We start from the raw sequence: 72,089 nt of genomic DNA, 5'->3' as shown, positions 1-72,089 counted from the left end.
AAAAATTTTTAATTATCTCTCCTCAATCTATTTTTCAGGTCAATTGTTTTTCTGATGAGATGTTTCCCATTTTCTTCTATTTTTTCATTCTTTTGGCTTTGTTTTATTTTTTCTTCATGTTTCATGAAATCATTAATCTCCATTTGCCCAATTCTGATTTTTAAGCAATTTTCTTCAGTGAGCTTTTGTACCTCTTTTTCCATTTGGTCAATTCTACTTTTAAAAGAATTCTTGATCTCCCACTGTCATGTTGGTGTTGGCTCAGGGCCTGCCTTGTGGGTGGGCAGGGCTTAGGTGTGTGGTAAGATGGGGCCACAGTCTATGTGAACCCAGCTTTCCTGTCCCAGTTTCACAAGGCTAGTCTGCCCTTCAGATCCTAGAAGAGTAATAGTGGCCTCTGATGTAATTCACAGTTGGAACTTTGAACAAGATAACTTCCCTTAATGTCAGGTAGTGGAAGAAGAACTGAACTTGATCTGTGACTTATTACTTAGTCCTGGTGCCCTGGGCCAGTTACTTTTCTTAGGGCCACCTTTAAGTAGATCTCTTCCCACCTCTTAGATGTATAGCCTGAAGTTAAGACTAGTTATGCTCCCTTGGGAAGATGGGAGTCAGTCATTTTGACTCCTGAAAAGAACACTCAACAAGAGCTGAAACCTACTTCCAATTAGTCTCGTGGTAGAGGCAGAGACTGTTGATTGCTTCAATGTTTCCACACAATATGTCTTGCTCTCTAGAGTTCTCTGGTGGTTTTGATGTTTCAGGGTCTAAGCAGACTAAAATCTCTCCTACCTAAAAACCTCCAACTCTGTCCTACCTAAAACAGTGCTCCAGTCTCATCCTGGGGTAGAATTAGACAGGATGAAGATGGACTAGATGCCTCCATACTGGAATTATCTGAAGGAGAAGAGGATGTCACTTCAATTACATGGAAGAAGAGATTTAGGAGCTCTTGATTAAAGGAACAGTCTCTGGGAGACTTACAAAAAGATACAGGTGGGTAAACTGAGAAGTTGGGGAGCTATAGTTGTGTTTCACTTGACTCTCCCCTGGATATAAAAGTACTCCATAGCTTGGGACCCAGGGCTGGATCAGTTAGTATCTATAAACTACCTCAGATAAATACCCCAACTAGTCATGCACCACTCCAACCAAATAGCCTCATTTTTATATCAGAAAAAAAATCTCTTGAAAGTAACTGTTGCCCCACCATTTAATACAACAGTTTGCGATGATATGCTTGTTCAAAGAAGACTGAGTTTTTTTTTCCCCCAAGATGGATATAGTAATGCAGACTGAGAAATCCCTCCTTCCTGGAAAAAGACATGAGTAAAGAAGATCATGGCCAAAATTATATCGAAGTTTGCACTAAAGGAACCAGCTCCCCTTGCTCTGTCTGGGAAGGGTCCCACTCTCATAAAGCTGGTTCTCTGAAGGTGGATCCTAGAGCAGGTGTACCTAGTTGTAAGGAGTCTATCCATAGCTTCTCCAATCCTGGGATAGCCTTATAGACCAGAGGTGGTACTGTCATCAGGGAATGGTGGACACAAATTAAGTGACACATCTAGGTTTCCAACTTTCAGTCAACCAAACCAGTCAGACTAGACAAGGATTCTGAGAAGAAGGGTATGAGAGAAGATTAAGCAAAGTCATTTACTTCTACAAGCCAAAGGATTAAGATTAAGGCATTTTCACAAACTGAGCTGGAACAGAAGAAGCAACTTTATCTTAAGAATGTCATTGTTCACTTAAAAAACACTTTGGAATCTAATGGACCAAGTTGCTAATGTGGAATATCAAATGCAGAACCAATGGTAATAGTACCCATCAGACCTCACTATGAGAAACTACCACTGATTCAGAGAGAAGCCCCTACAGAGCTATGAACTGACTTAGTGGGTGGACAAGAACCTGTAAAGCCACCACTGGTTCCAAGGCCTTGCCAATCGGTTCTAGCACATGTCAGTTGTCTCATCCCCCACGTATGAAGGAGCTTCTCTAAAGCACCCACTTCATCAATACTCAGAGAAATTTTTGTTTCTTTCTGTTTGCTTTGTAGATTTCTGAATAATTTTATTTTAATGAGACTTTTTTTTAAAGACCTTGTCACATTTTGAAAGTGCCCATTCATAGAACCCATCAATTTTGTATGAGGTCCTTTTTTGTTTTCTTTAGCCATTAAAAATTCATTTTGGATCAAAGGCAGCTGTTTCTCAAGAGCCTGTATCTGGCTGAAACACTCAGCCTTGAGCAGAGTGACCTCCTATCCTATAAAGTAAAGATTCACTTCTGTTGTCTTGAAAAGACCTTGGGTCTTTTTAAAGGAGGCAATACCAGCCCACAAGGAAGTATATATTACCTTTAGTTACTCTGCAATGAACAGACTGGATTAGCTTTTTAGTTTTTAAACTCAGAATACCTATCAGTATTTTGTGAATAAGCCCAGGGCATTTGAATTGAATAAAGTAAGGCAGAAGTTCTATGGAAAGGATATGATAGAGCAAATGTACGAACTTCCTCTCCCCCCACCCCAGTTTTGTACCTTCAAGATGCCATTATCTTATGGATTTTCATTCCTCATTAAACAATTTCATTTTGCTTGCCCATGTTTTCAGACTTCCTGCAACTACATCCTGTGACTCTGGAATAATGCCTGATCAATATCTTTGGACCCTAGTTGCATCCCCCTTCTTAAAAACTTTTTATTTTATTCCCTTATATAGTAGCTACCATCTAAGGCTTCTGCCTGGAGCATTCCAACAACTTCCTTGCTGTTGTAGAAGGACTGCCTTGAAACCTTGACTGTATAAAAAAGACTAGAAATGCAGATCAAAGGAATTATCAGTAGGTTTTCACCCTTCTCAACTTTAAATACAAACTGTCATGTTTATCTTGATTCCTTATCAGGAGTCAGCAGTGGACACTAATGTCTTTGTTACTAATCCAGAAATACTTTCAGGGCCTGGTATGTCTGTGTGTCTGCCCTGGAAGAGAACAGCAGATATATAGCATTTCTCTGGTCTACATAGACTTACTTTGGTGTTTTAAAAAGAGTTTGAGCCTTCCCTTGTCTATGCACTTATTAAGCATCTACTTTGTGTAAGACATACAAAGACAAGTTCCTCCCTTGTAAAAATAAAAAATAATTCTTTTTTTTGGTGAATTTTTGTTCCTCATTTACTGTTTGGCAAATTCTGTTTTTTAAGATGTTATTTTCTTCATTTTTTTCTTTTGTGCCTCCTTTATTTAGCTGTTTATTCTCTTTTCATAATTTTCTTTCATACTCTTATTTCTTTTTTAATTTTATCTAATTAATTTATTTTTAGTTTTCAACATTCACTTCCATAAGATTCTGAGTTTTACATTTTCTCCCCCTCTGACTTCTTCCCTCCCCCCCCAAGATGGTATATAATCTGATATAGGCTCTACATATACATTCATGTTAATTATATTTTCCCATTGGTCATAATGTAAAGAACAATTAGAAATAATGGGAGAAACCATAAGAATGAAGCAATAAAACAAAACAACAAAGGAAAAGGAGAGCAAATAGTATGCTTCCATCTGCATTCAGAGTCCATATCTCTTTCTTTGAATTTGTGGATAGCAATTTCCATCATGAATCTTTTGGAGTTGTCTTAGATTCTTTCGTTGCTGTGAAGAGCCAAGTCTATCAAAGTCAGTCATCCCATGATGTGGCTGTTACTATGTACATTGCTCTCCTGGTTCTGCTCATTTCACTCCTCATCAGTTCAGGTAAGTCTTTCCAAGTTTTTTTGAAGTCTGCCTGCTCATTATTTCTTATAGCACAATAGTATTCCATTACATTCATATACTACAACTTGTTCAGCAATTGATGGGCATCCCCTCAATTTCCAATTCTTTGCCACCACAAAAAAGATCTGCTGTAAATATTTTTGTACATGTGGGTCCTTTTCCCATTTGTATGATCTCTTTGGGATACAGACCTTGAAGTGGTATAGCTGGGTCAAAGAGTATGCACAATTTTATAGCCCTTTGGGCATAGTTCCAAATTGCTCTCCAAAATGGTTGGATCATTTCACAACTCCACCAATAGTGTATTAGTGTTCCAATTTTCCCACACCTTCTCCAACATTTATCATTGTCCTGTTTTGTCATGTTAGCCAATCTGATAGGTGTGATGTGATACCTCAGAGTCATTTTGATTTGCATTTCTCTGATCAATAGCGATTTAGAAGATTTTTTCATATGATTATAGATAACTTAGTTTCTTCCTCTGAGAATTGTCTGCTCATATCCTTTGACCACTTATCAATTGGGAAATGACTTGTATTCTTATAAATTTGACTCAGTTCTCTATATATTTTAGAAATGAGGTCTTTATCAGAGACACTGATCATGAAAATTCTTTCCCAGTTTTCTGTTTCTTTCCTAATCTTGGATGCATTGGCTTTATTTGTGTAAAAACTTTTCAATTTAGTGTAATCATTTAATGTGATACTTTCATTTCTTTCCCCAATTTTTCCTCTACTTCTCTTTTCTCTTTTTTTTAGATTTTGTAGGAATTCTTGCTGAGGTAATGTCAAATTTGCATTTTTCTTTGAAGCTTTGCTTATAGCTGTTTTCATACTGTTGCTTTCTTCTGAGTTTGCGTCTTAATTTTCCTTTCCATAGCAGATTTTTATGGTCAGGTTTTCTTCTTCATCATCATCATCATCATCATCATCTTCTTCTTCTTCTTCTTCTTCTTCTTCTTCTTCCTTCTCTCATTTTTTCCAGTCAATTTCTTGAGTTTGAACTTTATGTTAATTTTGGGCTCATTTACTGGTGTGTGTGTGTGTGTGAATGGGGTTCACTGTCCCAAGTTTCATGCTTTTTTTGTGCTGCTATTTTCAGAGCTAGCTCTGGGGCTCTGTATGTTTTTGGTGCTTCCAAGGTGGTATAATCTGGGGATAGGTGTGGTCACTGTTCTCCTGGTCTATGCTCTGGTCTAGACTCAGGAAGAGCCTTTGTTCCACTGCAGATGAAAGTGCTAGTGCTCTTGGCACTAGAACTGTGACCAGGGACCCTGCTTCCCTGTGGCTGCAATTACTAGTGCTCCTTTCTGCCCTGGAACTGTAATTCATAACTGCATATGGCCAATGCAACATGATCCTGTGCCAGGTGCCAGTTTAGGATCTCCGGTAGTCTCTTTCTGACCAGTTGTCCGACTCCCGTACCGTCCCTGAACTGAGAGTTTCTGAAGCTGTTGCTGCTGTTTTTTCAGTTGCTTACAAGGTCTGCTGCTAATGCTACAGCATGTGTGCTCCTGGCCAGCGCCAATGGTGGTGTCACAGACCTCTCCTTCTGACCTCCTTAGTTGTCTTGGGCTGGAAAAATATCTCACCCCAGCCTTTTGTTGGCTTTGCTTCTCCAGAAATCAATTTGATTTGTTATTTTAAAGTTGTTTGAAGAGGAATGTTGAAAGAGTTCAGTTGAGTTGCTGCCTCTACTCTGTCATCTTCCCAATCATTTTTTAATGGCCAAATCTGATGGTTTTTTTCCTCTCAGTCCTCATCCTTCTTGACTTCTCTGTAGCCTTTGAAAATGATGATCACTTTCTTCTCCTCCATACTCTTTCTTCTTTAGATTTTCATGACACTGTTCTTTCCTGGTTTTCCTCTTAATAGTCAGAGTGCTCTTTTTTCATTCTCCTTTGCTGAATCTTGTTTTAGGACATGCCCTCTAACTTTGAGTATCCCCCAAAGCTCTGTGTTGGATCCTCTCCTCCCTCTATACCAGCTTGCTTGGTGATCTCATTGGGTCACATGTTTTTGACTATTATCTCTATTCAGAAGATTTTCAGAATCTTGGAATCATCTAAATGGAGATGATAATTCGGAAGCATATCCCAAAAATCACTTAATTGTGCAGACCCTTTGAACCAACAACCCCTTTCTGTACTATAGAGATACACAATTGTCTGGAATCTTTCTTATTGTGTGATACTAGAGACAAACTAACCAAATTTATTTCTAAGCTCATTTACTTCAATGTTCTAAAATGACCCTTTAGGTCTTCCGCCCCCCCCCCATTATGTCTATGCAGATGACATCCAGCCCTATTCTCTTGTGATTTCCAGTCTCACATTAGTTAGTTAATCAGAGTCAGCAAACATTTATTAAGCATTTACTATATGTATAATACACACATTCACACACACATATGCATTGCACTAATGCTAGAGAAACCAAAAAAGGCAAACACATGGTCTCTCTTCACAATGAACTCACAACATGCAAATAACAATGCACAATATAAATATATGCATCACATACACACATGACACATATGTAGTGTTTTGTGCAATTGTATATATAGTATGTACAACCTGCAAACAACTGTACACACTAAATATAGTACTATATATACATATATTTGTGTATATACATGTATGTAAATACAGAGAATCCAAGAGGTGAAAATGAGGAAAAAAGCTTTCCTGGTATGAGGGAAAATCAGTGTATAGGTATAGTCAGTAGTCACCAGAGAATTTATAATATCTAATGTTTCCAAAATTTTATTTGAATCTTAACTTCTTTCATGTTTATCTTTTTGTTATATTAGTTTAAGTTTCAAAGAGGCCCAATAAAGCTCCCCAAATTATTATTTTGCTTTCTATTTCTTTCTCTAGTGCAATGATTTCCTTTAGGTATTTAGATTCTGGGCCATTTTGTGAATATATATTTAGTATTGATATGATTCATTATCTATGCTGCCTTTAAATATAATATAATTTCTCTGCTTATCTTTTTTAACCATGTTTATTTTGTTATTTCCTTATTTGAGACTATGATTGTCATGTCTTCATTTTCTTTTTCTTTTTTGGATTCACATAAAGGATAATAGATTCTATTCCAGTCCTACCTCTTAATTCTATGTAAATCTTTATGTTTTAAGTGTCTAGTTTTATAGTGAATTCTGATACTCTCCTCCATTTTATGGTGAGTTCATCCTATTTATATTCACAGTTATAATAGTTCATTGTATTTTTCCTTTCATCATATCCTATTATAATGTTTTTCTTTTCCCAGCCCCCAACTTTCTCCTTTTACGAAAAAAAAAAGGAAATAGTGAAAGAAAGATACTGGTATAATTATCTATAATTGGTATGGTCTGATACTAACCTTTTGCCCTTTTTTTATGAAATTCAGATCTAACTTTCTGAATCTTACTTTTTTTCTTCTTTCCTTCCTTTTCTGTCTCACTTCTTCTTTCTTTTTCCTTTCTTTCCATTCTATCTTCCTCCTTTCTTTCTTTTTTCATTACTTCTTTCTTTTACTCTTTCTCCTCTTTTCCTTTCTTTCTCTCTTTTCTTCCCTCCTTCCTTTCTTTTTTCTTTCTTTCATTTTAGTCTCCCATTTATAATGTATATTTCTTAGTTGAAATTTGTTTTTCTTCTGACTATTCCCTCCCCAATTCTAATCTCTCTTAAACCTTCCTCTTCCCTATTTCTCTCCCCACCAATTTCCCTGTTGATTTTAATATAACTTTATACTACATGCAGTGTGTGTGTGTGCATTCAAACTTCTTTGTCTCAGTTAATAGTGAAATTCACATGATACATTTTCTTCCACCTCTACCCCCATCTTTCTATATTCTTGGGGTACACCTTAATTATGAAGAATAGAAAATTCCTCTCTCTTCTACATTTCTTTTCTTGTGTATTCTTTCACCATTCCATTTGCTTTACTCTCATAAATAAATGGCAAAAAACTCAACCCATGCCTCAAGTTTGTCTTTTTTTTTTTGTTCCCTCTTTGGCTTTTGAAGACAATGGAGTTTTAAAGGGATAATGATCTCTTTTGACCCTACTACAGCATCCTAGAATTTGAGAGTTGGAAGAGACCTTAGCAGCCTTCTAATATCAGCTATACATGAAAAGAAGCCTTACTGTAAACATACCAGAAGTGATCATCCAGCCTTTGTTTGAATACTTCTAGGTAGGGGGAACTCATGACCTCTTGAGGTAGCTTGTTCCATTTTTGGACTCTAATGATTAGGAATATTTTTGGAACAAACTTAAATTGGCCTTAACTCCCTCTTCCCCATTGCTCCTGACTCTACCTTCTATGGCCAAACAGAACAAATCTGTCTTCCATATGGCAGCCCTTCAATTACTTGAAGATAGTTATCATCTTTCCCCTGAATTTTCTCTTCTCCAAGTCAAACATATATGGTTTCTTTAAACACACCTCATATGTTATGGATTCCTGACCATTAGCTGTCCTGGTTGCCCTCCTCTAGGTACACTCCAGCTTATCAATGTAGCTTTTAAACTATGTACCCTGTACTGAACACAATACTTTAAATTAGGTTTAGTGATGTTAGACTACAGTGGGACCATCTTTCTATAGCTAGAAGTGATTTCCTCTTAATGTAGCCCAAGATCCTATTAGACCTTTGGGTTGCCATGACTCACTGCTGAATCATGTTGAGTCTGCTATCCACCAAAACCCTCACATATTTTTATGAACAATTGTATTCCCTACATGCCTTTCTTATTTTATGCTTATGAAGTTGAATTTTCTTTGTATTTAAGTATAAAACTTTACAATTATCTCAGTTGCATGTCATCATATCAAATTCATCCCAATACTCTACCCTATCAAAATCCTTTCAGATCCTGACTCTGCAGACCATTGGGTCAACTATGCCTCCCAGCTTTGTGTCATCTGCAAACTTGATGAGTATGTCATTTATGCCTTTATCCAAATCACTATAAAAATTTTAAATAGCATGAGGTTCAGTATGAATCTTGAAGGTATTCCACAGAACACGCATTACCACATTGACACTGGACAACAAGTCTTTGAATAGATACCCTACCAGTTCTGAATCTATATGCTTATAATTTCATTTAATCCATATCTTTCCACCATTTCCACAAGAAGAACATGAGCCACTTCATTAAAACCTCTGCTAAAACCTAATATATCCACAGAACCATCCTCATCTGCTAGTTAAGCAATCCTGATGTTGGGGGCAGCTAGGTGGCGCAGTAGATAGAGCTCTGGCCTTGGAGTCAGGAGGACTTGAGTTCAAATCTGGCCTCAGACACTTGACACTTACTAGTTTTGTGACCCTGGGCAAGTCATTTAACCTCCATTGCCTCACCAAAAAAACAAAAAAAAAGTAATCCTGAAATAAAAGGTGATGTTCACAAACCCTTTGTTTAATGATCCATCTTAGGATTTCTGTAGGAATTTGGGTCAAGCTTCTTGGCCTGTAGTTTGCAGACTGTTCTCTTCCCCTGACCCCAACAAATATTTTTAAAGCAGGATATATTCCCATCCTCAATCTTGTGGTACCCCTCTTTTCCATGATCTTTCAAATTTCACTGACAGTGGATTAGCATCACACCTCTCAGTCCTTTCAGAAGCTGAAATTATAATCCATCTGAGTCATGTGAAATGAATTCACTAAGGGCAGTTACATGTTTTCTTATCATCTTACTTATTTTGAGTATCAGCTTCTTGTTAGTTGTTTTTGTTCTGTTATTTCCACTGTGTTCAGTAGCTTTTGGAGAGAAAACAGAATCAAAGTAAAAATTGAAAAGCTCTGTCAGTTATCACATCCCATCCACCCCAAGCAAAGGTCCTATTTTTTGATCCTTATTTTTCCGAATATAGCAAAAAAAATTAGTTTATGATCAGTTGATCATCATTTAACCTTTTCAAATTTCCCAAACTTTTCTCCTTATACAATCATCTACTGGACTACCACACCTTCAGGCCTTGGTTTTTGGAGTGGTCCAACCCACATCATTCTGGTTTCAGCATTGTCTCCTAGGAGGGACTCTTCTTCATGGCTATTATGGGTTACTCAGGGGAAATAAATATTCCTAGAAACTTTCATGTCACCATCTTAACTTGGTCTGTGACTCAAATTTTCAAAGACTTGATCATCTCTAGACTACAAGGTTCTAAATGTATAATATTCCTACTCCATACTGCCTCTGCTGCTGCTACGACTGCTTCTCCTCCTTTTCCTACTTCTACTTCTACTAGGACTACCAACAATAATAGTCTTTTTTTATCACACCTTAAAATTTTCAAAGAACTTTACCTTTGTTATCACATAGAACAAAGAGACTAGTTCTCATAGTACAGAGGTAATAACAAATCTTGAAGCTTGATATAAGCCATTAATAAGACTATCTTTTTGACCTCTATGAGAAATTGCATTCATGGGACAGTGATTATTTCCATGGCTAGGTTCTTGTGCTGGTAGCATTTTGTAATCTTGCCTTCTTGCTTCCTGATACATCTTATAGAGAAAAAAAAATACCCCAATATATAAAGTACTAAACAAATGCCCTGAGTGAATATTAACTTTTAACCACAGTCATATAGATAATCTACTATAAAGTTTCAAGACTGGCAAAGGAGAGTTTAGAGTCAAAACAAGAAATTCAGGTTATAAACAAACTTTATGGTATCTTTATTTATTTTTATTTGATGAAATTTGTTGCCCTCATCTCTAGGAGTAGAAAATGAATGTTCACCTTACCAAGTCCATGAGGGAAGGCTTTCATATCTATGATGTGAATAATACATTTATAGGGTGATCCATGGGGTTATACAGATTCACTGTTCCCTCAGCTCTTCACTAACCTCCTCTACTTCCTCATTTAATTATTATTCTCAAAGATCCCAAAGCACAGATTTGGGAGTGAAAGGAACTCATAATACCTTGACTCCCCACAAAAGCAATGTCCTCAAGGTTCTGGAATGTCAGTAAGTGAGTCAATCAGTCAACAAGTGTTTATTAAGTGCTTATTACATTGCAGGTATGGTACTACAAGTTAGAGATACAAAGAAACAGTTACAGAATACAAATACTTCCTACCCTTAAGGAGCTCCTCACATTCTAAGGAGGGGGACAACCTGAAAATAGTTGTGTAATTCAATGTACAGTATAAATAGGAACTAAACTCATAGAAAATGCACTAGAATTTGGGGTCAGAGGTGAGAGGATGACAGGACCTACTGAAGAACTTATGATTTCAGATGAGTCTTGAAAGGAGCCAGAGAAGGTAGGAGGAAGAAATAATGAGAAAGAAAATTCCAAGAATGGGGGATAACCAGTAAAAATATACAGTCAGGAGTGTCCTATGTGAGAAACAAAAAGTAAGCCAATTTCTCTAGATCACAGACTATGTAGAGGGGAAACCTAGTTGGAGATGTCTAAAACAGAATTGATAATGAGAGACCAGTGGTCAAGAGAGAAGTTAGGGCTGTATAAAGAGATCTGAGAATCAACTGCATAAAAATTGAACCTGATGAGATCAGTAAGCAGTATAATATAGAGGAAGAAGCAAAAAGGGCCCAGAACAGACCATTGAAGGATACCCAGTTAATAGATGAGACCTAGAAGAAGGTCCAGCAAAGAAGAATGCTCAGAGAGATAGGAGGACAACCAGGAGAAGACAGTGTCATGAAATCCGAGAGGAGAGTATCCAAGAGAAGATGGTAAGCAATAATGTCACCAGCTATAGAGATGTAAAAAGGATAAGCATTGCGAAAAGGCCATTAAATTTGGCAATTATAACATCACTGGTAATTTTAGAGAGAGAAGTTTCAGTTGAATGATGAGACCAAAAACCAGACCATAGTGGGTTTGGAAGAGGGTGAAAGAAGTCAACATGAAGGCACAGATTGTAGACAGCTTTCTTAAGGAGGTTAGTCATGAAACAGAGGAAAGGTAAAGGATACCAGCCAGTGGCTATGGTGTGTTTGAGCCCCAGAGTTGCTTTAGATGGTCTCTAAATTTCCTTCCAGTGGTAAATCCTATTCAGCAGTCCTCAATTTATAGGACAAGAACACACCTGTAAATATTTCAGTTTTATCTGCATGTTAAGTATTGACTACTTGACTCATCCCTTCAACTATTAGCAATGAAAAAAGGGAAGAAGAGCTAGCAGTCATAAGGAAACTTTTAATGTTTTGGGAGTAGGAAGGAGCAGAGTTATAAGGGTCATTAGAGGCCACCTAATCCAAAACATTCCTGCCCAAGAATCCCCTCTACACAATACTCAACAAGTGATCATTCAGATTTTGCTTAACGACATCTCTTGAGGAGTGCACTTCCCACTTCCTGAAGCTGCCCAATCTAATTGTGGATAGTGCTAGTTGTTAGGACATCTTTCTCTACATTGAACCTAAGTCTGCTTCTCAGTAATTTCCACCTATTGATTTTTTATGCCCTGTGGAACAAAGCAAAATAGTCAGGTATTACAAAAAAAAAAGCAAGGTGGCCTCCCATTCTGTCCATATTCATTTATTCATTCAACAAATATTAATAAAGTTCCTACCATGTACAAGGCACTATGCTCCTGCAAAGTCCTGGAAAGCCATGTGTGTGTGTGTGTTTGTGCAAGGAAAAGCAAAAAGAAAGCAAAGAAAGTTGGAAAAACACTCATCTTCTCAAGTCTCTCTTTGATCATATAATGGATCTTTCAAAGATTCGAATGATGTCACATGCCTATTCACCATTTAAAAATCGCACTTAAATATTTACCAACTTGCAAGTATCCTTTTATATTTAATTGTAGTATTATTTATATGTTTTTTTTTCACCAGAAATTCTGCATAGGTCTTAAAGCAATGGCATGAAACATCAGAGGAAAGTTGTATGCTGATGATATATGGTCCTGGGTGCCAGAATTCCAGTCATGTATATTAGAGTCAGAATGGAAGGATGAAGTTGAAGGATGAGTCTGTGCACAGCACATTTTGTAAGAGACCTGATGAAAACTGTGATAGAATTATAATCTACACTCAGTGATATCTACACATAAACAGTATATCTGCAGGAGAGTACAGAGTAGACATAAATTACTCTAGCCAAACCTATGTTCATTTCCTAGAACTAAATACAAACAAGTTATAGCAAAAATTATATTAATCATGTTGACAGAGATGTGGCCCAATCCCACCCTCAAAAGCTCAATTTAATGTGTTAAGACGGGATCTGTGTGGTAGTGGACTCATATGTTAGAATGTGGTAGGCTAAATTCCAGTGGGGCAACAGGGAATCTTGGTGACAAGTAATTATGCTATGAGACTCTCCTGCATCATGATATTCATAATTAACTGGCATTTAACTTTCAATAATGATTTTATTAAATTTGAGGTGCCAGCCCTTCACTTGTGACATTCAATTTATTTTTCAATTTTCTTTCTCTACTTAAAGGCAGATAGCTAAGGGAACAATATCAGTACCAGAAAATGACAGTGGGAACTCCTTTTTCATCTTTCTTTTTCTCTTTCTTTCTTTCCTTTTTTCCTTCTTTCTTTTTTTCCTTCCTTCCTTCGTTCCTTTCTTCCTTCCTCCTTCCATTCCTGTTCCCCCCCAAAATATGTTTCCACATATACATATTAGCTAAGGGTCTATGATAGTGATCACTAGATACTTTGAAATTGCATGCTCTTTAAATGCAAAAACATCATGTATATCTATGAGGAGAATTATCTTTTAATTGACAAAGAAAGTACTTTGAATATGTCTGCTGGTGGTGGTCAGATATGTAAGAATTATCTAGAGTTTTTCCATTTTCTTAATGGTGAGGTCACAAAAGGTCATCTTTTCAAATGAAGGTGAGTGGATGTGGATGGATCTTTTTTTTAATCTTTCTTTCACTCCTTCCTTCACTCCTCCAACCTTCATTTTAATTCTTTTGCATTCACTGAAGAGTTCCAGAGAAAGCACAATTTTTCATCTGATTAAGAGAGATGTTAAACAAGAAATGATTCATGGAACTTTGGGAATTCCAAAATGGGAAGTTCTATTTGGAAATTCATTAAAAACTAGACATGTGAAACCAACTATATAAACAACTATGCATAATTCTATGTTTTTATCCTTTACAATGTGCCCATTGGTAAATATTAATTAATGATCAGTAGCCATTTTATGGAGCAACTAATAGCATTTTACAAAAATTATACCTCTCTCTCCTCCTCCTCTATGCCTCCCTTTAGGAAGGAGGGTTTATTGTTTGTTTGTTTAAAAGGTTTCATCTGTACAACTTGCACCACATTTCCAATTTACTCTATTACTCAATTCTTTTTTATTGGTAACACATTTACTTATGATGCAGAATTATTTTTCAAAGAGATGGAAGGAAAAAAAGGATAATTGGGTCAGAATATACATAGATTCTGATTTTCTATTGCTTAAGATCACGGTCCCCCCAGAGTCAGAAGAGCCCTTAAAAGTAATTTATTCCAGCCTTCTACCTAACATAAGAATCACATCCCTTGTTCTGACCATGTTCCTCCCCTCCTCAGGAAGCTGCAATGGTTCCCTATTACTCCTAGGATAGTACACAAATTCTTCTTTTGGCTTTTAGAACCCTTCACAGTTTGGCTTCAGTCTATCTTTCCTGTCATGTTACAGTTTCCTACCCCTCACATGCTCTACATTCTTGCCAACAGAATGTCCCATTTCATTTCCTGTCTCTGGGCTGAGAATGCTCTCCCCCCTCAACCTCCTTCTTTTGGACAGTCTGCATCAGCTCAAGGGCTACCTCTTTCAAGAGGACTTTGTTGTATTCCCCTGCTGTTACATGCTACTTTTCGTGTGTAAGTGTATCTTGTATTTACTTACTTGTGTACATGATGTTTTCCCCAAAAAGAAAGTAAGGTCCCTGAGCACAAAGACTGTTCCATTTTGTCTCTGTATTTCCAGCACGTTTCTCAGTGCTGGCATGTAGTAGAAATTTAATAAATGTTTGTCAAGTTGATACTGAATTGTCCTGGCTATTACACCTTATTAAGTAATGCAGTCTAAGATTGTGCTGGTTAGATGCCCTCCAAACTTAGCAAAAAGTCAATGAGTTTCTGTTGAAACACTTCTAGTGGCAGAGAGTTAACCACTTTGTGAAGTTGCCTTCTGCATTCCTGGACAAGTTTAATTGTCAGAACATTCTTCCTTATATTCAACCAAAACCTGACTTCAGAACTTGTGTGATGATGAATAGGCATCTAACATGAAGGGAGATTAAGATGATGAATCTGATGAGTGGGTTCATGATGAAAACCAATTGGAATATGTTGGTCTGGACAAACACAGTCAAAGATTAAAGTTATCAGCTGGTCTCACTCTCTTAGGACTAGGCCTTCTATATTTTACTTGCCTCAGGGTTCTCTGGTTCACTGAAGGGGTTGGAGGGAGGAAGCAATGCTTTCTCCTCTACCATCAGCTTGTGCTCTGGTAGCTGAGTTTCCCTAATTTTTGAGGGGTCTAGTGCCTAGTATCCCAATTCCATTTAACCACTTAACATATGCTTAGTTTTTACAAAGGGATATTCCCTTCAAAGATATACAAACTTCTTGCTTTACCTAAATTGGCGTTATGCAAATTTGGCATTATATAAAGAATTCTGAAAGAAATCCCCATTCTAAAAATCACTATGCTAACTTTACTGTACAAGTACTGTGCTCTTTCTCCACTCTTGCCCCTTGGCTCAAAGTTCCAAAGTTTCCTCCCTGCTCCAAAAAAATCCCAAACAAACCCTAAAAAAACCAAAACAAAACAAAACAAAAAACCACAAATCTTCCAAGTGAAATTAGAATGAAGGCATGGAGTGACTGCCACTGCCATGTGTGGTGTGTAGAGAGGAGATCTTTGCCAGTTCCGCACACTCAGCTACGTGTCCTGCCTTCTTCTCAGTTCCATCCAGGCCCCATGTGGCTGGCCCTGGTCCTGCATGTCTTTGAACCATGTGCCAGCCCCTTCCCTCCACTGGCACATGATCTCCTTCCTTCTTTCCTCCCTCTCTTCTCCACTTCAGTGAGCAAATTCACATTATGTAAAAATTGCTTTATATAGAGGTCTGCAGAACATTAGGTAAAGAGAGAAGTGTCTGTAACCAGAAGAAACATATAAAACCATTTTCTCCACCACCTGGGGCATACAGCCTCCCTATACCATCTTAGTCTCTGTTGGGGTATGTGTGGCTGGGGGATTAGGCTCTTTGTTTATTTCATTTCCCTCATAGCATAAGTCTCCGTAAGTTCAAGTCTAAAGCTCACAGTGCTGGAGCCCCCCCCCCCCCCCCGACTCAAGCCCTTCAGTGCTAAGTTGGCTGTAACATAGCCTCAATTCCTGGACTCACAGATCCCTATGGCTCTTGCTCTGAGGCCAGATTGGAAACTCCACTCCCTGCAACAAGAATAAAAAAAGAATGAATGAAATGGCTTGTTTCTTGGGGTTACCTGGTCTAAAGGGGGAGAGGGAGGAGGTAGCCTTACCACATATTATCAGTGGAGACACCTTCATGCTTATACCCCCTACCATTTTAAAGACACTGACAGTTCTGGTAATAAAACCAATGGAAAAAGGATGCTCCCAGCTATATAGTAGTCCATTTGAAATGTCCACACGTGCTATAGGTCTCTGGGTCTCCTGAAAGCAGTCATCTAGCATTTTCCTCTCTGATAATGACACCTTAAGTGGTCTAGGCATGTCCCAAAACCCCATTACTTCAGAAAAATGAAGTTAAACAGCATCTAAGGGAGGATATAAAAAAGCATGGGCTGAATACTACAGGAAGACCTTACAAAGAAAAAGTCAATCTATTGAGGAAGCTGTAGTGTCTCATCCTTTCCTGGACTTCTGTCCCTTAGTACCTCTTAGAGACCATTGCCATAAAAAAGAAATCAAATCCTTCTTCCATTTCACATTCCTTCAAGTATATGAAGGTAATTACCAAGATTTTCCCTAAGGTTCTTTCACTATTCTTCATCTGACATTGTTCCTAGTGACTTTGGTACCTCAGTACCCATCCTCTGGATGTGCTCTAGTTTCCTAAAATTTAAGGGTAATGCTCAGAACTGAGTAATTCACTTTTATATAGCAATTAAGGCTTCCAAAGTACCTTTCTTATAGAAGTGAAGTGACTTTCCCAGGAGCACACAGTTAATATTGTTACATCAGCAGCTGGATTTGAACTCAGCTCTTCTTACTCTTTGTGCTTCTCTTTCTATTATTCTTTCCTAGTATGGCCAGGATAAGGAGCAAGGGAACTACCAGCTCCTTTACTCTGGACATTTCTATTGCAAGCTAAGGTTGCTTCAGTTACCATATAGCTGAATGCCTGTCCATGCCTTCACTAATATTTCCTGTAATGAACATCATAGAGTTTTCCTAACAAAACACTATAACCAATATGCAGGAGAGCTAATTCATTTTGGCAGGTTTTCACAAAACTATCTCAGATTAAAAAACTTTTTTTTAAAGATATTTTTTAAATTTGGAGTCAGGACACTCCAAGAAGAATAAATAACATTTATCTGAACCAAATGCATATGGGGATGGAGAATGCAAATTTTGAGTGTGTTTTATTTTATGTGACATTTATCTTGATATTATGCTGCACTATTCATCCTTTCCTTAGGGAATCTGCAAGGAGATGATTGAGAAAATGTAAAACCAGCAAGAAAATGAAATAAAGTTGACCTATTTACTTATTTTATATTCGTGTTGAATAGCAGGTCAGGCAGGCTGAAGACCTAAGCCAGGAAAGGAGGCCTTTTGCTGAGGAAGATGGATCTGTTGAGTAATTGCCAGAGCTGGGATTGAGAGAGGGGGAAGAAGAAGCAGGATGAGAGGGAGAAGGGAGGAAGGAAGGAGGAGGCTGGTTCAGTAAGAGTTAACCTGTGAGCCCAGGTCAGGGTGAGGACAGAGCACTGCCAGGAAAAAATCAAGTATTTAATAAGGTAATCTTTGCTAATGATATGAATGGTTACTATTAACAATAATCATGTATTATATATAATTTTACAAATTTCAATGTACTTTTAAAATAATTTTTTTAATTTTATCCCCATGACAAATAATCCTGTGATATAAGCAGGTTGTTATCTCCATTTTACAGATTAAAAAATTTTAAAAAACTAAATTAAGACAGGATAAGTTATTTGCTCAGTCCTTCAATATGCTTACAAGTGACAGATGTAGATCTAAAATCCAGATGTGCTAACTCTGCTGCTTTTCCTACCACACCCCAGTCCTTTGGTGATGAGCCCAACCTAGTTCTGAGTTTCATGCTTGGTTGGTAGAGGATCATAGCAAAGACAGATATAGAGATCAAATGTAAAATACTTTTATAAGACAAAGTTGTATAAATGCTGATTATTATTATTATAATTATAATTAAAAATTAATTTAGGGAATAAAACAAACATTTCCATAACATAGTACAATAAAGCCAGAAATTATGTTAGAGGCCATCAAATCTATTCCCCCTTGTTTTACAAAGGAGAAACTTCTGGAAAGCTCTAATTGTTAGGAAGTTTTTCCTTACAACTAGTCTAAATTTTTTCTTTCATCTTCTACCTATTACTCCCCATTCTACCTCCTGTAGCCAAAGAGATCAAGTTGAATCTCTTTTCCTCATGACTTGTGTGATATTGGGCAAGTCAAATAATCTCTCTGGGCCTTGGTTTCCTTTTCTGTAAAACAAAGGGATTGGATTAGATGACCCTCAGCAGTTTTGCTTTATCCTTGAGTAAGCCATCCACAGCTTCTCAAGAAGAAGGGCCAGGGCCCCTTCCCTTTTTACTGCATGATCTGTTAGACATTATTGACTTTTGTGGTGACTCTAAGGGAGTTTTTCACCAACTCTCGTTGAGGTCCTTTAATGATCAGAGTGCTGTCAGAATGGGAGAAACATGGACACTCGGAGATGAGAGATGGTGCCTGTGGCAAACACTCTCACCTTGAAAGTCAGGGGGATGAGTATGAGGTCGCCCTGCTGTTTCTACCTGATCAATATATCATCAATATATCAGGGGAATGTCTGGGTCATGCTGAGGTATTGCCTCTCAGAGATTAGCTCACATGGAAGCTAGGCCAAGATTTGATTCAGTCTCTTGCAATATTAATGGCAACATGTTTCCTGTGATTTGTACCAACTTGATTCTGTTGACTAGAGGATACAATTCAAATGCCTTAGGCAGACTTTTGAGTACATCCATAATCCCACCTCAACCTACTTTTCTCACCTTCTCTTCTACTGTCCCTTCTATGAACCTTCTGACCACATCACTCTTCCCATTGTCTCAGTAACAGACTGTGGATGGTAAGGATTCCCATCACTGCATCTCTGATTTCTGTGTTTCTATGCTACCTTGCATAATTTTTTCATTGACTTATTTGTGCATGTGTTGTTTCTTTCTAGCAGAATGTAAGTTCCTTAAAGGTAGGGGCTTAGTTTTTGTTTTTGTATGTTCAGGGCTTAGCAGAATGCCTTGAACATAGTAAATGTTTAATAAATGAATGTTAAATTGAATTGAATGGATCTCTGTACCTAGAACACCAGCCCTCCTCTTCTATTCTTCCTCCTTTGTAAAGGTTTCTCTTCCTACCCAGGTTCAGTGATTTCTCTCTCCTCTAAACTTCATTCTGGGGATGCCAAGTGGTACAGTGGATAGGCCCTGGAGTCAGGGGGACCTGATTTCAAATCCGGCCTCAAATACTTGATGTTTATTAGCTGTGTAACCCTGAGCAAGTCACTTAACCTTGATTGCCTGGCCAAATTAAAAAAAAACAAACAACTTTGTGTCATCTGTATCACTTGTTTAGTACTTTCCACATTTCCACATTCTATCTTGTTTATATCCCTTGTATATATTTTATTGTTGTGGCAAGAATAACCTACTATTACCATTTAGAATACAAATCAGTAAAAGTATTTATTCGTTAGTACATGACATGGTAGGGAAAAGTATCAGATGATGCATGGAGAAATGTATCTCTATGGGACAGGGCAGGTTCTTACAGTTCACAGGAGACATATAGTCATGATGGTTCATATCTAGTCAGTCATTGGTGTGGGGGGGGATGTTTGTTATGCATTTAAGGTAGCGGAGATAGAGATTTTCTGATTTTCTTGATTATTAGGGAACTAGGGATCTGAGATAGGATAGGTACTTGTCTTTTGTTTGGCCCTGTACAAGGACTGGGGTAAAAAAAAGACAAAACAGAGGGATTAGATATTGCTGCCCATTTACCCTTAAAATGGAAGCTTATTTTGAAATAACTTCATTCAAGTTAAGAAGTTCCAATATAGTTCCCCCCCCCTTGCTCTTCTGTCTCAGCATTATGAGTACCTGTATTCAAATACAGATTCTATTATTACCTTAGGTAACTCTCTGGACTTCAGTTCCCTCATCTGCAAAATCAGTAGATTGGACTAGATGACTTCTCCCAGATATATGATTTTATGATCTTAACTCAATTTCCCTTGGTTTCAGTTCTCTCATCTGTAAAATGAATGAGTCGGATTAGATAATCTCTAAAGTATCTTCTAGCTCTAAATCTGTCACCCTATGATTGGGAAGGAAATTCAGTATGGTAGCCTGGGGCAGGAAAGACAAGTTTGGAGGGTTTTATAATGAAGAGGATGTCATTTTTTAATGAACAAGAGATAATCTAAAGATAGAATTGGGAGGCAACTGAAGGAATATGGGAAATAGGTGAAAGAGATAAGTCAAAGATGGTACCAATGTTTTAAATCCAGTTGGCTGGGAAGAGTATTGATGTCAATTATAAGCTATTAGGAGGAAGGCAATTATTTAGTAGGGAGAAGATTTCAATTTTGAACCTGCCTGATATGAGGTGCTAGTGGAACATTTAGGTGGGCATGTTCAGCAAGCACTGGGAAATGTTGGAATGGAGATTATGGAAGAGATTGGCAGTCCTGTATTCTTTCACCCACCACCCACATTCCCACAGTATAGTACAGGGCTTAGTGTGTGGTACTCTTAACTAGTTGATTGATTAGTTGCATGTCTATGCTAAGCTATAAAAGGATATGTATGACCCAAATGAATAATTTTCAAATGGAAATCCCATCTTTCTACAGGAAATGATTGATGGCACTTACTGAGGGTATGGAATATGTTACCAATGTTATTATAACATATATGTTAAACACATTTTTCTTTCATCTGAAGCTTCAATTCACATTCTTCATATTAAGCAAGTGAGCCTCTTCCACTCTCCATTCTCCTCTCCTTTACCTTTCTTTCTTCCTTCATTCTACCCACAATGACCAAAATAGCCAGGTTTACCTAGGCCACCACTTTTATAGGAGATATTGGAAATGTACATGCATGCATGTGTGCATGTGTATACACACATATAAATACATACACACACACACACATATATATAATACATATGTGTTTGTATATAAAGCAATCCATGAAACAAAGAAAAACATTTGTAAAGTGGTCCTCAGTCTTGTGTGATCCCCTTCTGCTTCTGCAGTGATGGTGATAGAATGGCAGGAAAAGAGACAGGAAGTGCTAAGAATCTTATACTTTTTAGATTGTCAACAACTTCATTTTGACTGTTGTTACTCTAAACATAAGGTTTTAGTCTACTGGCCAATGAGTGGCCATATTGATGGAGAAGCTGAATCACATCAATCCATTCTTAATATAAATGAAATGAGAAGAAAGAAGGAAGTCGCAGCTAAACGGAAGGATGGTTCTCAGATACTCCTTGGAGGACTTTTGAGTCACATGACCAACAAGATGGAGGATGAACATTTTCTCCAGCACCTAATAACTGTCAAATTCCCCAAAAGAGGAATTATGTGTCAGAGTTAGAGCAATTATAGCTTTTCCCACAGGGCACGTCCAACAAGGTAATAAATAGCCTTATAATTAAACAGTGGAGAATAGCCAATTTCCCACATCAGCCTCCATACTCCAGGAGGGAGCACAAATCAACTTATCACACTTGTGTTTGAAACTCACTGTGCAATTTCCCTTCAGCTGGCACACCCCACTCCTGCCCTTTCCCCATCATCCTTTTGAAACAGGTGACAAATCTCAATTATCAACCTTGGGGGGGGCAAGGTTAGAAGGGGGACTGTGCTTTTCTTCTGCCTGAAGTGACCCTCTAGGTTAGGGAACCTCAAGGATTTAAAGGACTTTACTGGGAACACCAACCTCACTCTCCCCTAATCCTATAGACTTTCATTGAGTCCAGCCAGAGAACTAAAAAAATGGAGGGAAGTAGGGCAGAGGGAGGGAGTATGTAGATGCACTTGCCCTGAAGGAAAGGGAACAGAAACTCAGGAGGAGCCAGACCTGAGGACACTTGAAAGAAGCAGCAAGGCTAGGAAAAAGTAAATTCTTCAATACAGGAGCAATCTGATTTAGTGTTGGAGTTCCAGACCCAAGGAAAAACCTACCATCAAAGTACAAGGAGGTGGTTGACAAAGAAAAGTGAGTGAAAAAAGGCTAAAACCACCAAAAATTTCAAGAGGGAGAAAATTCAACTGAAACCCATTGTACTAACAGATAAAACAACAAAGAAGATACTAAACTAGAAGGGAAATTTAATACCAAAAACATTTAAAAGATTACAAACCTCTTTAAACAAAAATTATAGTAGAAAATACATAGACCATTTGATGAAAAACAAAACTTTGTGGATTTCCAAAAGAGTATGAACTTTCAGCAAAATTTTCCAGAATGACTCAGATTGAAATCAGAATCTTTAAAGAAGAAAGTAGAAAGTAACAAATTACATAATTTATGACCTGCAAAGCAGAAATAATTAACAGAATAGAAAAACTTAAATCCATGATGGCAAGTCTCTCCAAAGAAGTGAAAGAGAATAATATATTGGGAGCACAATTATACTGAAGTGAAGAAAAATCTGGGAAGAGAGAAAAAAAGTAATAAAATGATAAAAGAAGACATGACTTCTATGCAAGCAAAATCCAAGAACTACTTGAAGAGGCAAAGAAATGAGTATTGCTATATGCCCAGAAGAAACAGTATTTTCTGTGCTGTTTGGCAATGATATATTACAGTATTAATGAGAGGTATTTGCAAAATGACCATCATTAAAATAATTATAGCTTATGCACAAACATTGGTTGCTGAGAATGAAGTGGTAGAGAAATTATATGAAGAACTAGAAAAAATTCTTCAAATCTAATCAACACATGCTCCATCATTTGATGATTTCAATGCAAAGGTGAGATGAGGAAAGATGAGAATGAGGAGAAATATATGGGAAAATGTGTCAGAAAAAAAAAGAAATGAGAGAGGCCAAAGACTTATACATTAAAAAAACAGTCATCATTGAATGTGGTGTGTACCAAATAGCATCATAAAAAAATGAAGTCTATTTTATTTTACTAGATAGGGAAAGATTTGTTGTTGATGTATGAGTCTGAGTCAGTCATTTGTCTAGTCATCTACTCATCAGAATTAAGACCAGAATTTGGAGGGAAAATGAAAAGAAAGAATAGTAAAGAGAAATATCTGGAGTGCCACACAAAGTGAGTGAATTCTGAATTATTTAAATAAGTAATTAAAAGTAAAAAATATGAAATAGATAACAGAGCTAGCATTAATATTTATTGCAATAATTTCATCCAGAAGTTTGACCAGTGTAAAATTAATTATCACAAAACAAACCAAAACAGTCCAGAAAAATACCTCACTCAGTGTTCGATTCACTTGCCAGACTGAAAGATATTCCTAACATAACTTTCTAGACTAACAGGCTACCAAACAAAATATGAAGTTACAGTAGGAATTCACCATAAAATCTCATGAAGAAAGATGATAGACAATTATGAAAAATATGAAAACATGGCAAGATATCTAAAGCAATAAAGTCATTCTAAAGATATTTAAGTACAAAAAATTGAAGAATTACAAATCAAAGAAAAATGTAAAATATTTGCAATAGATATTTTAACAAATCATTTTTTCATTAAGAATAATGGAACTACCACACTTGAACCTTAACATCTGAGATGCTTATAGAGAAAGTAGAAAATGGAACTAACAGAACAAATTTGGGGGGGAGCAAATTGGACCAAATATATATATAGGAGAACCATTCTGGAGGACATAAAATTGGTATTATAATACCAATGTACAGAGTATCTAAAAAGAGGGAAAATATCAAAGGCATAGAAAAAGTCTTAGATTCTGTTACTGTAATACAAAAAAAAAAAAACAACAAACAAACCCAGAGAACATTAATAACTACTGATCTAATGAGATCAGAGAACCATTTGAATATTTGAATATCATTCTTGTAGTCATTCAATTGTGTTGTAAAGTACGAGAAATAGGACCGATGACGAATAAGCCCATTCAACGCATCCAAACAGAACTCTACCCCTAACTCCCTCAAAAAAAAAAAAAAGACCTATCCCTCTTCTGAACTTTCCGATTTCTGTCAAGTGCAACACTATTCTTTCAATCTCTCAGGTTCACAACTTTGGTGTTATCTTTGATTCCTCAATCCTTCTCACTCTACATATCCAATCAATTACCAAATCATGTTCCTATACCACATATTTTACACCCAATCTGATCACTACTCACATAGCCACCTCTTTAGGTCAGGTCTTATTACCTCTTATTTATATGATAATACCCCTTCCAACCCATTCTCCATACAACTGTCTTTATTTTTCTTAAGAACAAGTCTGACCAGGTCTCTCTGTTGCTTAACAAATTTCAATGGCTCCCTATTACCTCTTGGATAAAATATAAAGTCCTCTGTTTGGTATTTCAAGCCCCTCATAATCTGTCTCTTTTTTTAGCCTTCCCAGATTTATTACATATTATTCCACTTCAAATACTTTATAATCCTGCCAAATTGGCCTTCCTGTTCTTTCTCACATGATGCTCTATCTCCTATTTCTGTGCTTTTTTATGTCCTATTCCTTATTCCTGGAAAGCACTCCCCACTTTCCTCTCCTTCTTTGAATCCTTGTTTCTTTCCAAATCCATTTTGTTTTATACTTTTACCCAATATAATTAATAGCACTTCTGTAACATCATAGAATAGGAGAAATAATTAAAATACTGTTTTTTGCCTCTTACTACCCTTGTGACATTGATAAAATAAATTTTTTTGGAATTTAATTTTAAAACTATAAACAGTTTGAAATGGCTTATCTTTACACTATTTTGCTGTTGTGTGTGTGTGTGTTTGTCAAGAGGACATTATTCAACTCCTAAATATTTTTTTATTCTTTGATCTTAATTTCATCAGGAAATACCAAACTACATTCTGAACCTACACCTCCATCTTGAGACTTGAATGTCAACAGATATTTTCTTTGGATTCAGAACAACTCTGAAGTTAGAGTTTTTACAAGATAATGGTATTCTGTTAAGAACATAGTTATATGGAGTCAACCTCCTCTCAAATGTGTAATGGATATATTAACTTCTAGAACAGGGGCGGGGACCTTGTTGGTCTTCAACTACAGCCCTTTGACTGAATCCAAAACAAATCCTTTTTAAAAGGATTTGTTCTGTAAAACTTGGACTTGGTCAAAGGCCACACCCAAAGACCTAGAAGGCCACATGTGGCCTTGAGGCTGCAAGTTCCCCACCCCTGTTGAGGAACGCCAATCTTGACTTTATTTTTATTAAAGAGAATGGATAAATAGAATAGAAAATATTTTTTAAAGTTCCTAGTCATGGTACTGGGACTTCTGACAAGTGAATATTTTCTCTGTGCCTTGATTTCCTCATTTTCATCTTGACCTCTAGGTCAAGGACTTTTAATTAAAGATCCTTGAATTAGGTTTTTTTAAAAATATTTTGATAGATGTTTCAATATTATTGGTTTCCTTTCTAATTCTATATGTTTTATTTTGTACATTTAAAGATATCATTCTGAAAAGAGATCAAGGGGCTTCACCAGACTGCCAGAGGAACTCATGGAAGAAAACAGGTGAAAACCTCCATTCTAGTTCATTTCTAAATGCCAATTTAGCTATGATACACATTTGTCTATGATTAGAAGTTTATAAGTCAATCACAAAGAAATGGACTTAATATCTAAACAGTCATTGAATTATTCCACTCATGAAGTGGAGCCAAGATGGTGGAGTACAGACTGTGACCCAGCTGAATTTTCCCACCTCTCTCTGCCAGACAACTTTAAAATAATGACTCAATCCAAATTTTGTATTGGCAGAGTCAACAAAAAGTCATGTTGAGACAATATTCCAGCCTAAGACAATTTAGGAGGTCTTCAGGAGAGGTTTGTGACACCAGGTTGGGAATTAGCTTGGAGTAAGGCAGTAGCACCACAGGTGGGCCTTAAAAGTGCCAATGACAATAGCAGCAGCAGCAGCAACATCAGGAGCTCTCAACTAAGGAGCAGTAAGGGAGTCAGACAGCTAGTAAGAAATAGACTACAGAAGATGTTTTGGTGGCACTGGGTATAGCTGCCACCAATTGGCAACTGTATTCCCCATATGCAGTTCTGGGTTGTAGTTCTAAGGCAGAGAGGAGTACTTATGATTGGTCACAAGGGAGCAGGAGACCTGGTCACAGTTCCAAGGCCAAGAGGAGCACTAGTGCTTATAGTTAAAGGAGAACAGGGGACCTGGTCATAGTTCTAGAGTCAAGAAGAGTGCTATCACTTGTGGCTGCAGGGAACTAGGGCCCTTCCTGAGTACAAACCAGAGCTCAGACCAGGAAAGCAGTGACCACACCTCTCCCCAAATCAGACCACCTTGGAAGCATCCAAAAGCTAGCAGACCTGAAGATCTAGCTCTGAACATAGCAGTGTGAAAAAGCCTGAAGCTCAAGATATGGTCCCCTTTCCCCATGCTGGGTAAAGAACTCAACTTTAACATGAAGTTTAAAATCAAGAAATGGTTGGGGAGAAAGAATAAACAATGAAAACAAAAACAAACAAAAAACAAAACTGGACCATGAAAAGCTACTATGGTGGCAAAGAAGACAAAGATATAAACTCAGAAGAAGACAACAATAGAAAAACAGATAAAAGCAAAGACTCAAAAAAAAAAATGCAAACTGGAAACCATCCCAATAAAAATTCCTGGAAGAGTTGAAGAAAGGGATGAGTGGTAGAGGAAAAACTGGGAAAATAAATGAAAATGATGCAAGAAAATTATGAAAAGGAAATTAATAACTTGGTAAAGGAGGCACACAAAAATACTAAAGAAAGTAATATCTTAAAACTCAGAATTGGTCTATGTATGAGGCAAAAAAAAAAAATCATTGAAAAAAAAACTCCTTACAAAACAGAATAGGCCAAATGGAGAAGGAGGCACAAATATTCACTGAAGAAAAGAACTCCTTAAAGAGTAGAATTGCCCAAATTGAAAAAAAGTACAATATCTCACTAAAAAAATAATCCGTTAAAAATCAGAACTGAGCAAGTGGAAGCTAATGACTCCAGGAGACATCAAGAAATAAAACAAAATCAAAAGAATTTTTAAAAAATGGAAGAAAGTGGGAAACATATCATTAGAAAAACAATTGACATGGAAAATAGATTAAGGAGAAATAGCTTAAGAATTACTGGACTACCTGAAAGTCACAATTTAAAAAAGACTCTAGACATCATATTTTAAGAAATTCTTAAGGAAAACTGCCTTAATATATGCATCCAGAGAGCAAAATAGAAATGGAAAGGAATTGAAAAGAAATCCTGAAAAATATCTCAAAATGAAAATTCCCAGGAATATTATAACCAATTTCTAGACTTCCCAGATCAAGGAGAAAATATTGGAAGCAGTTAGAAGGAAACCATTTAGATATGGAGCCATGGTCAGGATCACACAAGAGTTAGAAACTACCATGTTAAAGGAGTGGAGGGCTTGAAATATGATATTCCAGAAGCCAAAGAATTACAACCAAGAATAACCTACCCAGCAAAACTGAGTATGAATCCTTTAGGGGAAAAGTGGCTATTTAATGAAAAAGGGGATTTCCAAGCATTCCTGATGAAAAAAAGAAAAAGAAAAAACCCCTAAAAAACAAAAAGAAAACCAAAGCTTAATAGAAAATTCAACATTCAAATGCAAGACTCAAGAGAAGCATAAAAAGGTAAACATGAAAGAGTAATCATAAGGGACTTAGTAAAGTTAAACTGTTTACATTTCTATATGGAAAGATGATACATGTAACTCCTAGAAAATTTATCATTATTAGGGCAATTAGAAGAAATCTACATAGACAGAAGGTATGAGTGTGAGTTGATTATGTTGGAACGATCACTAAAACAAAACAAAAGCAAAAACCAACAATGAAAGGGTGAGAAAAGGGGATGCACTGGGATAAAGGGGAAGGAAGAAGTGATAAGTAGAATGGGGAAAATTTTCTCCCATAAAAGAGGTACATAAGGAATAGCTTTTATGATAGAGGAAAAACTGGGATGTGGAGTGGCAGCCAGTGCTTGAACTTTTCACTGGAATTGGATCAAAGAGGGAAGAATACAAACATACATGTGTGTATGTGTGTGTATGTAGAATGTGTGAGTACGTATATGTGTGTATACATACACTTTATATAGAGAGTATATACATATACTTTATGCAATAGGGAAATAGGAGAGAAAGGGGGATAAGAGATATGAGGCAGGGAATGGTCAGAAACAGAACAGACTTTTGAGGAGGGATAGGATAAAAGATAGAGAAAGGTAAACAGAAGAAAATAGGATGGATAGAAATACACAGTAATCATAATTGTGAATGTGAATGGGATGAGCTCACTCACAAATTGGAAGCTGATAGCAAAATGGACTAGAAATCAGGATCTAACAATATATTGTTTACTGGAGACATACTTGAAACAGAAAGATGCACAAAATGTTAAAATAAATTTAAAATAAAATAAAATAAAAATAAAAAAATAAAATAAATTAAAATGAAATAAAATAAAGTTAAAATAAATAATACATTGTGCTTTAGTCAAAGTAAAAAAGTCAGGGATAGCAATCATGATCTCAGACAAAGCAAAAGAAAAAAAATAGATTTAGTTAATAGGGAAACTACATTTTGCATAGACAATGAAGTAATATTAAAAAAAAATTCCAGCAAGTTTTTCTGATAAAGCTCTCATTTCTCATATATATAGAAGTCATGGTAGAAAATTTCAGAGCCTATATTCTGAACAAAATTAATTTATTAGCAATGGTAGCAATTATCAATAAATGGGTCAATGGCCTCTCAAGAACCAAAGTCCTCAAATGAAGGTTACAAACCATTTTTATAATCACACAAGAGGAATATTAAAGTTACAGAATCTCTAGTACCATGTTTTGATTGATTTCTGATTGGCTAGGATTTAGCTAAGATTGAAAAGAGGAGTTTGGTTGATTTGCAATATTGAGCTGCTAAGTGTATTAGGTCATTTTGGGAGCATAACAATCATTAAACTATTAACACTCCTTTCTGATTGGTTATAGCATTACAAAATTTGTGATAAATGGGACAAACTGACATCATGGAGTTATTTAGCTAGCTGAAGGGAGAGAAATTAGCAGAAATGTGGAACTTAGACTTGTAGAACAGGGAGCTTAAACTTGCACAAAATAGAGAACTGAGTATACCAGCTCAGCTTTGCAAAAATTAGGGAATTTAATCTCTCACTATAGAAATTATAAATCTCTTAATCAAAAAGCTATCTTAATCATACCTTATAAGCTAAGATATGTTAATAGGATAATCAGTATTTACTTAATTAAGAATTTTTTTCTTTTAATCTCCCCCTTTGAGCCTTGAAGAAACTAGTTTCTCATGGATCACTAATCAAACCCTCAAGTTTCTTCAAATGGTGTAAAGTCTTTATAACCACCTGTCTCCAAAGGTCTATTTGAGTCTGTAAACCTAGAGTCAGCTTTTCAATTTGTATTAATGGGTCTTTGGACACTTGTATTGATGCAGATATTTGTAGACTAGAGGACCAAACACCATCATCCAAAGTTTCAGCTCTTAAGTTTGGAGATTAGTTTTCATTTATGGAATTAAGCATTCTTCCCATTACAATTTTCTTACTTAGTTCCAACCCAGTTTGACAACATTTCTCCAGGGGACATGCTAAGCCACATTTTCTACTAATTGCACTGATCATGCAATCTTTATTATTTATACACAAAAGCTTTTTCTCCTAATTGTTCTTCTAAAAAAGACTTTACAGCTGTTACACACAATTGCCCCACAATGCTAACCAAAGGAAATGTCTTTACAAATTAGGCATCTCAGAGTGAATGGAAGTTTGGGTAGCTGGTAGTTTGAAGGTGGGACTTCATAAGGCAAATCCTCCGATAGACAGGATGAAAATGTTTCCCTGTTGGAGCCAGAGGCTGAAGAGCTCTTAGATGACTGAAAGTCTTGTAAGATGTCTTTGAATAGGGATGTACTCGTGTATTTCCTAGGGGAGTGGGGAAACTAAAATAGGTAAATAAAACCTTATCACAATTAAATGGTCATTATGGAATGATGAAATGTATAGTTTTAGAACTTATAAATATAAAATTAACTATAAACTTGGAGTATTAGACATAGGAGTTTGGGCATGGCAATTCTGAGAAAATCATCCCCATATGTATAGGTTCAGCATGATGAAGTAGCTTAATTCTTTGAGAAATCATTTAGCAGCAAATGCATTACAAAAGATAACACAATAGGGGCAGCTAGATGGTCCAGTGGATAGAGCACTGGCCCTGGATTCAGGAGGACCTGAGTTCAATTCTGGCCTCAGACACATAACACTTACTAGCTGTGTGACCCTGGACAAGTCACTTAACCCCATTACTTAGCCAAAAAAAAAGATAACACAATAATTCATACAAATCCAGGTTCTCAGACATATAAAGACATGATACCATCATCCCCACTTGGACAAGCTGCTGTCTTTCCCTCTCTATGTTAACAGAAGTTGGACTGAAACTAGATGAATAAATTTCAGGTGATGTAAATTGCCATCTTACTCCTCCTATTGCTGAGATTAACAAGGCAGTCATTTATCTGTGCCAAAGCTCACTTTTTTACTCCCAAGAATGAGACCCAACCTAGAAATTTTTCCTTTATAATCCTTACTTGTAATCATAGGACTGCTTTTTAGCAATAATGATACAAAAATTGAGGAGTTACCATGGTGTTTGGTGATTCCAGGCCTATTCTTTATCTGTCCTGGCTTAGCTTTTTCTTCCTTTGCCCTTGGGTGGAATGGAACATATGGAATTGCCTACCTAATCCCACCAATTTCAGTCTTTACTCATTCTGTGGGCTTAACAGATAAACATTCTACCAGTAGTTTTAGGAGCCTGGTGGCACAGATGTCAGAAAAGATGATCAGATATCCCAAACCCTTTAGCTAAATCTGCTCATGGACAGAGATTTCTCTAGTCTCTATTCCTGAATTTTGAGATGGAATATATCCTAAAATCTATTAGGAACATTTCTACAGGAATTGAACTACTTGCCCAGGCTACAACTAAAGCTATCTCTGAAACATCCAGTGCTCTCCTCTCATTTCAAATAGAAGTTAATTCATTAGCAAAAATGGTTTTCTAACATTGTTTGCGGCTAAACCTTCTTACTGCTGCACAAGGAAGGGCTTGTGCTCTTATAGTCAATTTAACTAATCCTGCTGTTCCTACATTAATAGGTTAGGTAAAATTATTTTTAACAGACATAATATCCATTAATATTGACTAATACTCAACACACTGCAATTGAAACTCATGTGACAGCAACTGGTCCTGACTTATGGTGAAGTAGGGACTTGATTTTCTTGAGAAGGCATTTTTAGCATTCTGATTAAATGGGCTCTTCTTATACTCCTAACCTCGATTTGTATGAATTGCTCTGTTAACCTTTGTAATGCATTTTCCACTAAAAAGATTCCTAAGAAAACCATGCTACTTCATGATGCTGAACATATATATGTATATGTATATATATAGTGTGTGTGTATTTGATTTTCCCAGAATTGCCATGCCAGAACTTCTATGTCTAATACTTTAAGTTTATAGTTAATTTTATAGTTATAAGTTTTAGTATTATAAGTCTTGTCATTTCTTAGTGAGCATTTAATTGTGATAAGGGGATTTAACTATTTACATTTCCCCACTTCCCTAGAAAATAAACTGTTTGAAGATATCTCAAGCGACTTTCAGTCATCCAAGAGCTCTTCAGCCTCTGACTCCAACAGGGAAACATCTTCATCCTGTCTACTGGAGGATTTACCTCCTGAAGCCCCACCTTCAAGCTACCAGCCACCCAAACTTTAATTCTCTCTGAGACGCCTAATTTGTAAAGACATTTCCTTTGGTTAGCATTATGGGGCAATTATGTATAACAGCTGCAAAGCCTTTTTTTGGAAGAGCAATTAGGAGAAAGTACTTACTTTTGTGTGTAAACAATAAAGATTGTATGATCAATGTAATTAGTAGGAAATGCTGTTTGGCATGTCATCTTGAGAAATGTTGTCAGGCTAGGATGGCCCTAAGTAGGAAAGTTAGGATGGCAAGAATGCTTAATTCTATAAATTGAGACCAATCTTCAAACTTAGGAGCTAAACATGACACCTCCATTGCAGCCTTCAGACAGGAAGTACAGGACTGACTGAAATAACTTCATGAGGCAGCAGCAGCCATACAGATTAAACCTTTGGACTTTTCACTGCATGATTTTCATCCTGGAGACAATAACTTCCAGTATACCAGTGGAACTCAACTACCCTGGGGTGGACCATTCCAGGTGGGGCTTACCACCCTGAGTGTGATAAAGAGGAGAGAAAAAAGACTCATGGATACGTTCTATACACTCTCTGACATTCAAAGACACGTAAATCCTTTACAAAAACAGGCTTTATGCTTGTGATACATGACACTTTCTTTAATTTCTCTGATTTAATTTCTCTGTACTACTGATATCTTGATTATCTACTTCCCTAAGAAGTTGTGTTAACTTCTGATGATGGAAGTAGAAATCATACACCCACAGGAGAATAGGCCATGTAAATCTTTAACATTATAATGTGTAGGAGTTAGTACATGATCAGGACCTGGACCTACCTTTCCTAATATCTTAATATTCTATAATGCCCTATTATTCCCACCCATCATCTTTTCCATTCTCCTGCCCCTACTGCAATTTAGCCGAGCGACAAGTTGGGGCACCCTAGGATGGCCACAAATTTCGATGACTAGCTCTTCATTTCGGACTGGTTACATGATCTCCATTCAAATTGAATGCCCAAACAAAAAAGATAGTGGTAGCTATACACCACAAGTGAGAAATGTAATCCTTATCTGCAAAACTGAGACTCTTCCCCAGGTAAAGCATAACAGTATCACAAGAAACAGCACTAGTGTGTGGGGAGGTATTGTCTGGTGACTAAACTCCACTCATGAGACAGGAACATTTAACTGGAATAACTATACAAGCCAGTGGTAGTTTAACAGAGAATGGGAAAACAAGACTAATCTTCCCTCCAGCATTGATATTGAAGCTACTGCCACCGCTATAATATCAAGTGCAGGGATCTTTCAGCTTTCTGGGATTGCCTGGTCAAAAATCAGAAGCTGGATGCCCTTCATGCCTTAATACTAGTAATACTATGCATTATGCTAAAATTTAAACCTCCCCCCTGTTGTTTAGTAGTAATCTTGGCAATGCCACCTATAGTTCTTTCCTTTCCTATACAATCTTTTCTCAATAATTTATTGTAACACTATCATTAATTCTCATGGTATGGTGGGACAAGATTTGTATGATGCTAAAGTCACAAAACCCCATGTGTGTTGGGTGTGACAGCATATCCATCAGAGCTACCCTGATCCATGATGGGTCATTTTTGTTCAGCCATCTGAAACTATATGAGAAATTGACCAAGGAGATAATGGTACAGATGTACCCACTTTTGCAGGACCTTTTGCACTCTTTGTTTTTGCTAACTGTAAGGTTAATGTTAGAAACTAGAGTACAACTAACTGGACAGCACCAATACCAATGACAGTCTAGCTTCCTGAGAACACTCAAATCCAAGATCTCAAAGTTTCTACTGTAACACAGGAAACTGAGTCAAATTTATAAAAATAAGAACCATTCCCCAATTGATAAATGCTTAAAGGATATAAACACGCAGATTTCAGAAGAAGAAATCAAAGCTAGCTATAGTGACATGAAAAAAATGCTCCAAATTACTATTGATTAGAGAAAGGCAAATTAAAACAAACCTGAGGTATCACCTCACCACTATCAGAAATTACAAATACTGGAGGGGATGAGGGAAAATAGGTACACTAATAAACTGTTGGTAGAATTGTGCACCAGTCCAATCATTCTGGGGAACAATTTGGAACTATACCCAAAGGGCTATAAAACTGTACATACCCTTTGACCCAGCAATGCCATGACTAGGTCTATACCCCAAAAAGATCAAAGAAAAAGGAAAAAAGATCTTTATGTACAAAAACATTTACAATAGCTCTTTTTGTGGAGGCAAAGAATTGGAAATTGGAGAGTGGTTAAATAAATTGTGGCATACAATTGTGATGTAATACTATTGCTCTATAAGAAATGAGGAGGGGGTTTCAGATAAATAAAAACATGGCAAGTCTATATGAACTGATGCAAAGTGATGTGAGAAGAATTGGGAGATCATTGTGTACTGTAATAGCAATGTTGCAATGATGATCAACTATGAAAGACTTGGCTACTGTAATCAATTCAATGATTCAGGACAATTCCAAAGGACTTATAATGAAAAAATGCCATACACCTCCAGAGAGAGAACTGAAGAACTCGGAGAGCAAATTGATGTATAATTTTTTCACTTTTTTCTTTTTTTGTGATATGGCAAATATGGAAAAATATTTTACATGATTTCACATATATAATTGACATAATTTTGCTTGTCTTCTCATTGGATAGGAGAGAATTGGGAGAATTTGTAACTCAAAATTTAAAAAGAAAAGAATGCTAAAATAAGTAATAAAATTTTAAAAAGAAAAAAAAACATTTATGTCACACATGCTGGCCCATTTCACAAACGGTTATTGCAGTCATATAAACAAATCAAGCCAATCATTTATTCAAACAGATTCCCTACTTGGTGTGCAATATTTTTCACTTCCATGAGGAACCACCACCCTCTCCAATAAATTAACATGAGAGACAACAGAGCATAGTGGTTAGAATATTGAATTTGAAGTCAGCAAAACTCCTGTTCAAATCCTGCCTCTGACACTTATTAACTATGTGACCATGGACATGTCATTTCATGTCTCTGAGGTTCAGTTTCTCCACCATTAAAATGGGGATACTAATAGATGCAATACCTACTTTGTAGTATTACGTTAAAGCTCAATTGAGATAGCATATGTTAAATGCTTTGCAAACTTTGAAATACTATGTGAATTTTAGTTATTAATTTGTTATGAGGTTAAGTCACTTAACCTCTCAGACCTTGGGCAACTCAGTGTTTTAGGCAGCTCAGTTAGGCAGGGGTTCTTATCCACTTTTCTGTTACTTATCCTTTTAACAATCTGAGAAAGCAGAATAATATTTTTAAATACATAAATAAATACATAAGATTACAAAGAAAACTGAATCTTTTGTATTTTAGCTATCAATATATATGCATATACACACATATGTATATACATATATACATATGCATGCATATATACATGTGTACACATACATTGCATACATAACCCACAGATATGTAGTTCATGAACTCCAAGTTAAAAAACCTTTGTTCTAAGACCCTAAGTTTAGCACCTTGTCTGCATGGGTAAAAGGATTTTCTTGGTAGTTTTTTTTCTTACTGAAACCACAGATTTAGCCCTTATGCATATCACTTTGGTAGTCCATATAGATGTAGGCAGCCTATGTAGGAGACAGCATGGTATAATGGGAAAGAGCACTAGCTTTGGAGTTAGGACCTGAGTTTGAATCTCATCTCTGCTACTTACTAGCCAAGCAACCTTGGACAAACCCCTCCCTACTCTCTAGGCCTTTTTTTTTTTGAGGAAATCAATTAAGTGACTTGTCCAGGGTCACACAGCTATTAAGTGTTGAGTGTCTGAAGTCACATTTGAACTCAGGTCCTCCTGACTCCAGGGCTGATGCACCACCTAGCTGCCACTAGATCTTTCTTTAATTATCTCTAAGTGAAGGGAAGCTGGCCTAGATGACTAGTCTGAGGTACCTGCCAGCTCTACATCTATGATCATGTGAAGTGGTCTCTCGGTTGGTCTGCCAGAGAGAAGGAGGCCTGGAGATATCATTCTGGTATGCGTTAAATCCAGACAGACACCCAACTGAAGAATGAACACCAAAGTGTTTGTTTCAATTGCTTAACATGAAAATATTATTGAGTCTAGACTATGATGACCAGCATGGAAAGGTTGATTAGTTCAATTTGCTTTATAATGCAAACAAGGTCAATTTGATACAATGGATAGAATGGGGACTTAAAAAAACAAGATCAAAGCTTATTTCCATTATTCATGATGCTGGACACATCTTGAAACCTTTGCTAATACACCAGTTCCATACCCTGAATGTGGTCAGCAGAGAATTTGGGCTTTCACTATTACTGATTGTAATCACTGCCCATGAGGGTGATAATAACTTTTTTCCATGTATACTTGTGGGATGTAAAGTGTTGAAATGGCAAGAACATATATAACTTAATTTCAAAGGTAATTAATGAGACTGCATTTTAATGAGCCTTTTTACAAAGTGTTGTGAACCCAACTGTTTCAGCAAACTGCTATTCTAGCTTAGCTTGCCAAGAAGAAAAGAAAAACAAAACAAAATAGCACATCACATAGCAGGAATCTGGAAAATTAATATCAAAGGGCAGAAGAAACAGTCCCAGTAAATCTCCATAAAATCTCTCTCACATAGCCCCAGATTTTCATTCATTTTGGGGCCTTGGGTAACTTTAAAGAAAAAAGAGACTATTCTTTGCCAGTTCTAAGAATGAGTGGACTCTGACATTTAGGGTTTCAGCTTGCATTGTGGGCTTCATAGCATTTCCAGGCCTCTGCTAGGTTTTTCTCTTTTGCAGTTACTGAAAAACAGGTCTTAGTAGAATCAATGCCATCTCAAGTAAATCACAGCCAAGCATTATTGGCCAGATTTATCTTCCTCATCAAATGATCTGAGAATCTTAATGGGTTTTAATATCCCACTTTCAATCCTAATGCATGGCATTACCTGTTTCAGTGGGAGGTATGGGAGAACATGCTGCTTCTCTTTGAAATATGATCAGCGTCTCTGGGAGCTCTACTTATTAATTGCTTTTGAGAAAGGATGTAGAATAATGAAGATGTGATTGACTACATTATTCTTTTTGTGGACAGCCCCTTGTGACTTTGGCTTCCTGTTTTTCTCCTTTTGTGATGCTTTAAAATTCGATGGGAATGATTTTTTTTCTTTTTAAAAGGCTGTAGTCATGTGAAACCAAAGCAACTGGCCCCTTCTGTCTAATAACTTGCCTTTTTAGTGAAGAAATCAGTGAAACCATGGAGTTAACATTGCCTGGGCAAAAAAAAAAAAAGAAAAAGAAAAAGAAAGAAAGAAGGAAAAGGACCTTGGTTAGTGAACTGAATCTTTTGTAAGATGGAACATATAGGAAAATATCTGCAGTGTATTATGCATTTGAAGATGAGTGGGTGATGGGATTTTTGAACATTCAATTATAGACAGCAAAGAACTATAAAACCATTGTACAAATTAACAAGACTTCAAATTTCCCTTAAGGCAGTTACTACAAGAAGGGTATACAGAGCTATTACAACAATAAATTTTATTCCATATAATGTGGTCAATTAGAAATGTTTAGATTTGCTTTTCTCATTCTGTGGTTTCACACTCGTGTTATAGTAGACAAGTTCTGGCTGATTCTACCGAGAAGGGAAACCTTCAGGTATGGACCTTGCAGCAGATTCCATGACTGCCATCCAAGGGGCAGCCCACCTAACTAAGCTTGGAGAAGTTTGGTATGAGGGTGGATACAGTACGATGACTTTTTTTAAGTCCCCACAAGTCATGAAGGCTACGGAGGGCCTGTAATCTGCATTTGTCGGGGAGTCCCCAAATTTATAATACTATAGCTTTTTGAAGTATTGAAATGTGATTATAGGGCAGCTAAGAAACATAGAATGTTGGTTTTGGAGTCAGGAAGACTTTGGAATCAGATTCAAATCCTGCTGACAACACTTAATAGCTGTGTGACCCTACGCAAGTTACTTAACTTTTCTCTGCCTTAGTTTCTTCAGTTAAAAAATGGGAAGAATAATAGAACCTACCTCATAGATTTGTCATGAGGATCAAATGAGGTAATACAAGGAGAGCACTTTGCAAACTTTAATGCATTATGTAAATATTGTTACCTAACTTTATAGTTGTCATATTATTATTAATTTAGATAAAAGCTCAGTGGCAGCAATAACATGGAGAATGTTGAGGATTGGTTAGAAGATATGCTTTTCCTTGTTTATACTTTTCAAGTGTAAGCTGCTTTTCTTTCAAGAAAACAAAATGGGTGCCTTCTAGTATAGAGAGGTAGGTATCTTTTTAGAGAAAGTAGGGAACCTTACTTGAATAGAGCCATTCCTTTGACACTTTCTTGAAATTTTTCAGCAAGTTCATTAGAAATTGTTAGTGGGTCAGAAGCATTTAACATATTACTTCAGAGGAAAATAAAGTAACCTGCCCTTTGGAAATGAGCACGGTACCCCTAATGGAAAACATACACCGGTATGGTTAGATGTCTTGGGTGAGAGTGAGTCATTATCATAGAGGGAAAAAAAAAAAATCACAAATGACATTTATATAACTCTTCATGGTTTACATGTATAATCTCATTTGACTCTCACATCAACCCTGTGTGCTTTATTTCTATTTTGGGCCTGCTTGCTCTCTTCTTGCTGCTTCCCACACCTTGTGCTGAATGCTGTCTCCTTCTTGGGCTGGGGCCCTAATTCAAGGATCTCCACTCTTTCAGGAACTCTACCCTGGGGTAAAACTGAACGGAACAGAATTTAAGGGACACAAAAATATACACAATAGATGAGGCTACATGACTTCTCAAAGGTCAATCAAATTGTAGGTACCAAAGTTAGGATTCAAATTCAGGTCCTTAGACTCCAGATCCAATGTTCTTTCACTATACACACTATCTTCTTTCATAAGGTGAATGATCATGAGATTCTGAACAAAGAATTCCCTGAGTTCCTCATCCTTGACTGGGTTTTACTTTAAAAAAAATCAAAAAACTTCCTTGATGAAATGACCTTAGAGAATATCTAGTGCAGGATTCTTCACCTGGAGTCTATGACTATGTGTGCATGTGTGTTTTAAAAATTGTATTTCATTGTAACTGACTCCCTTTGTTCTACTATGTATTTACAACCATTTTCCTTGCCAAACTGCCAAAAGAAGCTATGACACAAAAAAGGCTAAGAACCCCTGATATAATCCACCCCCTTATTTTACAGAGAAGGAAACTGAGATCCAGGGAGAACCGACTTGTCCAGAGTTACTTAGAAAACTATAGGCAAGGCCTGAACTAGAACCAAAGCTTCCCAGATCTTGGTCCAGGACTCCCTTCACTTTCATGATTACCCTGCCATGCTGAGCTAAGTTGTCATCACATCGCCAGGGTTACAGGCATCCCCAACATTGAGTTCCATAGGCTAATTTATCATTGCTTTCAAAAGGAGTAGTAGCTATAACAGCTGGTGAGAAGATACCCTAAGCGTGATTTTTTTCAGTGATTCCTGCTCTGCCTGTATACTGATATTTTCTTTGGTTTCTCATGAACCTTGGACCTAAGAGGTGGGGTTCAAGTTGATAGGAGAGCAGGTATTATCCAAAATAACATTTGTTAACAGGGTATCTCTGGAGCACTCTAAAAGGATAAGATGAATCAGTGATACAGCTGCCAATCAAAGGATTCTGAGCTGAGGGAGTCCACAGGAGATTAGGAAACTAAAATGCAGAAAATGTCAAGAAGTTTATGCTTTGTGATTCCATCTGATTTCCTAGTGCTTATGTCCTGTAATTTTGGTGGTTTTATCAGCTATCCCTAGTTAAAGGTGACTTGTGTGTATGGTAATAGGCAGGGCTTGACACAAGTCCTTCTAACTAAGTTACCCCTACTGAACAGCGAGCTTGCAAAGACATGGCTTATGCCAAATATACAAGAACTAATATAGTTCTTGGGTCATCCTGTAATTATACCAAATTCAAGGCATACTATACAAGGCACATACTCAAAAGCCCCACACCGCTCCTATATTTCTTTTGCTACTTAACCAGGGATACATTATTCAAAACAACAGACATATAAAAGAATTAATCAAATAAAGTGACAAGATAACTAAACCTCTATTTACATAGAGTAAACTATCCAAGTGGTTCAAACACTACTAATGGGGGAAGGCATCCTTGAAGAGAATGGGTGAGCAGGAAATGTGTGAAATGGTATGTGATAGGAATCCATGTAGCCAGTTCACATAAATGGATCTGCATGTCCAGGGTATGCTTGAAGATGGTACACACATAGAAGTGTCTTCTGGCCAGAGAAACATATACCAATGCTGTAGAGCTGCTGACATGCTCTGGTAATGTCATTGTACTGCATTATTCCTTTGTTCTCTGGTGTGAATTCTATCTTTTCTCACTTCTGGGTAAATTATCTTTATATTGAGTGCTCCATTGTTTCTGCACTGTGTCTCTGGTCACTAAGATACTCACTGTTATCATCTGATAAGCTTCACCTCTCCAAAGCAGTCTGCTGACTCTTCCTCTGCCCTCATCCACTAAGGTGCAATGGCAAGGAAGCCTCTTCCTGATAAGAGCAGGCTAAGCTCTTTTAGTGCTTAGCTTTAGAGGCTATGCACTAGAAGAACTTAGCCTGCCCAATCAAGAAGAGGTTTTCTTATAATTATAAATAATAACCTTTAGGGCTATGAGTCCCCATAACTAGCCAGGTGGCCAACAAAGACATTCATAATGTTTCAGTCTAATATTAAGTCAATTCTTTTAATCATTTATGTATGATGTTGATTTGAAGTCACTGGTTCCGTATTGATTTCTGACAGAACTAGGAAATTCATTTTAAATTCTTGTTATATCACTCTTAAAAAACCCATTTTAGGGACTGTTATAGAAAAACTTTACAGGGGCTGTATAGAGGGTGGAACACAGTGGTTCCAAGATTCTCCTTAACTGGCATGGAAATGAAAGTAAGGGTCAGAAGAAAAATTAGTTGAAAAAGTCAAGGGTATCACATTCCTTACCCCTGGGCCAGATAAATTACCACTTATGTGCTAGACCCTGGGGATACATGGACAAAAATGGAACCATTCCTTTTCTCAAGGAGCTTATATTCTTTAATAGAGAAAATGTACGTATATAATATAAATAAATATGAAATATATAAGTAAATATAAAATACTCAGAAAATAAGCACAGGAATATGAAGGAGAATGTATGAGGAGAAAGTATGAAGAGCTGAGAGAAAGGGAAGTCAGGAAAGGCTTCATATAAGATATAGTTATGGAAGCAGCTAGGTGGCACAATGGATGAAATTATGTGACTAAAATCAGGAAGACCTGAGTTCAAATCCAGCCTCGGATACTTAGTAGCTGTATGACCCTGGGCAAGTCACTTATCCTGTTTCTGTAAAATGACCTGGAAAATGAAATGACAAACCATTCCAGTATTTTTGCTGAGAAAATCCAAAATGGGATCACGAAGAATTGGGCGGGAATGAAATGACTGAACAACAATAAAGAGGTAGTTACAACTCAACTGAGTTGTAAAGGAAACTACAGATTTTAAGGTGAAGAAGAGGTTGGAGGGCATCCTATTTAAAGACATAGAAATGGGAAATGGAGTATCGCATGTGTAGGAAGTTGTATCCATTTTGAACTGGCTTGTGAGAGCTGATTGCTAAACTTTCAGAGTGAACATTTACATCTTGGAAATTGGCAAACTACAAATCAGGTTTTGATTTATTGTTTTGTTGATCATCTAGAATTCAGAAGGTGATATAGAAAATGTTAATCATACAAGTTAAATTTAAAATTGTATCCTGTGTACATTTTCCTGCTGTTAAAGGTTTACCAGCACATTTCTACATATGATGCAAGAAAGTCACTTTCATTAGATTGTAGGGTATGCAACAGATAGTGATGTTCCAGATCATTCTGGAAAGGTATGTTGGAGCCTGGGTATGAAAGGCTTTAAGTATCAAACTGAGGAGCTGGCACATGACGTGAACAATAAAGCTGTTGGTTTTTGTACAGATGGCACAAAATCTCCCTATCATCTTACATTGACTTTTTGAAATCTGTATCAATAACATTTGCTTCACTAACGACAAAAGTGAGAAAAATACTGAAGGGAAGTGTCTGTAGACTGAAAAGACTGGACTATTGTCTGAGAGGGCAGCTCTGAGGGATTCCTAGTCTCTGTTCTTTTGTTTGTTTGTTTGTTTCTTTGTTTTCTTTGCTAGGCAATGGGGTTAAGTGACTTGCCCAGGGTCACGCAGCTAGTAAGTGTCAAGTGTCTGAGGCTGGATTTGAACTCAGGACCTCCTGACTCCAGGGCCAGTGATTTATCCAGACCTTGTCTCTCTTCTTAAAGGATGATGTGGAGTGGTTTTAGTTCAGAGCTAATAGAGTTTTGCTAGGACTTTGGAAGGAAGCTATATTTGTGCTTATAAGATTCAATGATAATCATAATAATAGTTCATTTTTCTCCAAGATCTTGGGTTCAAATCCTCTTTACTATTCAATAATATTAGCTAGTATTTATATCGAGTTTTAAAATTTGGGAAGTGCTTTACAAATTATCTTATTTGATATTCACAAAACCCTGGGAGCTAGGGGCTATTATTATCCCCATTTTAAAGATGATCAAACTGAGGCTGACAGAGGTTAAGTGACTTATTTAGGGTCATGCAGCTTAGAAGTGTCTGAGGCAGGATATGAATTCAAGTCTTTCTCACTCCAAGTCCAGCACTCTATCCACTATGTCATTTAGGGTGAGTCACCTCTCTTCTCTTGGACCAAGTTTTCTCATCTGTTAAGTGAGGGCTGGATTAGATGGCCTCTGAGGCCCTCCCATGTCTAAATCTATAAAACTATTATACTAAGATTTATCAACCAATCAGCCAATAATTATTTATTAAACATCAACTTTGATCCAGACGCTGTGGGGATACAAAGGAAATGCAATTTGTCCACAGCCACCCTGTCATATAGGTACTATAAATATGACTATTCCCATTTTACAGATAAGGAAAGTGAGGTTTGCATGAGATAAGTGACTTGCCTCTGGTCACAGATCTTTTCACCCCAGGTCTTCTCACTTCAATATCACTGCTGTTATCACTACACCATACAGCCTTGGGCTTAATGTCGGTCCTCTCATCTTTTTTTTTTGTTGTTGTTCCTCTTAATAAAAACATGTTAAGACAATAAATAATAAGTATACTTGTAGTGATTTCTGTTTTACCAACACAGAAGTTGTGTTGGTGGTCAACATTCAGTAGTGATCACAACATGTAAAATACTCAGCATCCTCTTTGTGAGGAAAAACCCTAAACAATCTATTCCTCTCTTATTCCTATGGGATTTGTTACAAAACATGCCCAGTAATTAAAGGAATAAAATACTTTTTTAAAGTCAAAGACGTCTAGAGACTATTTTTTTTTTACTAGAAACCTGCAAAACAAGGAGTTTAGGTCATGGAAAGTAGATTATGAAGTTAGTATGGAGCATATAATATGCAAAAAAATGGACTGGAAGTGAGGAGACGTTTGATTTGAATCCTATCTTTGGCGTTTCCCAGCTGTGTGGTGTGGTAACAAGTTCTGGCTTTTAAGCCAGGAAGATATGAGTTCAAATTCTTCTTAGATACTGAATCTAAGCTGACACTTAGTGAATCATTTAACCTCATACATACTCAGTTTTCTAATCTTGTAAAATAGGGATGATAATAGGCCTACCTATTTCTTGTTATGTTATTAAACAATAATGTACATCCAACACTTTTCAAACCTTAAAGCTCTACACAAATTTATCATTAGATGGTCAAAACTCTGGTCTTAGAGTCCAGATTTATGAGGATCAATTTAGATAATGTGTGTAAAGTCATCTAAAGATATGATATGATTATTATTATCATCATTTGAGCAGTACCGTACCTTAGATGCAACCTCCCTTGACCAGTCCCTCCCCCCAAAAAAAAAAAACCCAACAAAACATACATTCTACACAAAGACCAGGTACTTGAACAAAATCAGGAGAGACAACATAGTATATCAGAAATAATAATGGACATAAAATCAGAGGGTTCCAGTTTGAATCCTAGCTCTGCCACTAATCATATAACTGAGAGGGGAAATTGAAGATAAAACTCACTCAGAAAATCTAAACAAATTCTCTGACACAAAAAGCCATTGCTTCTGAAACCTGGACTGGTATCCTCACTACTATACCACAGTGCCCTCATATCCCAGCTTGATAAACCTAATGAATTGTTTATCAGGTGATCTTCTATGAAGCTGGGAAGGGCATGCGCCTAGCAGCATGGATACCAGATTTGAGAGATTAGTAAAAGCTAGAGAATGCTATAGAAATTCAGAGTACTGGGAACCAGGAATCAGACCATATTTGGAGTATTGTCTTTAGTTCGGGGTACTACATATAAAGGAACACATTGGTTAGTGAATATCCTGAGGAAGGTAGCCAGAGTTGGTTGAATGAATTGAGGACATTTAGCCTACAGAAGAAAGGATACAATAGCGGTCTTCAAGTAGTTTTAAAGTGGTCATTTGGGGAAGAGATTAGAATGGATCTATTTGGGCCCAAATGTACCCCCAAGATCAGTGGGTTAAAGTTGCAGAGAAACAAATCTAAGTTTGATGGAAGACAGTGCTTCTTCACAGTCAGAACTATTGAGAATCAAAATGAGCTGACTCACGAGGTAGTGAGTCGCCCTGACTGAAAGTTGTCCAACACAGCCTGAATGGCAACTTGCCAGATACATTGTGGTTCTCTTTGCGGTCTGGGTTAGAAAAGGTGATTTCTGAGGGTCCCTTTCAATTCTAAAATTATTTGATTCTCTGGGTGCTGGATTCACAGCACTGTTGTATCATTTTTGGTATAACTGTTTAATAAATGTTGGTGCCACTGTTGAGTACTGTGATTATCTCAACAGATAAGAGGCAGCTAGGTGGCCAGTGGGTAAAGAGCTGGCTCAGAAGACCTGAGTTCAAATCTGGTCCTCCTAGTCGTATGACCCTGCCTAAGTCATTTAATTTCTGTCTGCCTCAGTTTTCTTATTTATAAAATGGGGATAATAATACCTCCTGTTTCTCTGGGTTGTCATGAGTATAAGATGAGTTAACATTTGTAAAGTGTTTTATAAACCTTAAAGTGCTCCACAAATGCTAGCTATAATAATAATGGTACTTATTGTTCTAAATGCTTCATTCTCTAGGGGGCAGCTAGGTGGCACAGTGGTTAGAGCATTGGCCCTGGAGTCAGGAGGACCTGAGTTCAAAATCTGGCCTCAGTCACTTGACATTTACTAACTGTGTGACCCTGAGCAAGTCACTTAACCCCATTGCCTCGCCTAAATAAATGAATGAATAAATAAATACATACTTCATTTCCAGGAGCATCAGTGGTGACCTTTGATGATATATCTTTAGCTCCCTCAGAGAACTGAGTAACTATGTGTCATCAACTTTTGGAGCTGCAAAGGACCTTAGAGATTATCCAGTCAATCCCTTTATTTGATAGATAAGGAAGCTAAAGGGGAGAGAAGAAAGGAAATTTGCCCAAAGTCAAACAGCAAGCTAGTGACTTTACTAGGAAAACCCCTCAGGTTTCTGAACTCCCAACCCATCTACTGATCTTTTCACTATTGTGTGCTGTGGAGTTCAGGTGTTAGCTGAGGACTCTCAGACATACCGAGTATAGGGTAAACAGATAGCTCTAACAAGCCATTGCTTATAATTAGGAAATGCTTTTAAACAAAGGCATATTTAAAAAAAAATAATAGCAACCAACTGCAAATTGGCAGGATCTGCTATAGCACAAGGTCCACATACAAGCAGGGAACTGGACATGTATGTGACTTGTGCTGGGTGGACTGACAGCCCAGATGAGGATAATGGGAAAATTACAAAGTAAAAGAAGCACTCAGTAGATGATGGATGATTTTCACCAAAGGGATGTTGCTAGCAGTCTATTTCAATTTTCTTTTGTCATGTCCCTGTAGCCCAAATCCCTGGCTTCTTGGAATGGCTTCATTAAACCAGTGAAGTTCGAAGAGGGTTTTGCAGGAATGGAGACAGTTCTCTCATGGCAGATGGGCAACTACCTGGTGAAGGGGTCATGACTGAGATCATCAATCAATCCAGAAACCATAACTAAGCACTAGGTTTGCCAAGGATCTGCACTAGACCCAGAAGGGAATGTGGAGGGGTTTAAACCATGGTTTATGCACTATTTCCCTCAAAGAGATGACCATCTAGTCATTAAGGGAAGACACATAAAAAGATAATCATGTAAATCAGTTTAGCATATATACTAAGGGAGGTATGCGAGATATTGAGAGGAGGGAGCAATCTTTGTGGCCTGAAGGGCTTCTGGAAGATGTAAGGCATGATGGAGAGGATTTAAGAACAGTGAATGAACAAAGACTTACCAACAGTGTTGGTATGGTAAATGGATTCCCCCCCCCCCCAATTCTGGGGATAACTACTCCCTCTTATCTCCTAGAAACTACTGGAGTTTGAGAAGAACTAGAAGAGCTATGAGCTTGGTAACATCATTTCTGCTTTGCCAGCAGAGGAAATGAAGTGCCGAATCCTAAGGCCAATGTATACATAATGTGGGAGACAGGCTACATGTACCATTGTAATTCAGAGACAAGCAAGAACATTGTGGGCTGAGGTGAAAATGGATAGCTTTATGGAAGGACTGGATTTTGAAAAAAGTAGGATTTGGGTCAGAGAGACAAGGGAAAAGTGACCAAAAGGAAGTGTTAAAACTAGAGTAAAAAACTGTAGTTCTATCTATCAAGCCATGTCACTTTCTCATAGAATAAGAAGATTATAGATTTAGAGCTAGAAGGGGCTCTAGGTATTATCTAGTCCAGCCACCTAGGTAGGTGGCTCAGTGAATAGAGTATGAAGCCAGGAGTCAGGAAAACTCATTTCCCTGAGTTCAAATCCAGCCTCAAGTATTTACTAGCTGTGTGATCCTGTGCAAGTCACTTAATACTGTTTACCTCAGTTCTTCATCTGTAAAATGAGCTGGAGAAGGAAATGGCAAACCATTCCAGTATCTTTGCCAAGAAAACCCTAAATGGGGTAATAAAGAGTTGAAATTTGGAGTCCTTTGACTCTAAATCCTGTGTCTTTTCCACTACACCATGGGGTAAAACTTACAGCTTGTCATTGTAGAATGTGTACAATACATTTAAGAGAGCCTTGATTGCAGCTTACCAGATATGTTGTGGAGATGATTTCTTTCCAGGTATGGGATAGATTGCATGGGTACTGAGGTCCCACATAATTTATTTTATGGCTTTAGGCATTTCTTAGTATCAGAAAATCATGGAATTCTCAAAGTTAAAAGTGTCTTAGACATCACCTAGCCCAAACTTCTGTGGTCCAGTCATGATTAAATGATTTGTCAAAGATCACAAAGTAAATTAATGAGAGTTGCGAATAGAACCCAAGTTTTCAGATGCCTAGTCCAATGCTTCTTTTGCTCCAATGCAATGCCTCTTGGTCAAAAGCTTGAATGAAATTAAATAACATGATGATATGATGTAATCATCCTGCATATGCCTAGCATATAGCAAGTGTTTAATTCATGTTCATTGATTGATTTATAGATTGATTGCTCTAAGCATTTCTTGTGGGTTTATAGGACTTATTTGGGGATATGGTGACCCAATGCCCTGGGCCAACCTCAAATACTTTCTAATAAAACACAGAGCCCACTGTTCATAGCAGAGATAATGTTCTAGGTCAATAATTGTTGTTGCTTGACTGATGTTACATACATTGCAGGTCTCACTGTTTCATTCAGGCTTTTTGAATCTATTTGAGTCCTTCAACTTTCCAAATCTACAGCTTGCAAGCTGCCATTTTCCCTTCTGAATCTCTTTAAACTTTGAATAGAATTAAACATAATGTCCAATTATGTCTACTTAAAACAGAATGCTAAAAAAACTAAAACACATTTGAGTCAAACAGAAGACACTTTTGCTACCACTGCCCAAATGGTACCACCAACTTACCCTAATAGGTGTGAACCTATTCCTCCCTGCACTTTCTCCCTGCATTTTCAAATCAATGGAAGAGAGACAAGCAGTTTCATAGCTTATAGAGCAAAGATCACAGATTTTAAGAGATGAAAAAACCTTGTAGAGGCCATTGAACACAACTCCTTAATTTTACATTTGAGAAAGTGAGGCCCACAGATACTAAATAACTTGCTCAAAATTACAAAGCTGGTAAGTATTTGAAGGAGAGTTAAAACTCAGGTCTTTTGGTCTCCAAGTCCAGCACTCTACTAGCTTATCTTTTGAGGGAAATAAATCAGTCATTCACTAGAGATGGGAGTAAACCTTATAAGAGCTCTTAGAAGTGCTGGATTTCTCATATACTCTGAAGATGATCACAAGTACACACACACACACACACACACACACACACACACACACACACACACACACACACACACACACTCCTTTAGGTGTACTCCATTTCTACCCATGGTTGTTCTACACAACTGTTCCTCTAATGAACTACTGGCTACCACTGCCATCTAGTGGTGACTGCCCTTACCTCTTGGCCTCTGGCCCCTTTCCTTTACCTTGCTGCCATGATTGTCCAGTTATATCCCATCTACAAAGAATATTTACAAAATCTTGCTTCCTATTAGTTTCTCATGTCTTTAAACTATTTTAGTTGAGTGTGTATCACTATTTTAAGAGCTGTTGCATAGATTTATTTGGAGTGAATTTTTCAAGAAGAATATGACATAATGCCAAATACATGTCCTTTTCTTTTATAAACTTCCATACTCTGCAACACCTTTCCTCAATCACTTGTCAGTATCTTGGAGAGGTCTTTTTCATATAGATAATAATAATAACTGATATATAGTAATTTAAGTTTTGTGAAGGTGTTTATAGGCCTTATCTCATGTGATTATCTTAATAATTTCATGAGGTGGGTGCTATTTTTTCCCCTTGATCTACATATGAGGAAACTGAAGCTCAGAATGGTTAAGCTACTTGCTTATTATCATATAACCAATAGTTTCTGCAGAGGTATTTTAACCCCCAAGTATTCCTGATGCCAAATCCAAAAAGCTGCCTGTTATGACATGTTGTATAGATACTGCAATGTCCTTAATTTTCTCACTCCTATTTCTAGCAGCCCAATCAAAGATAGGAAACCAATCAGATTGCCTTAGTGAAAACCTGCTTCCTAACTATACAACCCATGGGTATAAACATGCACAGAGTGCTTTCACACATACCTACTATGTTCATGGTCCTTCCCTGGACTAGAAAGGATGATAAGAGCTTGAGTAAAGCTGGGTATGTAATTTTCCAAGACAAAGTGAGAAACTATATGAATGCAAATAAGCAAATAAAATCAAATATAAACAATTAGAAATATTAAATGCCCATAGGCTGAGCCACATAATAAAAATGATAATTCTACCTAAATTAATTCACTTATTCATTGCCATACTAATCAAACCACCAGAATTATTTTATAGAACTACAAAAATTAATAATGAAATTCATCTAGAAGAATGAAAGGTCAAGAATACCAAGGGAATTAATGAAAAAAATGCAAAGGGAGTACCTAGCAGTACCAGATCTCAAACTCTATTACAAAGTGGTAATCATCAAAACAATCTAAGAAATGGAGTGGTGGATCAGTGCACTAGATTAGCTATACACAATACATAATGGTAAATGACTCAAGTAATCTAGTGTTTAATAAAAACAAAGGTCTAAGTTTTTGGGAAAAAATACACTTTGACAAAAATTGCTAAAGGAGTTTGGCAGAAACTAGATATAGACCAACATCTCACACTGTATACCAAGATAAGGTCAAAATGGGCATGTGATTTAGAAATAAAGGGTGATATCATAAGCAAATTAAAGGAGCATGGAATATTTTACCTAGATATCTATGAATAAAGGAAGAATTTATAGCCAAACAAGAGATAGAAAGCATTATGGGATATAAAATGGATAATTTTGATTACATTAAGTTAAAAAGTTTTTTGCACAAACAAAACAAATGCAGTTAAGATTAGAAGGAAAGCACCTTCTCCCTTTTCTCTCAGCCTGGATGGTGGCAGCATGGGTAAGTACCAAGGTCTTCATACTGCTAGAAAGCTCCAAAGCTACAGCAGAGACCAAAAGTGTCATGACAAACAATATAAGAAAGCTCATTTGGGCACTGCCTTGAAGACCAACCCATTTAGAGGAGCATCTCATGCAAAAGGGATTGTCTTGGAAAAAGTTGGTGTGGAAGCCAAGCAGCCCAATTCTGCCATCAGGAAGTATGTAGGAGTCCAGCTTATTAAGAATGGCAAAAAAAAAAAAAATCATTGCCTTTATTCCTAATGATGGCTGCTTGACCTTTATTGAGGAAAATGATGAAGTTTTGGTTGTTGGATTTGGTTGTAAAGGTCATGCTGTTGGTGATATTCCTGGAGTCTGATTCAAGGTTGTAAAAGTTGCAAATGTTTTTCTTCTGGCCTTGTACAAAGGCAAGAAGGAAAGACCAAGATCATAAAAATTGTATGATGTCTTTGTCATAGTAAAAAATTTTCATGTAAAAAAAAAAGATTATGAAGAGAGCAAAAAAAATGGGAATATTTGTTTTTACATCAAGTTTCTCTGTTAAAAGCCTCATTTCTCAATTATATGGAGAATGGAGTCATTATAAGAATACAAGTCATTCCCCAATTGATAAATGGTAAAAAGATGTGAACAGGGAGTTTACAGAAGAATACATCAAAGTTATCTATAGTCAATATGAAAAATTATCTAAATCACTATTGATTAGAGAAATGCAAATTAAAGCAACTCTGAGGTACCACCTCACACCTATTAGATTGGTTATTATGAGAAAAAAGGAAAATGACAAATGCTAGAAGGGATTGGGAAAAAATGGGACACTAATACACTCTTGGTGGAGTTGTGAACTGATCCAACCATTTTGGAGAGCAATTCGGAATCATGCCCAAAGGGGTATAAAACTGTGCATACCCTTTGACCCAGCCATACCATTAGGGTTGTATCCTAAAGAAGTCAAAGAAAAAAGAAAAAAAAGGTTCTTTATTTATATTTATAGAATCTCTTTTTGTGGTAACAAAGAACTGGAAATTTAAGGGATACCCATCATTGTGGAATGGCTGAACAAGTTGTGGTGTATAATTGTGATGGAATATCATTGTGCTCTAAGAAATGATGAGCAAGATTCTTTCAGAAAAACCTAGAAAGACTTATATGAACTGATGCAAAGTGAAGTGAGCAAGCCTAGGAGATCATCACACACAGTAACAGCAATGCTGTACAATTATCGACTGTGAATGACTCAGGTATTCTCAGCAATACAAAGATATAAGAAAATTCTGAGGGACTTTTGATGAAAATGTTATCCACTTCCAGAGAAAAAACTGATGCAGTCTAAACGCAGATCGAAGCATGCTTTTTAAACTTTATTTTTTCCCTCTTTTTGGGGGGTCTGTGTTCTCTTTCACAACATTGCTAATATGGAAATGAATTTTGCATGACTGCACATGTATAAACTATATCAAAGTGTTCGCCTTCTCAAGGAGGGCTAGGGAAGGGAAGGAAGGAGTTTGGAACTCAAAAATTATAAAAAACAAATGTTAAAATTGCCTTACATGTAATTGAGAAAAGATAAAATAAAAATATTCTTTAAGTTATAAGCTTCTATTAGAACCACAAATAAGTCCACTAGGTCTTCCAGGCACATCCTGAGTACCATCCTGAATACTGGTGAACTTTCCCTGCAGTAGAATATATGACGGTATTCTCCCTTGGGTTACTGAAACCCAGTGGTAATTTTTTGCCCTGAATCTGTCTTCCATTGCCCTCAATCCCTCCTGCCTCTGGTTGTGAGTATTTCAGTTTAGATCCTAAATCCTCTCTTAAGTGAGTTAAAATGCATCATAATACAGACCTCATTGTCTTAGACTTTACTGGACTTAGACATTACTAGGTTCTGTGTTAAAGCCTTCTTTAAGTTCCCTTACTGGGAATAGATTAGTACCGTGACAAAAAAGGTCCAAAATGATTGGGTAGTTAGGTGGCACAGTGGACAAAGTGCTGGACCTAGAGTCAAGAAGACTCATTTCCCTGAGTTTAAGTCTAGCCTCACAGACGTTCCAGCTGTGTGACCCTGGGCAAGTCACTTAACATTGTTGGCCTCAGTTTCCTCATCTGTAAAATGAGCTGGAGAAGAAATGGCAAACCATTCCAGTATCTTTGCCAAGAAAACTCCAAATGGGGTCAAGAAGAGTTTGACATGACTGAAAAATGACTGAACAACAATTAGAATGCTGAGCCGAATCAAATAAGATGAAATTTAATGTGGGTAAATGTACAGAGCTATAACTGAGTTGAAAACATCAACTCCACAATGACAACATTGTGGAAATATAGCTAAATAGTAGTTTGTCTGAAAAAGTGGGTTGTAAGGTCAATAGAAGTCAGAAGTGGAGTATTGCAGCAGTACCTAAAACCAAAATAAGAACAAAACAATGGGATCTTAAGTCACATAATAACTAGATCTAGAAAGGTGACAGTCTTGCTTTACTCTGGTCTGATCAGATGACAGCTGGGGCATTATGTTCAGTTCTAGGCCCCACTTTTTATGAGGAATATTGATGAGCTAGAGAATATACAGAGGAAAACTACTAATATGATGAAAGGCCTTGAGATCGTGCCACATGAGAATGAGTTCAAGGAATGGCAATTTTTTAGCTTAGAGGAAAGAAGGCTCAGAAGGGACATAGCCATGTGGAATAGAATTTATCCTTATTCTATTCATAATATTGCTATTATGCAAATTGTTCTACTGGTACTGCTCACTTTACTTTTCATCAGTTCATGTCTTTCCAGGTTTCTCTGAAATTATACCCTTCATAATTTCTTATAGCACAGTGACATTCCATCGCATTCATAGATCTTAATTTGTACAGCCATCAATTGATGGGCACCCTTTTACTCAGATTTGTTCTCTTTGACCTCACAGGGCCTCAGTCAGTCAGCCAGTTATTAAAATTTTATTAAGTGGCTACTATGTACCTACTATGTATAGTATTAAGCACTGGAGAAACAAAGAAAAGCAAAAGATAGTCTCTGTCTTCAAGGAGCTCTGAGTTTAATGGAGGAGTAAAGTGTAGAACATGCAGAAAGGCTAATTTCAGCCTGATATAAGAGGAAAAGGAGTCATAACATTTAAAGCTGTCCAAAAACATGGAATAAGCCCCTCAGGAAACAGTGCATTCCCCCTTATTTGAGTTCTTCAAGAAAAGGCTGCAGGGCCAGTTGTCAAGTATGTTGTCAGGGAGGGGCAGCTAGGTGGCACAGTGGATAGAGCTCTGACCTCGGAGTCAGGAGGACCTGAGTTCAAATCCAGCCTCAGACACTTGACACATACTAGCTGTGTGACCCTGGGCAAGTCACTTAACTCTGACTGCCTGCCCCCCCCCAAAAAAGAAAAAGTATGTTGTCAGGGGAATCTCGTTTAGTTATGGTCTTGTTTAGATGATCTCCAAGGTCAACTGCTGTTCTGAGAGTCTGATTTTGTCAAGAATAAGACATAGTCCCTGTTCTCAAGAAGCTAATAGTCTAGCTGAGGAGGTGTGGGAAATGTGCTGGGATAATAATGGGGACAATAACTCACATTTCCATTGCGCTTTAAAGTTTTCAAATTTTTTTCCTCAAAACAACCCCTCAAAGTAGGTAACACAAATATTGCTCATTCCAAATTTACAAAGGAAGCATCTCAAGCACAGAGATGTTAAGTGACTTGCCCAAATTAATCCAGCTAGTAAATATTGGAAGGACATATAGAGCTAGAAGTAGACTACAGAGCAATGCTATAAACAGATATTTTGTTTGCTTTCTATCTGCTTTTGTCTCTCTTGTGGCACTAAGCATACTATGTGTGTTTCATAAATACTTCTCAGCTTGATTTTAATCATCCTCAGTAGTGATGAACTAAAGAAGCTCACTGAAGAAGGAGAAATTTGGATTAAATAAATGGAAGAATGTGCTGAGAGCCAGTGAGACAGAGAAGAAAAAACTATCAAGGGAAATGATACACTGGCTTTTGGTTCCTGGATATTCTACAATGGGCTGAAAATATTTCTTGAGTAGTCAACCAGCAATGAAGTGTTTCCTGTGTTATGAACACTGCATAAGTCACTTCCCACAACTCTTAGTCTACACAGAGTGAATTGGAGAACAGAAGCAATTATCCAGATCATTTAAGCAAATACGCACTGGAATTTTGAATTCCCTGGGATGTCGTATATATAGATAGAGGACCCAAATGATATTTGGGAATAAGTGGAAAAGAACAGTTTGGGTTATGAATATACATATTTCAATCAGTCACCAAGAATTTATTAAGTGCCTACAATGTGCTGAATGTTGTGCTAAGTGCTATGGATACAAAAAAAAAGAATGAAACCAACAATCCTCACTCTCCAGGAATTTGCATTCTAATGGAGGAGGTAAGAATTTTATATTTATATCTCCATCCACATATATGTATATATGTATATATATATATATATACATCTCTCTTATTCATATACATATGTACAGCAGAAATATAAAGTGAACAAATATAAATGTAGACAATGTAGTTAAATATAAGGTAATTTGGGAAAGAGGACACTAGCAGTTGGAAAGGATCAGTAAAGCCTTCAATCAATCAATAAACATTTATTAAGTGACTACTATGTGCCAGGCACTGTGCTAAGTGCTGGGGATACAAAAAAAAGGCAAAAGATAGTCCTTGCCCTCAATAAGTTTACAATCTAATGGGAGAAATAACATGCAAACAAATATATACAAAGCAAGCTAAATGCAGGATAAATGGGAAAAAATTAACAGAGGGAAGGTACTAGAATAAAGAGGGGTTGGGGAAGGCTTCCTGTAGAAGGTAAGATTTTAGTTGTGACTTAAAGGAAGCCAAGGAAAGCAGTAATCTGAGTAGAGGAGGGAGAGCACTCCAGAAATAGTGGACAGTCGTCAGAGAAAATGTGAGAGCTGAGAGATGGAATGTCTTGTTTGTGGAACAGTCAAGAGGCAAGTGTCACTGGATCAAAGAATACATGTTGGGGAGTAAGGTATAAGAAGACTGGAAAGGTAGGAAGGGTCTAGGTTATGAAAGGCTTTGAATGCCAAACAGAGGATTTTGAATTTGCTCTTGAAGGCAATAGGGAGCCACTGGAGTTTATTGATATGAGGGGTGACATGATTGGACCTGAGCTTCAGGAAAGAATCCTTGGTCAGTGATTTTGACTTATTGAATCACCAAATCTCATTATTGAAAAGAACCCAAGAGGTCATCCTGGCCAATTCACACCTGACCAAGAGTCTCCTGTGTAACTTCCCTTAGCCTCTACTTGCATGGCAACTCATAGTGTCTTGAAGAAGCTCTGGAATGAGCTATGCTATTCTTTCAACAATTTCAATTTTTAGAAAGATTTTCTGGATTAGGTCTAAATTCACCTGCAGTTTCCACATGTTGTTCCTATTTCTGAAGCCAAGCAGAACAAGTGTAACCCCTCTTCCATGTGACAGCTCTTGAAATACTTGAAATCATCTATCATGAGTTCTGTAAGGCCTGTCTTTTTCCAGCCTTTATTCTTCAACTCTCTGGTGTTGGTGAGGGGGGCTACTTTGTCCTTTACAACCACATTTTTCCTAGGCGCCTGACTGATTGGCTGCAGCCAGCTTATCTTTGCTTTCTTGATGTACATTCTGCTCAGCTAAACATTACACTTTTGCCCACATTACATTACCCAAAGAAAAGGTCATCTGTTTTCTGAGCACAGGCCCCTGAGAACATGTGCTGAACAGGGGTACACAGTTTAGAAAATATTGCCAGTGTTATGAATTTCTTATTGGAATGTTAAGACAAGTATGGGAGCAAAATGCTTTTCAGTCAAAATGAGCATTTGAAGGAAAAAAAAAATACTGCATCTAATAGCCCTAGGCTATATTTGATAAGGAAACAAATAACAACAATAACAAATTGCATTTGTTTAGCACCCCTAGCATCCAGACCTCCCTAGGCACTCTCACATGCTTGTTTATATTACAGAAAAATTGACTGATCACTGAATATGGATTTATGTAAATCTTGGGAGGAACTCCTTAACAGCTGCTTCTAACAACTGGACTTTTTCCTTGACTCGCCTTTTGAAGTTGGCTTGCTTTGAAAGACTAGTAATAGGACAGATTTCTCCCCAGAAGATTTCAAATTGATTATGAGTTGGGTACTATAAAACAAACAGCCTCCAAAGTTCCAGGATGGAGAGCCAGGGTGAGAGGCAGCAGGAGATTTATTGATTCAGTAAGTCATGTTGTGAAGTACTGGAAGGATTTGGGATTTCAAAGATCCCTATTTCTCTACCTCAAACTTACCCCCAGTGTTTTATTCAGTAGTAAAATATGTGAGTTGTCTTCCCTGGAAGATAAACAATTTCCCATCCATCTGTACCGCAGCTACCAATCATCCCCCATGAGCCCCAAAGTGTGACACCCCCAAAGAAAAACACTGTTTTATCAGAGAAAAGCTGTTTCCACATAGAGTAACATGTGGTTATTTGAACGAGAATAGGGTGATAAAATATAATTGGGGAAAGGAGATAAAGAGTCAGTATTTTTAAGATTATAGAAGTGGGGAGCAGATGAGAAATGCCTGGGATGCCCCAAAGTTTTAAATACAAGCTAAATAAAATGCTTTACATTGTTGAAATTGTCTCTAAGTTCTTCACCTTCCCCCTTCCCCTCCTCCCCCCAGTTTGTACTTTCTACCATCACACAGTTGTATTGATTCTGGTTTGATTTGGTCTGAGATTTTGAAGCCAGCACAAATAGGTCTTTCAGGATATATGGAGGAAGGAGGTACATCAGTCTCCAAACATACTGGGAAAAGTTCTGCACAGACAAAACTGGGGGCTTGCTTATTCACTTAAGGTATCAAATAAAAGGGATTTCAAGAGAGTCATGAAAATATGCTTGAGGCATGCCAGTACTGATATTGAACGGATGAACGGCTCATACCTTCATAATAACTAATCTGTTGACAAATACCCATTGAAGAAGGAATCCTGTTCTCCTACTGGAGCAAAAGTTTTAAATGTTCACTTGCTTCTGGAAGGATAGAAAGTCTCCAAGTCAGAAGTCTCCCCTTCAATGGAGAGGCTGGTAGCACAATAGCCTTCTGGGGTTTTATGTGGAAAGGTCAGGAGAATTGCTCCATTTATTTAACACAAATGTATTATTTTAAGGTATTTTGAGGGAATAGTGCTTGATGGGTAGAACCGTGGTGATCCAGGGCTATTCATATGTTGCACGTGTAGTAGCTTGGTTCCTTTCTCTTGAAAGAGGTATAAAAATAGAAATTCTATACATAACAAGATTACAACAACATTAATAGTGGGGATGATGCTAAAAATGAAATAACAATAAAAAATAAGGTAAGATAGAGACTGCGATTGGTATTTAATTGATTTAGGAAATTTCTGAGTTAGGAAACTCCCTCTTCCATGAATATCTTATATTTTCTACAATTTATAGTTTTCAAGAGTTGCCCAGAGCCCTAAGAGGTTAAACGGCTTACCTGGAGTCACATAGCCAGCAAGCTTCAGAACTTGAAATCAGGTCTTTTTGGCTCTGAGGCTGGCTTACATTCATTATACAAGGGCTTCTTAATTTTTTTCATAAACTGTGTCTCTCTGCTGAAGCCCATGGACTGACCTTTCAGAGTGTTTGTAAATACAAAAGATAAAATATTTAGGTATATAAATGAAACTAATTATACTAATATACAGTAATCTACTGAATAATTTTTCTTTTTGAAGTTCAGAAACTTCAGTTTAAAAACCCTTGTAGTATACCATTCTGTCTGAGATGAGAATAATACTAGCAATAAGACATGTATATAGTGATTTAGGATAGGGGTAGAGACTGAACCTGTCATTTCATTGGTACACAGGAGGAAACTCTGTAGGGTTCCACATCTCTGAAACCTATAGCTTTAGAGAGTTGCCTAGAGGCAACTAGTGGAGCAGTGGAGAGAGCACTGGGCAAGTTCAAATGTGGCCTCAGACATAGCTGTGACCTTGGGCAAGTCATTTGACCTCCTAGTTTCCTCAACTGTAAAATGGGGATAATAATCACACCTACCTCCCAAAGTTTTTGTGAGAATCAAATGAGACATTATTTGTAAAATGCCTGGCACATAATAGGCACGTGATAAATGCTGTTTTTCTCCTCCCCATAGAGACTGAAAGAAGTTAAGTGACTTGCCCAGAGTTACACAGCTGGTATGTATGAGAGGCAGGGTCTTCCCTACTTCAGGGCTAGCTCTCTATTCATTATACCACAGTTATCTCTCAGAGAGATTTTAAGTGCTCCCCAATTAACATATTCATCCCATTGGCTTTTCCAAACCTTTTTTGTTTCCATAAGATGCCCGTATCACACCTGTCCCACCATCCCTCTCAGCAGGCTTCTTAACCATCTTAGTTTCACTGGCACCATATTTTCCTACCAAAATAATTCTCCATGAGTTGTGTCTGTCTTCTTTTTTATACCGTCTTAAAATGCCTTAACATTATTTCCTAGTCCTTCTTTCTTTACTCTAGTCTCTTACCCCCTCAATCATCCTTCTTCTCTATAATCTTTTTACTTTTTTTTTCTATCTATTGGTTCCTTTTTTGCTGCCTACAAATATCCCCATGCACTCTTCATCCTTAAAATATCCTCATTTGATGCTCCTATTCCCCCAAATTTTGCCTTATATCTCTGTCTCTTTTATGGCAGAACTCCTAAAAAAAAAAAAGCTACTTGAACTTTGTCATTTCCATTACCTCTACTTTCACACACTTTTTCATTCTTTATAATCTGACTTTTGACCTCATCACTCAAGCAAAACTTCTTCAAAGTTACCAATGCTGTCTAAATTACCACATTCTATAGTCTTTTCTCAGTCCTCATATATCTTGACTTCTCTGCAACATTCAGTACTGTTGACCACTCCCTCCTCCATTCTTTCCTGATTCTCTTTTTATGTGTTTGGCATCATCTCAGCCTCAGTTGTTGGGTAATGATTCACATGCCATTTCCTAGATGGTGGGTATCTCCCAAGGCCCTATCCTGGGACCTCTTCTCTTTTCTCCCTATGGTTTCTTTTTCTTGATAATCTCATTAGCTCTCATGGATTCAATGATTGTTGCTATGTAGTTGACTTCCACATCTCTACTCCTAGCTCAAGTATCTCTCCTAGGCTACAGTCTTACAAGATGCTTAATTACGTTTTAGAAATTTTGAGTTCAAGATGCTCCTGGGATATCTAATTGAAAATGTCTAATAGTCAATAGTCTTTCCCTCTCCCCATGATGGGCAGCTAGGGGGTGTAGGAATGGAGTGCTGGGCCTGAGTTCAAATATGGCTTCAGGCACTATCTGTGTAACCCTGGGTTAGTTACTTAACACTGTTTGCCTCAGTTTCCTCACTTATAAAATGAGCTGGAGAAGAAAATGGCAAACCACTCAAGTATCTTTATTAAGAAAACCCCAAATGGGGTCATGAAGAGTTGGACATGGCTGAAAAATGACTAAAGAACAACAGAAATCATGTGACTTCAGACAGGTCCCTTTACCTCTGTAATATTCTGTTTCTTATCTATCTTGTGGCTTTGGCGAGGCCATTAGGAGAGGCCACACCAAGTGTGGTATATGTGATTTTTAGTCTCAGCCCTGGCACTTACAAACCTGTTTTGTAGAGAGAGACACTTACTCTCTCTAGTCTTGTGTCTCCTCATTTATTAATTGTGGGAGTTGACTAGATGACCTTGGAGGTCTCTTTCAGCTCTAAATCTATGATCTTATTACATTTTTACCAGCCACCCAGGTTTGCAGACTTGGAATCATCAGTGACTCCTCATTCTCTCTTACTCTATATACCCAATCAGTTGTCAAATCTTACTGATCCACAAACTCTACAAAGTTTCTTGTATCCACTCCTTCTCTTCATTCATATGGCCATCATCATGCTAGTTCAAGTTCTCATCAACTCTTGCCTGGGCTGCTATAATAACTTCTAGATTGGTCTTCTTGCCAAAAGTTTTTCTCTTTCTGATCTATCCTCTGTATAACATTGCATAATACCAATGAGCTTTGAGTGAGAAAGAAGTGTTTGCATAGCCACCATCATAAATACCAACTCTCCTTAGATTCTAGAAGAAGCAGCCCAGGACCCTGGTTCTAAGAATAACAGAAATAAGACCACCACCCTGACCACCAGGACTGCTTCTAACCTAGTCTCTCCTTCCTATCACTTAAGGAAATAATTCCTGTGAGTACACAACCTAGTAACTGTCTCCTCTAAGGGTAATTTGGCCCCTGCCTCCTCAGCTGCCACAGTTACTGAAAACTAAGAAAAAAAAAGTTTTAGCTTTCAAAGTCCTTGGTATTATGAAATGATTCAATATCAGAAATAGATATGGCTTTGTGAAGGGAGATGACATTTAAAAAGATATACTGGGGTAAAAAGATATATTGGGCAGGGGCAGAGCCAAGATGATGGAATAGAGGAAGCACTCAGCCAAACTCTCCCAACATTCCCCTCTAAACAACTTTAAAATAATGCCTCAAATCAAATTCTGGAGTGACAGAGTCAACAAAAGTTTAGCATGAGACATCCTTCTAACCCAGGAGAACTTAGAAGGTAAGAAGGAGAGATATGTGATGTGGGGTGAAAACTAGTCTGGAGCCCAAATATGTGTAACACCAGTGGTGGGACTTGGTGGTGGCAATAGAAGCAGTAACAGTTTTATAAGTTCTCAAGCTAGAGATGTTAAGGGGACCTGGCAACTATTCAGAAGAACTATACAGGGAACCCCTATGTTAACAACCTTACAGGAAACCCTTGAGCTAGCACTGGACATATGCTGTTTGGCAACTCTATTACCTAAATCCATATCTGGGTCACAGTTCAAGGGCAGAGAGGAGCACTTTTGGTCAAGAGGAAGCAGGGACCCAGAAGCACAATATCAACTGCAGTCCTAAAGGATTTTGGGCCCTTTCTGGGTAAGTGCAGACCAAGAGAGCAGTGACAACACCTCTCCCCAGATCACACCACCTTGCAAGTTCTTAAAACTTCCAAACCTCTAGAACTAGCTCTGAAAACAGAAGTGCAAAAAAACCTGAAACTTTGGACAGTGTTCCCCCCCCCACCCTGCCCATACCCATTCATATGGATAGCCATGCTGATCTTTGCATTTCTAGGATAATCTTTTATTTGGGAGTTGGAATTATAAAAATATATAAGGAATATTGTTTATTTTTAAATTTGTGGAAATTTAGCATTTTGTGTTTGTGTGTATTTTTAGAAAAAGAATTTTAAAAAGTCCAACACACTTAAGAGTTCAAATCCCTCCTCAGACACCCACTAGCTATGTGACCCTGATCAAATCAGTTTGCCTCTGCCTCAGTTCCTTCATTTGTAAAATGGAGATGATCATAGCATAAGGTTGTTGTAAGGATCAAATGAGGTAATATTTGCAAAGTATCTAGTAAACTTTAAAGCACTATATACTTATACTTATTACTATTATTATTATTGTTAAGCATCTAGCAACCTAAGGAATCTGAGAATCATTAAAGATGCTTGAGAAGGAGCATTAAAAAGATGAGCTACAATGAGGCAAAGAATCTTTAACAGAGGCATAATAAGATTAATTGATTGGCAAACTAAGGAGTGCTCTTTAAAAACTATGTTTATTTAATATTTTATTTTTCCCTAATTACATGTAAAAACAAATTTTAGCATTTGTTTGTTTATATTTTGAGTTCCAAATTCTCTCCACTTCTCCCCTCCCCCACATTGAGAATGCAAGCAATTTCATATAGGTTATACAGGTACAGCCATACAAAACATATTTCCCTATTAGTCATGTTGTGAAACAAAACACAGACCAAGAGAAAAACAACAGCAACAACAAAAAGAAAAATAAAGTTAAAGTATGCATTGATCTTCATTCAAACTTTATCAGTTCTTTTTCTGGATATGGATAGCATTTTTTGTCATAAATCCTTCAGAATTGTCTTGGATCATTATATTTTTGAGAATTGCTAAGTCATTCACAGGTGATCATCTTGCAATATTACTGCTACTGTACACAATGTTCTCCTGGTTCTGCTCATTTCACTTTGCATCAGTTCATGCAGGTCTTTCCAGGTTTTTCTGCAAGCATTCTGCTCATCACTTCTTACAGTACAATAGTATGCCATCATAATCATATACCGCAACTTGTTCAGCCATTCCCCAATTGATGGGCATCCCCTCAATTCCCAATTCTCTGCCACCACTAAAAGAGCTGTTATAAATGTTTCTGTAGTTTCCCTTTTTGTTTTTTATCTCTTTGGTATGTAGACTTGGCAGTGTTATTGGTGGCTTGAAGGATATGCGTAGTTTTGTTGCCCTTTGGGTATAGTTCCAAATTGCTCTCCAGAATGGTTGAATCACTTCATAACTCCACCAACAGTGTATTAGTGTATCAATTTTTTTACATCCCTTCCAACATTTGTCATTTTCCTTTTCTGTCACATTAGCCAATCGAATAGGTGTGAGGTGGTACTTTAGAGTTGTTTTAATGTACACTTCTTTAATCAATAGTGATTTGAAGAATTTTTCACATGACTATAGATAGCTTTGATTTCTTCTTCTGAAAATAGCCTGTTCATATCTTTTTACCATTTATCATTTGGGGAATGGATATTATTTATAAATTTTGACTCAGTACTCTGTGTATTTCAGAAATGAAGCCTTTATCAAAGAAATTTGCTGTACATTTTTTTCACAATTATGATTACTCTGTATTTTACTCCATTCTATTTCCCCTCTGCTTATCTTACTAATACTCTCTTTTCACCCTGTCCACCCTCAAAAATGTTTTGCTTCTTGACTATCACCTCCCCCAGTGCAACCTCTCTTCTATCATCCTCCCTTCTTTCTCTTATCCCCTTTCTCTCTTACTTTCTTGTATGGTAAAATGGATTTCTATACCCAACTGAGTGTGCATATTATTCCCTCTTTGAGCCAATTCTGATGAGAGTAAAGTTCAAACACTCCCCTCTAATTACCTTATCTTCCCCTTTAGTGTAAAAGCTCTTTTGTGCTCTTTTATCTGATATAATTTACCCCATTCTCCCTCTCCCCATCCCTTTCTTTCAATGTATTCCTATTTATTAGCCTTTAATTTTATTTTTTTAAAGATAGCATTCCATCACATTCAACTCATGCCCATGCCCTCTGTTGATATATACTTCTTTTGACTGTTCTAATAATGATGAAATTCTTATGAGTTACAAGTATAATCTTCCCCAGTAGCAATGTAAACCTTATTGGATACCTTATGATTTTTCTTTCCTGTTTGTCTTTTTATGCTTCTCTTGAGTCTTGGATTGGAAAGTCAAAATTTCTATTCAGCTCTGGTCTTTTCATCAGGAATGTTTGAAAGTCCTCTATTCATTAAATATCCATTTTTTCCTCAAAAGATTATATTCAGTTTTGCTGGGTAAGTGGTTCTTGATTGTAACTTAACTCCTTTGCTCTTTGGAATATAATATTCCACACCCTCTTATCCTTTATTGTAGAAGCTGCTAAATCTTGTGTTATCCTGACTGTGGCTTCATGATATTTAAATTGTTTCTTTCAGGCTGCTTGGATTATTTTATCTTTGACCAGGGAGCTCTGGAATTTGGTTACAATATTTCTGGAGGTTTTCATTTTGGGATCTCTTTCAGGAGGTGATCAGTGGATTCTTTCAATTTCTATTTTACTCTCTGGTTCTAGAATATCAAGGCAATTTTCCTTGAAGATCTCTTGAAAGATGATGTGTAGGCTTTTTTATTGATCATGGTTTTCAGATAGTCCAGTAATTCTTAAATTATATCTTCTTGATCTATTTTCCAGGTTAGTTGTTTTTCCAATGAGATGTTTCACATTTTCCAAGGAGCACTTTTATTGTTTATCTCATATCAATAAAAACTAAGCAGAAAAGTTGACAAGACTTCAAAAGTTTCAGAAAGCAAAAGAAAAAGCAAAAAAGAGATAATAGAGAGATGGAAAGCAGAAAAGTGAGGTAGATCAATGAGATGGAAAGGACAGCAGGAAAGGAAACACAGATGTTACAAGGAAAGAGAAGGCAGATGTGTCCCTAAGAAAAATGAATCTCTAGGCATGAAATTAAAGCTAAGCCAATACTCTAAATTTGTGGGGGGCAGAAATACACTAGCAAGACATAAAAAATGGCAAGCATTGCTCTTCTGTAGACTATTTAAATGAGATGCTTTGAAGCCAACAGGAAGTTTACCAATTTAAATGCTTAATTTATTGATTTTTAAATGCTTAAAAACCCAAAGGATATTGATAAAGGCAGTGAAATAGATAGTATAATTGTAGACCAAGAAACAATTTAGGAGAAGGCTTCTGTAGTTTCAATACAATAAAAAAATTTTACTGAAAGACATAAATTCAGTGGGCAATGGAGCTGTATATTTCTTCAGCATCATGAGGAGGAGAAAGATGACAAGAGGATAAGCTGTTATCAGGAATTTATTCAATAAAGTAATTCCTGAGGATATGTTTAGGACTAGTATAGATTCAGCCTAATATCCCATACCATATACATTCACAATTGTTTATCATAATGGTGCTTCTAAGTCAGCAAGGTGAAATTGTGGATTTCATCTCCTTTCCTTAGTAAACACAATTTAACCTTGCTGACTTAGAAGCACCATTAGCATATTTCATAAAGTTTTAAAAAATACATTGTAAAAATATTTTGGCCCTTAAAGAATTAAGGACTATACTATTGATAATGCCTCATTCTCCAACCATGTTAGATAACTGAGATACCATTATAGAGGCTGTGGTCAAGATGACTTAATGAGTGGGCAGGGCTAAATGGAAAAGGATATGTAAGGAGATTTTGGGAGGTGTATGTCTTAATGGCACATGTTCCACAGTCTCTTTGTGAATTATATCCTCTGGGAAACTATGCATGAGCATAAATGATGAAATTCCCATGATGTTAATCCTGCATTGTGACTTGAGATCAGTGGGTTTGAGGATATTGAAAGTCAGCCCAGACCACAAATGAGCCAAATGGACCTGGTGATAGTAAGGTTGTAGATTTGTTAGCAGGTGGCTGTAGGATTGCTGTAGTATTGTTCAGTGAGTAAACAGGCTAAAAACATTCCAAGACTAATGGGAGACAAGGTTACCCTTATAGTTAGATGACTGGTATGATACGTATAAGGAATATCATATGTGATCTTGAGATGTGATGCTATATTTTATATATAATTATTTGTAGCCCATGTATTTGGTCTACAGCATGAAATTTTGCTATGTATGTCATTTTATATTATATATCTATACATGTTTCTATATCTCTTTATCTCTCTATCTATTTATGTATCTATCTATCTATCTAATGTTTATGCATGTGTTCCAGATCTATGTGTGAGTGAAACTGCTTAAACCCTTCTCCCATTGTCTTAAAGATACAGGAATAGTTCATGGGGAGTCAACTCTCATCTTCTCATACCAAAGGTGTTGAATGTAGTAGCCTTGGGAAATGGGAATGGTGATAGTATTTGCTGCTTGATTTACTTGAGTCTTATTTACCTTGGAGTCTGTTTTTATAAAATATCTTTTAAAAATATAGAATGTAGTATATTTATTCTGACTTGGTTGTTGATATTCCATGTTGATATTCAAGAAATTATGAACTGAGATAGATGACTGGTCCTTTCCTGCTATGGATTTAAGAATATGGTAAACAAAAGGTTATGTTAGGGATTTCACACTTTAAAGACAAACCATGTCTACCTCTAATTCTGTGTCTCCAGTGAATCCTGGTATAATTCAAAAATTTGCCTCATGTATCACTCGTTGAATGTCATTGGGAAATAGCCTATATTAAGGATGGAGAGGAAGATGATTTCTGAATCTCTTTTTCCTATGAAAGCCACTAAGTTCCTTTTTTATGGAGGTTGGAGTGAGGACTTTCATCAAGGATCAGCCTTTGAGCCTCCAAAGTAAACTGAATGGTAGGAGTTAGGGATTCCCATTGTAATGAGTTGGAGTCCTGTAACTAAGCTTTTGCTATATGCTGGCTGACTATCAGTTGGGGGTGAGGGAGTATAATCCATTTATCAGTCTTATGAACCCTTGCCTTTCTCCTGTTTTTAAAAAGTCCAAACAAATCACATAGGCCCAGTGTTGAAAAACCAGGTGAGTATCTTATTTCATTTGTTTTCATAATAAGTAAGTCCTGCCACTCTACACACTGCAACAAATTACCCACTTATTGAATCAGTATAGTGTAATATTACTTACAAATGTTTCTCTGCTAGCATCTGCAGCAGAGTAGAAAGATTGTTCTGGTACAAAGTAATGGAATACCAAATATGAAACCATTAGTTCAAGTAACCAGATAGTAGGAACAAATTCCCAGATTTTTCCCTGAACAATAGTAATGCCCTGTTCCTGGGGTTGATTAGCTAGTTAAAATACCACCCAGCAGAAGGGTTCTGGGTAAGAAATGCAAATAAAGTAATGATTTGGGGAAACAATTTCTCTCTGATATACAGATTCACACCCAGAGTTAGAATGTTAGAGCTAGAAGGTACCTTAGAGATCCCTGCTTGGGAAAGTGACTACATCTGGAGCAGTTTAAATTTTTATTCCTAAAATGAAGAGGGGTGGGGGGAAATGGTGAATATTTGATTTTAGGGTAACAAAGTGAGGGTCCAAGAGTGATTCCTAATGACCCTACCCAAACTGTGCTCATATTGTTGCTGCTGCCATAGGAAAAGTAAATGAATGCAAACATCTGGGCACATCCCGTGTACTTGCATCCTACATGTTCATGCTATAAAGACTGCCATAAAACAAAGCAGCTTGCTTATTAATCAGGCTTATTTTATATTGCTGCCTGGGCTTGAAAACTGATCGAATTTGTTATTATGCACTCATAAATTTGGACCAATTAGTCAGAGAAACATTCCAAGCATAATGCCACATGTTCTTGCTTTCTATCACCTCCTATAGGTGCTCTTTAGTGGGAAAAGGAATTCCCAGAAGAACTCCATGAACAGATTGTTTCTTTCCCACCCCCATTGGAAGAGAACATGTCTAAAAACATTTGGTCTGTTTTAAATTGTCTCTGTTTTCATTTTCCTAAGCTGGTCCTTCTTCGCAAGGTTGGGCAACTATGATGACTTGGATAGAGATACAGAAAAGAGGAGATCTGGTAGAGCAGAAAGTTATCAAGGCATAGCAAATGCTAGATCTTTTCAGTCTAGAAGGATAAAGGCTGGTAAGGAAAATCATACAAGTATGTAAAAATCACAAATAATATGATTAGGACTATGAGCATACCAGTAACCTAGAACTATATGACCTTCTTCAATAATATGGTTGAAGTGATGATAGAGATCCCTGTGTTCTGAAATAATGACCTTAGAATCAATCAAAAATATAATGCAGTTGGGAAACTGAAAATCCCAGGAATCTAAATCCATGGAGTCCTCTTGAAGTTTGAAAGGGTTTCAAATGAATGAAGTAGGTAGCTTTTTCACAGAAGGTAATGAGTTTCAATTTACTTCACATTTAATAAGTACTCTGTTTCTATCCTTGTCCTAGGCACTTTGGTGGAACTAAAGTTGGTTTCTTTAAGATACTCATAGCCTATTTGTATATTCACTACTAAACATAAAACTAAACAGAAATAAAAGACCATAGTCAAATACTAAAATGTGTAGATATGCAGTGTTATTGAAAGAAGGTCAGGTTGAGAAACATGGAACTTATTAGCCAAGAAAGTACAGGGTGATAGTATAATTAGCTAAAATGTTTAGATCAGATGCATGAATCTTACATCTATCAAGGGTAATTATCAAAATCAAGCTATTTAATGTTGCTCTTTAACCTCTGAAGCTGACAATAAGAAGGTCTACCCTGCCTTCTATAGCGTTTGTTTGGTGTCATCATCAAAACTATACTATAGGGTAGGTCAGGGGGATAAGCCAGTGTTGAACAGCTCATGTAATGCTAAAAAGCAATAGGTAATTGAATGGCATAATGACATGAGGACAAAAGTCCTATTCTGATGATGTGGAGGTGACTTTGTATTCATAGCATCTGGATCAGTAGAACATAAGGTCTAACAATTCTCCCATCCAGGAAAAATGAGTTCCATGCCACTCCTTCCACTTTTGCAATGGTAGGGACAAAGTGGTTGGATGGGAGTGGGAGTGGGCAGAAAGTATTGGGAATCAAACCATTAATAGAACATAAAATACCTTTTATTTGATTGCTGGTACTCTAAATGTAAAGTCCTTGTCCAATGACTACAAGTGGACATACTCTTGGAAGAGTCAAATCAAATTGATCTTGATGTTCTTTCTAGAAATAAAATCAGAAGAAGGAAGTTGCCTCTCAGTGGGAGAATGGCTTCCAGACAAGTATTCTTTGGAGAAACAAAGAAAGAAGTGGGATGACTGAATTTTATTGTACATCCAAAAGTCATAAGCAATATCATTTCATGGAATATTTGATTATCACACATTATAATACTAATGATAAGTATTTGTTAAAAAAAGTCACCATGAAATTATTGTAGCTTATAGACTAACATCAGTTGATGAGGATAGGAGAGAAGAAAAAAATTATGAAGAACTTGATCAGGCCCTCCACATCAAATCAACAAACATTCTGATACTTGGTGACTTTAATGCAAAGGTGGGAAAAAATGAAGATGGGGCAAGTAAAGCTCAGGAGAAATAAATAAGACAGTCCAAAGACTTATAGATTATGCAGAAGTCTCATGCTTCTATTTCATGAGCACATTACTTAAAAAAAAATGGGTAGATGCTGGATAGGCTAAACAACCAAAAAAAAAATAATAACAACAACAACAAAGAAATTGACAATGTTTTGGCAGATTGGAAAGATGTGATTATGGCAGTGATGACTGGGTGAGCTGCCTGTGCACAATTAGACTATCAATCATCCTATACATTCATCAGAACTAAAATCAGAATTTATAACAAATGAGAAGACTAGTAATAAGAAAAATATATGGCACGGAATTAAGATTTAACCTTGAATTATTTAAATAAGCTATTGAAAAAAATTTAAATGGGAAATAGATAATAGAAACATCAATAGCAACTATAACAATTCCACCTGGAGGCTAAAGCAATTTAAATTAATTGTTACAGTATGAAATACTCAAAAAGACAGAAAGAATCTTATTCAGTAAACACTAGATTTACTTGCCTAATGATGAAAGGTGACTGCCAAAGATCAGAATATGAATGGACTGATAAAATCTTATAAAGATGATGGATGACTACGATTAGTAAGAAACAGTGAAGGATTAGAGTAAGCTAAAGAAATCTGGGCAAGATATCCAACCAAGCCAAGTCATCCCAATGGTATTCAAAGATAAGTATCACAAATAGAAGAATAATAGAAAAGATTTGTAAAAAGTATTACAATAGTTTTCTTCATCAAGGATAATGAACTACTACACTTGAAACCTATCAAGAGTCCCTGAGATACTTACAGAGGCAGTCACTAAGAGGGAAAAATCCAGGAAAATCAGCCAAATTACATCAAGTAGAGTTGGTCAGTGTTAGAAGTACAGTTGCGATGATATTGAGGGACTGATCTATAAGGTGTCTAAAAGAAGTGAACTAAACAAAGGTTTGGGGTAAAAAATCTCAGACCTTACTCGTTCTAATAAAAAGTTAACTCAGAAAATAACAACAACTGATGGCTATAGGCTTCTTTGTATGTTTATTTATTTACCTTTAAACATTTCATTCATTTATTTTTAGCATTTTTTTTACATTTTGAGTTTCAAATTCTCTACTTTCCACCAACCCTTCCTCCACCAACTGGAAAGGCAAGTAATATGGTATAAATTATGCACATGAAATTATGAAAAACATTTCCATGTAAGCCATGTAGCAAAAAGAAATAAAGCAAGATAAGGTGAAAAAGTATGCTTTAATGTGCACTTAGAGTTTTTCAGTTCTCTCTCTGTTGGTGGATACCATTTTTCATCATGAATCCTTTAGATTTTTCTTGGATCATTGTATTGATTAGAGGGGCTAAGTCTTTTTACAGTTGATCATCATTATAATATTGCTGTTGCTGTGCACAGTGTTCTCCTGGTTCTGCTCACTTCACTTTGCATGAATTCATATAGGTCTTCCCAGATTTTCTTAAACCATCCTACTTGTCATTTTTACAGCACAGTAATATTCCATCACAATCATATGCCACAATTTGTTCAGCCATTGCCCTATTGATGGGCATTCAGTTAATGAAAATGTTACTAGTGAACAAGCAGGCTTTCAAAACCACTATGGATAACATCTTTAACCCCTCACAACTAACTAAAAGATGTATAAAATATAAAATCTCAAAATGCTTATTTTTTATTGCTTACAAAAATTTGATTATGTAGAACAAAAGACTGTCTTTCAGTTTCTTTCACAAAAAAGATGTCTCCCATCCATATATCTAGTTCATTCAAGATTTCTTGGAACATATAACACCACAAATAATTATACTCAGTGGCCTTTGATAATAAATATTAAGTGAGGCACAAAACTAGGAGATGTATATTTGTCAAAATTATTCACCACTGTGATGGAGGAGATTCCTGTGGATAATGTCATTGTCGAAAATGTGGTTGGGGATATTGCTTCTGCATATCACTCAATCAGGGGTTGAACACCTACATGACAGCATTGGAGTCAGTTTGGATTGGTAGGGAGTGTGGGAAATGGCTGGTTTTCATTTCCACAGGGGTGCAGTCTGGGGGCTGGAAGAAAGTTGAGCAAAGGAAGCCATAAAAGTGAAATTGTTGGGTGAATGGACTAACCGGCAGAAAACTGTCTCTCAGATTTCTGGTCTTAAAAAAACATAATCTGTAGATTAAAAAAAATAATTCATTAGATCATCAAATGCTAGAATTAGAAGGGATCTTAGAGTTAATTTAGTATTAGGTATAGATTAACACATTCCAAGTAAAAGGGGTGTGGGCATACCCAAATAAGGGAAAAATTAAATAAGAGACAGGGTTGCCTAATTGTGGGGAGTGGGAGATGTAATTAGGGGCAGAGACTCATGTGGGGAAATTAGGTGCTTCGGATAGGCTGTAACCTCTATCCTACCCAGCCAATGGGGAAACAGGGGAAGGGAACAGGGAATAAAAAGACGTGCATCTGTCAACACATATGCTCTCACATGTGTGCTCTCACACATGTGGGACTCCCAGTCTTCCCAGGTAGTTAATAAAGTTTCTTCCTGATTCAACAATGGCTTCATGGAATTCATGATATAGATAACATGATAGGGATGGGATTTGAACCCCTAAAAGGAAAAAAAAAACATATCTTTGGAATCTGGACTCCAAAAAGGAAAAAAAGCCCTGGACTTTCCTACAAGGTCAAGTCTCTGGTGTTTGCCTGAGGCTATAATCCTCTCAACTGCTCTTTCATTGTGGCCTAGACCCAATCTCCAATTCTCTGTTACCTCCTGATCACCCTTGGGTACTTCCCACCCTTAATCCTATCTAGACCCCATTCTACTTCCCAGTCACCTCAGCCTACTGGCCACACCCATCAAAATCGTCCCTAGACCCCTTCTCTCAGTCAACCCAGACTACTTGGCCATTTCTCGATCCCTCCCACAGTCTTTCTGTATATAAGTTCCATTTCACCTCTATTAAGGTGCTCAGATTCTTAAAATCTAACCAACTGGGCAGACTCACTAGGAATCTTGCTCACCAGAATCAGTTCAAATAAACCTTGTCTTTGGCTGA

At 37.0% G+C, this 72,089-nt stretch overlaps 1 pseudogene; it reads left to right on the top strand.

Moving 5' to 3' along the window:
- Positions 1-721: 721 nt before the first annotated feature.
- On the top strand, positions 722-1,956 carry LOC114047904 (annotated as a pseudogene).
- Positions 1,957-72,089: the final 70,133 nt, after the last annotated feature.

Source organism: Vombatus ursinus, unplaced genomic scaffold (genome assembly GCF_900497805.2).
Source record: "Vombatus ursinus unplaced genomic scaffold, bare-nosed wombat genome assembly UNPS02014791.1, whole genome shotgun sequence".
Classification (NCBI taxonomy): Eukaryota; Metazoa; Chordata; class Mammalia; order Diprotodontia; family Vombatidae; genus Vombatus; species Vombatus ursinus.
This window is presented reverse-complemented; position numbering and strand designations above follow the sequence as displayed.